Source organism: Macaca thibetana, chromosome 1 (assembly GCF_024542745.1).
Source record: "Macaca thibetana thibetana isolate TM-01 chromosome 1, ASM2454274v1, whole genome shotgun sequence".
NCBI classification, from domain to species: Eukaryota; Metazoa; Chordata; class Mammalia; order Primates; family Cercopithecidae; genus Macaca; species Macaca thibetana.
The window spans coordinates 130,947,908-131,019,996 of record NC_065578.1 but is presented as its reverse complement, the minus strand read 5'-3'; the positions used below and the strand labels follow the sequence as shown (position 1 = coordinate 131,019,996).

The 72,089-nt window shown below is 37.0% G+C and overlaps 3 protein-coding genes across 3 annotated transcripts; all 3 read left to right on the top strand.

Moving 5' to 3' along the window:
- The first annotated feature begins 17,298 nt into the window (after nucleotides 1-17,298).
- Nucleotides 17,299-18,243, top strand: LOC126948278 (olfactory receptor 10T2-like). Its single transcript, XM_050779873.1, has one exon. It carries the CDS (start codon nucleotides 17,299-17,301, stop codon nucleotides 18,241-18,243), a length of 945 nt encoding a protein of 314 aa, XP_050635830.1.
- Nucleotides 18,244-41,090: 22,847 nt separating this feature from the next.
- LOC126948284 (olfactory receptor 10K2) lies at nucleotides 41,091-42,029 on the top strand. The gene has a single exon (XM_050779886.1). The coding sequence runs from the start codon at nucleotides 41,091-41,093 to the stop codon at nucleotides 42,027-42,029; it is 939 nt and encodes a 312-aa protein (XP_050635843.1).
- A 23,833-nt stretch (nucleotides 42,030-65,862) lies between these two features.
- LOC126948274 (olfactory receptor 10T2-like) lies at nucleotides 65,863-66,809 on the top strand. Its single transcript, XM_050779859.1, is given in 2 exon segments — nucleotides 65,863-66,295; nucleotides 66,298-66,809. Coding segments are annotated over 2 exon segments (945 nt in total).
- Nucleotides 66,810-72,089: the final 5,280 nt, after the last annotated feature.

The window sequence follows — 72,089 nt, the reverse complement described above, 5'->3', positions numbered from 1 at the left end:
ATTGTGTCCATTCTCTAATAACAAGAATGTATAAGTCTGAGAACGGATGTAAGGGGAGGTGAAATGATTCCTTCTGTTATTACTCCTAATGACTTACACGCATAAGTTTGAGCTTTGTGGATTAGAAGTGTTATTTCACAAAGGAGTGTTACTTCCACCAGCAAACACAAAAATGGAGATTGAGATGGCCCCTTGGCCACTTCTGTCTACTTTGTCCTTCTGTGCCAGTAATCTACAGACAGAAATGAATCCTGTTTTTTTTTTTTTTTTTTTTTCCAATGAAAACATAGGGTGTTGCTGCTATACTACCAAGGCAGAAAAGAGTATGTCTAGAATCTAGATGCTCTAGGGCATTTTTTTATTACTTCATATACAAAGGCAAAATTTAATAGAAGACTAAAACAACCTAATTTAGGCAGTCACTAATGGTTCAAGCCCTTCAGAAATGTTGGGAGATGAGGTGAGTTCAAAAGAATACAAATAGGTGAAATTTTTAAAAATCATAAACGTCACTGATAGTCATGTTTACTTACAGAAACAAGGATAGCAGTAGCTGTTTCATTTTACTGCTTGCTTTATTATGTATATATGTGTATGTTGATCATTTTCCCACCTTGTCTTAACCTACCAGTGTATATAAGGTGTGTTGATGGTACAAAACATAATTCCATCTACAAAGAAAAGGCTATCAAATAATAATTTATTAACTTGTGGAACTCTGTTTCATTTTTAGAGATAAATGTGGGTACCTCTTTATGTGAGATGTATTTGCATTATGTTCATTATTACTATTTGGAAATTTAAGCATCAACAGAAGGATGTGTATGGATGGTGAATACCTAGAAGGGAAACCTGTGCTGACTATATTTTACTGATACTTAGTATCATACTTACACATCTAAGTTCTCTGTACCACAATGTAGGAATAAAAATTCTGGAAATCCTGAGGTCCATTTTCCATATCACCTTGCCAAAAGGGTTTTATGAAAAAGGAGCATTCATGAAATATGTAGATGCAGAAGAGGGAAGCCAGTTTTTGGGGGCAACATGATATGCCAGCACTTATCAGATGACAGATGTGGACTTTAGCCCTTCACGTTCAGATTTCCTGAGAATCATCCATCAGTACTGCAGCAGCCAAGACCATCTGTGAGGGCTTCCTGTGATCCTTGCAATTCAGAAAATCAAGAGCAGCTTTCCTGACATTTATTCTAATCTTCCACTGCATACACAAGCCTCTATTTTCTCTATCAAATCTATTATTTTAAATTCCTAGACTCTCAAAAAGTAACAGTATGTAAACCTACCTCAATCTTAGCAATAGATGCTGGAGTTTTGATTTTTCTTGTCTATATTTGGAATAACTTTATAAATGCCATTTTATTAATTTTTATAAATTTCTCAGAGTTTGGGTAAATGAAATAGTTTTTTGAAAAATTGCACATTACCCACAAAATGAAATTGCTGAATGAAAATATATTCTTATTTCAAATTTTAATATGCATTGTGTTGGCACATAATCTCCACAAAGGTTATAAAACTTACACTTTCATTAACAATATGTGAAGATGCCAATTTCTCCATTACGTATATAATGTTAGTTTTAATCTTAAATTCTGGCCAAGATGAAATATAAAAATGATATCCTCATTCCATTTACATTTCTTTGATTACTAGTAGAAGTAAAACACTTTTTAAAAAATTATCAGTGTTATCCAACTTTTGAAAATTATCTATTTAGTTTATTTTCCTATTACATTTTTTTCTTTACAGATTTGAGAGGCTACTTGGTTCAATAATTGTGTTTGACCTTTGAATTAAAAGTGTTCCACCTTGTCTTTTATTTTTATTAGAAAACTTTTAATTATTAACAATTAACTTTATAGAGGATTAACTTACATCATACAAAATGTTCCCAACTTAAATGTACAGTTTGGTACATTTAAGCAATACTAAGCAACAATACTCAATCAGATTACAAAGCATTTCTACAATGCCAGAAATCTCCCCCTCCAGCCTTGTGATCAATTCTACCCAGCCTTGGTCCCAGAAACTCCAGTCAAATTACAGAGCATTTCTACAATGCCAGAACTCTCCCCCTCACCACTTGTGGTCAATTCTACTCAGTCTTGGTCCCAGAGAAACAATAATCTGTTTTCTGTCAATCCTGTTTGGCCTTTTCCAGAATTTCAGGTAAATGGAATCAAACAGTATGTTAACTTTTGTGTCTAGTTTCTTTCACTTAACATATTTCTGAGATTCACTCATGATGTGTCATTTCTCAGTTCATTCTTTTCACTGCTTAATAGTATTCCATTTTATGAATATACTGCAATTTATTCAGTGAAGGATAAATTGAACTGTTGAAAGATATTTGGATTCTTTCTAGTTGGAGGCTAATAGGAATAAAACTGTTACAAACATGAGTTTCCAAGTCATTGTATAGACATATATGTTCATTTATGTTTGGTACATACCTAAGAGTGGAGTGACTCTGCCACATCATAGATATAAGTTTAGCTATTTATAAACCTCCAAGCTGTTTTTCAAAGAGGTTGTATCATAATTCAATCCTACCAACAATGTTGTAAAATTTCCAATGATTTCTTATCTTATCCACCTCTAGGCATTGCCAGTCTTTTAATTTATTACATGTATAGTTATCTTTCCTTTTAGTTTTATTAGGCATTCTTCTGAAGAATAATTATATTGAGCATTTGTACATACTCTGTGGCTATTTGTATATCTTGTTTTGTGAAGTGTGTGTTCAAATCTTTGACCGTCTTTTAATTATGTGTCTTCCTTTATTATAGAAGAGATATATATTTTTTCTGGATACAAGCCCTTGATTAGGTATATATTTTGTAAATATGTTAGCCTAGCATGTGAATTACCTTTCCATTTCATTAATCATTCTTTTTTATATAAATTATTGAGCTATAATTTTATATCATAACATTTATACTTTTTAACTATAAATTTATAAATTTCAGTGTTTTTTAGTATTTTCACAGTTTTACACCCATCAAATCGTCTAACTTTTTAAAAGCAGACGTTTTTAATTTTAACATAGTTCAATTTGCCATTTTTTTCTTTTTAAGATTCATGTTTTCGGTCTCCTAATAAGTCTTTGTCTACTCCAAGTTGAAGAAATTTTCCCCTGTGCTTTCTTTAAAATGTGTACAGTTTTGACATTTTTAAGTTACAATGCCTATATGAGGTGTAATTATGTATATGGTGGTGTAAGGATCGAGTTTTATTTTTATTTTTTGTATGGGTATTCAATATTTCCAGAACAGTATGTTGAAAAACTATTCTCTCCTTATCAAACTACCTTGACAACTTTATTGAAAGTCAATTAAGCATATATGCATAAGACTATTTCTATAATATACATTCTGTTCCTTTGATTTGTGTGTTTATTTTTATGATAATCTCACTTAGTCAATGTCGTTCTACGGTATGTTTTGAAATCCTGTGCTAATATATTTTAAATGTTTTCTATATTTCTAAATTGCTTGGATTATTTTATGTGCTTTGCATTTTCATATACATTTTATAATCAATGTGTCAATTTCTAGAGAAAATCACGCCAGGATTTATATTGTGATTGTGTATAATCACAGTGGCCAACAGCACATTTCTGCCCACTGCCTCCCACCCCCAGTGGAGTTGAAAAGTTCAGGTTTAGTGTTGTTGCAGTGGCACTTGTCCAGAACTGGTACCTCCCCATGGTTGGGGGACTTTAAATGTATCAGTGAAAATAACTTTTTCCCCTTCAAGGGGAAGAAAAAATATGACTCCTCAAAACCCAGCAGATCTAGCTATGAGATCTTTCCTCTTACCTCATCTCTTCGGGCTTTTTTTTTTTTTTTTTTTGGAGTGGAGCAAGACAGACTAAAACCTAACCTGAGTTACAAGAAACGAGACAGTAATGGCTATAAAGGGAGTGACCAGAAGCAACTGGGACACTCCTTTACCTCCCATATCCAATGTATGCGCTTTGCAGAAAAACAACAAAAATAACAACTTCACAAAATACAACAGTTAGAATTACAAAATCCATTTATCTAAGGGTGGTAAAAGGCAGGATGGAAAGGTGGGAGGGTAGATGGCACAGGGAGAAAAATGAAGCATTCTAATCAGTCCAGGCATAGGGACTGGCAAATGCTAGAAAATAGCTGCAGAAAAACCCGTGGTCCTTTCAGACTCACTGTGATGTTTAAAATCCACACACTGGTGTCAGGGAACATTATGAATTACGTGTACCAGAGACAAAAATTCCAGTTCCTCAGAGAGAAGGCAATACACAGAAGGCCCTTGGCGGAGTGGGTCCTGTTTTCCTTGGCAGGGGGAGGTGAACAGGAAAAAGAGCTGCCACAGCCTCCTTCCAATCCCGCTCATCCCCTTTGGATGGCAAGCAACTCAGTGGCCTGCAGCAGCTTTCCGTTTGGCAAGAGACGGATGCCATGAAGGGAACTTGAAACTATAGATTGTTTTTAGCATGATGATCATTTTAACAATATTGATTCTTTTAATCCATAACCTTGGGATATTTTTATTAGCTTCTGTCATCTATAATTACTTTTATCAGTGTTTCATACTTCTTGTAGATATTTTTACCTCCTTTTTAAAATGTATTACCAGCTATTTTATTTTTGTTGCTTTTATAAATGAGTTTGAGTTGTTGATTTGCTTATCAGCTTGCATGCAAAAATCAGAAATTCCACTGATTTTTGTACATTGATTTTGTATCCTGAAACTTTACCGAAGTCATTTATCAAATCTAGGTGTCTTTAGGGTTTTCTAGGTTACAATATTTCAACTTCACTAACTTTAATTTTTTCCCATTCAGTATGACTTCAGCAGTGGGTTTGTCATACCTAGCTCTTACTATTTTGAGACATGTTACTTCAATGCCTAGTTTGTTGAGAGTTTTTATCATAAAGGAATGTCAGATTTTATCAAATGCTTTATCTCGATTTATTAAGATGATCATGTTTTTTTCTTGTTTTTAACTCTGCTTAAGTGGTGAATTACATTTATTGATTTGCATATGTTCAACCATCCTCGCATTCCTGGAATAAAACTCAATTGATTGTGATAACTTATCATTCCTTGTGATGTTGGATTTTGTTTGCTAGTATTTTGCTAAGAATTTTTGCATCTATATTCATCAGGGATATTTGCTTATAGTTATCTTTTTTGTTTTTCTGTCCTTGACTGGTTTTGGCATCAAGGTAATATTGCTTTCACAGAATGAATTAGGAAGGAATCCCTTCTCCTTGAGTTTTTGGAAGAGTTTCAGTAATATTGGTACCAGCTCTTTTTTGTATATCCAGTACAATTTGACTGTTAATCCATCTCGTCTTGGGCTTTTTTCTGTTGGAAGATTTTTTTATTACTGATCTATTTCATTGCTCATTATTAATCTGCCCAGGATTTCTGTTTCTTCTTGGTTCGATCTTGGGAGTTTGTATGTTTTCAGGAATTCTAGTTTGTGCACAAAGAAATAGTCACAGTAGTCTCTGATGATCTTTTGTATTTCTGTAATATCAGATGTAATGTCACCATTACCATTTTTATTGTTCTTATTTTAATCTTCTCTCTTTTTTCCTGGTTAATCTAGCCATTGGTCTACCAATTTTATTTATTCTTTCAAAAAATCAACTTTTCATGTTGTTGATACTTAATATTATTTTTGTTTTGTTGTTGCTGTTGTCCTTTTTGTTTAACTCTCATTTGATTCTCCTCTGATCTTTGTTATTTCTTTTCTTCTGCTAGCTTTGGGCTTGATGTGTTCTCATTTTTCTATTTCCTTGAGGTGCAACACTGGGTTGCCAATTTGAGATATTTCTGTCTTTTGGATGTAGGTGTTTAATGCTTTAAATTTGTCTCAGCACTGTTTTTGCTGCCTTTCAGAGCTTTTGGTTTGTTAGGTCCCTATTTTTATTCCTTGAAATTTTTTTGACTTCTGCCTTAATTTAATTGTTTCCCAAAAAGTCATTCAGGAACAAATTGTTTAGTTTCCATGTACTTCTGTACTTTCAATGTTCCTTTTGGCATTGACATTTAATTTTATTCCACTGAGGTCCAAGAAAATACTTGATATGATTTTGATATTTTTGAATTTATTAAAACTTTCTTTATGGTCAAGCATATGGTCAATTTTGGAGAATGATCCATGCACACATGAGGAAAATGTATATTCTGCAGTTGTTGGTTAGAATGTTCTGTAAATATCTGTTAGGTCCATGTGGTCTAGAGTCAAGTTTAAATCCAGAGTTTCTTTATTGATATTCTGCCTCAATGATCTGTCTAATATTGTCAGTAAAATGTTGAAGGCCCTCATTATAATTGTATTGCTGTCAAACTGTATTCTTAGGTCTAGTACTACTTGTATTATTTTTATATTGCTGGACCTGTTAAATTCATTTAGTAGTCTTTATAATCTTTTTCTTTGTTTATTTAGGATTTGGTATGTAAACATTCACATTTTCTGTGAATAAATACAAATTTACATCTTGTTAATATAAATTATTCTTTCTTTTTTTGCTTATTACATTCGCTAGGAATTGTCATACAGTACTGTATTGAAGTAATGAAACCAGATGTTCTTCTTTTGTTCTGAGCATAAAAATTACTTGACCTACACATTTGATTACCCAGGAAGTGCTGTACCTTTATAAACAGCCTATCTGCACTTGATAAAAGAAAAAAAATTCTGCTATTTTTACATGTATCTTTTTGTAAATAGTAATTATGTCAAGCCTATTATTGTTTGCATCTTATAATTCTTACCAATATTTTTCTACTTGTTTTATCAATTACATAAGAAGAAATGTAGAAATATTTATAGTTTGGATTTGGCTTCTTCCTTTTCTGTCTTGTCACTTTGGGCTTCCTGTTTTTTAACTTTTTATGAAATGCATATTTATATTTGAAAATTAGAATTTGTATTAAATTTTTTTTTATACTTTAAGTTCTAGGGTACATATGCACAACGGGCAGGTTTGTTACATATATATGCATGTGCCATGTTGGTGTGCTGCACCCATTACCTCGTCATTTACATTAGGTATATCTCCTAATTCTATCCCTCCCCTCTACCCCCTCCCCACAATAGGACCCGGTGTGTGATGCTTCCCTTCTTGTGTCCAAGTGATCTCATTGTTCAATTCCCACCTATGAGTGAGAATATGTGGTATTTGGTTTTCTGTTCTTCTGATAGTTTGCTAACAATGATGGTTTCCAGCTGCATCTGTGTCCCTACAAAGGACACAAACTCATCCTTTTTTATGGCTGCATAGTGTTCCATGGTGTATATGTGCCACATTTTCTTAATCCAGTCTGTCACTGATGGACATTTGGGTTGATTCCAAGTCTTTGCTATTGTGAATAGTGCCACAATAAACATGCGTGTGCATGTGTTTTTATAGCAGTATGACTTATAATCCTTTGGGTATATACCCAGTAATGGGATGGCTGGGTCAAATGATATTTCTAGTGCTAGATCGTTGAGGAATCGCCACACTGTTTTCCACAATGGTTGAACTAGATTACAGTCCCACCCACAGTGTAAAAGTGTTCCAATTTCTCCACATCCTCTCCAGCACCTGTTGTTTCCTGATTTTTTAATGATCGCCATTCTAACTGGTGTGAGATGGTATCTCATTGTGGTTTTGATTTGCATTTCTCTGATGGCCAGTGATGATGAGCATTTTTTCATGTGTCTGTTGGCTGTATGAATGTCTTCTTTTGAGTCTGTTCATATCCTTTGCCCACTTTTTGATGGGGTTGTTTGTTTTTTTTCTTGTAAATTTGTTTGAGTTCTTTGTAGGTTCTGGATATTAGCCCTTTGTCAGATGGGTAGATTGCAAAAGTTTTCTCCCGTTCTGTAAGTTGCCTGTTCACTCTGATGGTAGTTTCTTTTGCTGTGCAGAAACTATTTAGTTCAATTAGATCCCATTTGTCAATTTTGGCTTTTGTTGCTGTTGCTTTTGGTGTCTTAGACATGAAATCCTTGCCCATGCCTGTGTCCTGAATGGTATTCCCTAGGTTTTCTTCTAGGATTTTTATGGTTTTAAGTCTAACATTTAAGTCTCTAATCCATCTTGAATTAATTTTCATATAAGGAGTAAGGAAAGGATCCAGTTTCAGCTTTCTACTTATGGCTAGCTAATTTTCCCACCACCATTTATTAAATAGGATATCCTTTCCCCATTTCTTGTTTTTGTCAGGTTTGTCAAAGATCAGATGGCTGCAGATGTGTGGTATTATTTCTGAGGACTCTGTTCTGTTCCATTGGTCTATATCTCTGCTTTAGTACGAGTACCATGCTGTTTTGGTTACTGTAGCCTTGTAGTATAGTTTGAACTCAGGTAGCATGATGCCTCCAGCTTTGTTCTTTTGACTTAGGATTGTCTTGGCAATGCGGGCTCTTTTTTGGTTCCATATGAACTTTAAAGCAGTTTTTTCCAATTCTGTGAAGAAAGTCATTGGTAGCTTAATGGAGATGGCATTGAATCTATAAAGTACCTTGGGCAGTATGGTATTTTCACAATATTGATTCTTCCTATGCATGAGCATGGAATGTTCTCCCATTTGTTTGTGTCCTCTTTTATTTCACTGAGCAGTGGTTTGTAGTTCTCCTTGAAGAGGTCCTTTACATCCCTTGTAAGTTGGATTTCTAGGTGTTTTATCCTCTTTGAAGCTATTGTGAATGTGAGTTCATTCATGATTTGGCTCTCTGTTTGTCTGTTACTGGTGTATAAGAATGCTTGTGATTTTTGCACATTGATTGTGTATCCTGAGACTTTGCTGAAGTTGCTATCAGCTTAAAGAGATTTTAGGCTGAGACAATGGTGTTTTCTAAATATACAATCATGTCATCTGCAAACAGGGACAATTTGACTTCTTCTTTTTCTAACTGAATACCCTTGATTTCTTTCTCTTGCCTGATTGCCCTAGCCAGAACTTCCAACACTATGTTGAATAAGAGTGGTGAGAGAGGGCATCCCTGTCTTGTGCCAGTTTTCAAAGGGAATGCTTCCAGTTTCTGCCCATTCAGTATGATATTGGCTGTGGGTTTGTCATAAATAGCTCTTGTTATTTTGAGTTATGTTCCATCAATACCGAATTTATTGAGAGTTTTTAGCATGAAGGGCTGTTGAATTTTATCAAAGAGCTTTTCTGCATCTATTGAGATAATCACGTGGTTTTTGTCTTTGGTTCTGTTTATATGCTGGATTAAGTTTATTGATTTGCAAATGTTGAACCAGCCTTGCATCCCAGGGATGAAGCCCACTTGATCGTGGTGGATAAGCTTTTTGATGTGCTGCTGGATTCGGTTTGCCAGTATTTTATTGAGGATTGTTGCATCGATGTTCATCAGGCATATTGGTCTAAAATTCTCTTTTTTGGTTGTATCTCTGTCAGGCTCTGGTATCAGGATGATGTTGGCCTCGTAAAATGAGTTTGGGAGGATTCCCTCTTTTTCTATTGATTGGAATAGTTTCAGAAGGAATGGTACCAACTCCTCCTTGTACCTCTGGTAGAATTTGGCTGTGAATCTGTCTGGTCCTGGACTTTTTGGGGTTGGCAGGCTATTAAATATTGCCTCAATATCAGAGCCTGCTATTGGTCTACTCAAGGATTCAACTTCTTCCTGGTTTAGTCTTGTCAGAGTGTAAGTGTTCAGGAAATTATCCATTTCTTCTAGGTTTTCTAGTTTATTTGTGTAGAGGTGTTTATAGGATTATCTGATGGTAGTTTCCATGTCTGTAGGGTTGGTGGTGATATCCCCTTCATCATTTTTTATTGTGTCTATTTGATTCTCTCTTTTCTTCTTTATTAATCTTGCTAGTGGTCTATCAATTTTGTTGATCTTTTCAAAAATCCAGCTCTTTTATTCATTGATTTTTTCGAGGGTTTTTTGTGTCTCTATCTCCTTCGGTTCCGCTCTGATCTTAGCTATTTCTTGCCTTCTGCGAACTTTTGAATGTGTTTGCTCTTGCTTCTCTAGTTCTTTTAATTGTGATGTTAGGGTGTCAATTTTAGATCGTTCCTGCTTTCTCTTGTGGGCATTTAGTGCTATAAATTTCCCTCTACACACTGCCTTAAATGTGTCCCAGAGATTCTGTTATGTTGTATCTTTGTTCTCATTGGTTTCAAAGAACATCTTTATCTCTGCCTTCGTTTCGTTATGTACCCAGTAGTCATTCAGGAGCAGGTTGTTCAGTTTCCATGTAGTTGAGCAGTTTTGATTGAGTTTCTTAGTCCTGAGTTCTAGTTTGATTGTCCTGTGGTCTGAGAGACGGTTTGTTATAATTTCTGTTCTTGTACATTTGCTGAGGAGTGCTTTACTTCCAACTATGTGGTCAATTTTGGAATAAGTGTGATGTGGTGCTGAGAAGAATGTATATTCTGTTGATTTGGAGTGGAGAGTTCTGTAGATGTCTATTAAGTTCACTTGGTGCAGAGTTGAGTTCAATTCCTGGATATCCTTGTTAACTTTCTGTCTCCTTGATCTGTCAAATGTTGACAGTGGGGTGTTAAAGTCTCCCACTATTATTGCATGGGAGTCTAAGCCCCTTTAACTCTCTAAGGACTTGCTTTTTAAATCTGGGTGCTCCTGTATTGGGTGCATATATATTTATGATAGTTAGCTCTTTCTGATGAATTGATCCCTTTACTATTATATAATGGCCTTCTTTGTCTCTTTTGATCTTTGATGGTTTAAAGTCTGTTTTATCAGAGACTAGGATTGCAACCCCTGCTTTTTTTGTTGTTTTCCATTTGCTTGTTAGATCTTCCTCCATCCCTTTATTTTGAGCCTATGTGTGTCTCTGCATGTGAGATGGGTCTCGTGAATATTGCAAAGTGATGGATCTTGACTCTTTATCCAATTTGCCAGTCTGTGTCTTTTAATTGGACCATTTTGTCCATTTACATTTAAGGTTAATATTGTTATGTGTGAACTTGATCCTCTCATCATGATATTAGGTGGTTATTTTGCTCGTTAGTTGATGCAGTTTCTTCCTAGCATCGATGGACTTTACATTTTGACATGTTTTTGCAATGGCTGGTACCTGTTGTTCCTTTCCATGTTTAGTACTTCCTTCAGGATCTCTTGTAGGGCAGGCCTGGTGGTGACAAAATCTCTAAGCATTTGCTTGTCTATAAACAATTTTATTTCTCCTTCACTTATGAAACTTAGTTGGCTGGATATGAAATTCTGGGTTGAAAATTCTTTTCTATAAGAATGTTGAATATTGGCCCCCACTCTCTTCTGGCTTGTAGAGTTTCTGCCGAGAGATCTGCTGTTAGTCTGATGGGCTTCCCTTTGTGTGTAATCTGACCTTTCTCTCTGGCTGCCTTTAACATCTTTTCCTTCATTTCAACTTTGGTGAGTCTGACAATTATGTGTCTTGGAGTTGCTCTTCTCAAGGAGTATCTTTGTGGCATTCTCTGTATTTCCTGAATTTGAATGTTGGCCTGCCTTACTAGGTTGGGGAAATTCTCCTAGATGATATCCTGCAGAGTGTTTTCCAAGTTGGTTCCATTTCCCCATCAGTTTCAGGCACCCCAATCAGACGTAGATTTGGTCTTTCCGCATAATCCCATACTTCTTGGAGGCTATGTTCATTACTTTTTACTCTTTTTTCTCCACACTTCTCTTCTCGCTTCATTTCATTCATTTGGTCTTCAATCGCTGATACTCTTTCTTCCAGTTGATCGAGTCGGTTATTGAAGCTTGTGCATTTGTCACGTAGTTCTCGTGTCATGGCTTTTATCTCTATCAGTTCTTTTAAGGTCTTCTCTGCATTAATTATTCTAGTCATCAACTCATCCATTGTTTTTTCAAGGTTTTTAATTTCTTTGCGCTGGTTACGTAGTTCCTCCTTTAGCTCTGAGAAGTTCAATTGACTGAAGCCTTCTTCTCTCAACTTGTCAAAGTCATTCTCCATCCGGCTTTGTTCCGTTGCTGGCAATGAGCTGTGTTCCTTTGGAGGGGGAGATGCACTCTGATTTTTTGAATTTCCAGCTTTTCTGGACTGCTTTTTCCCCATCTTTGTGGTTTTATCTGCCTTTGGTCTTTAATGATGGTGATGTACTGATGGGGTTTTGGTGTGGGTGTCCTTTCTGTTTGTTAGTTTTCCTTCTAACAGTCAGGACCCTCAACTGTAGGTCTGTTGGAGTTTGCTTGGGGTCTACTACAGACGTTCTTTGCCTGGGTGTCAGCAGCGGAGGCTGCAGAAGATAGAATATTGCTGAACAGCGAGTGTTGCTGTCTGATTCTGACTCTGGAAGCTTCGTCTCAGGGGTGTACCCCACCGTGTGAGGTGTGAGGTGTCAGTTGGCACCTAGTGGGGGATGTCTCCCAGTTAGGCTACTCAGGGGCCAGGGACCCACTTGAACAAGCAGTCTGTCCATTCTCAGATCTCAACCTCTGTGCTGGGAGATCCACTGCTCTCTTCAAAGCTATCAGACAGGGGAATTTACCTCTGCCAAGGTTTCTGCTGCTTTTTGTTTAGCTATGTCCTGTCCCAAGAGGAGGAGTATACAGAAGCAGGCTGGCCTCCTTGAGCTGCAGTGGACTCCACCCAATTTTAGCTTCCTGGTGGCTTTGTTTACCCACTTAAGCCTCAGCAATGGCGGGCACCCCTCCCCCAGCCTCGCTGCCACCTTGCAATTAGATCTCAGACTGCTGTGCTAACAATGAGGGAGGCTCCGTGGGTGTGGGACCCTCTGGGTCAGGCGTGGGATATAATCTCCTGGAGTGCCGTTTGCTAAGACCCTTGGTAAAGCGCAGTATTCGGGTGGGAGTTAACTGATTTTCCAGGAGTTGTCTGTCTCAGTTTCCCTTGGCTAGGAAAAGAGATTCCCTTCCCCCTTGCCCTGCTTCAGCTCTGGCTGGTCAGGCTGCACCAGCTGACCAGCACCGATTGTCCAGCACTCCCCAGTGAGATGAACCCAGTACCTCAGTTGAAAATGCAGAAATCACCCATCTTCTGTGTCACTCACGCTGGGAGTTGGCAGCTGGAGCTGTTCCTATTAGGCCATCTTGGGTGCACCCCAGGGCTAAATTTTTTATTATTAGCAAATGTCCATCTTTAGTTCTGTTAATATTTATTGTGCTGAAGTCCACTTGTCTCATGTTAGTATAGTCATTCTGCCTTTGTAATAATTTGAGTTTTGTGCTTTTTTTCTAGAACATTACTGTTATCTGAGACTTAAGATTTATAGTGGGTCTTTTGCAGAAAATATATAATTGCTTTGTTTATACAAATCAGACAATCTCTTTTTATTGAAGTGTAAATAATTTACAGTCAATATAAGTTTCATTTTGAGTGTGTTTAAGTCTACCATTGTACTATGTGATGTCTCATTGTTTCATTTATTTCTTGTTACTGTTTTCCTATTTTCTTGACTTCCATTGGATTAATCAAGTAATTATTAATATTCTGTTGTATCCCCTCTATTGGTTTATTAGCAACACATTTGTTTAATTTTTGTGTTTTGTGAGATATAAAATATACATGTATAACTCATCACAGTCAATCCTCAAATAATATTGTAGCACTTTATTTGTATTGTGATTTTTTTATAGTATATTTTCATTTCTCCCTACTGAGTTTTTGTCCTAGTTTTGTCATGTATTCTACTTATAAACTTATAAAAGAAATACTGTTGGATTGAAAAGGTAAAAGAGGAGTTTGAAACCCACTCATTTTGGTACTAAATGTGATAACTTTACTTCCTCTCAGTAATGCTGTAGTGCCCTGTGCTTGTCTCTAGCTTAACCCTCTTTGCTTGTTGTAATTATTCACTTATTTCTTCATCTCATCTTCTAAACATCAAGCTTTTATCAGAAAGAAGTCAGTAGCTCTATACTTTCTGAAAATCAAAAAAATTACATAAACTGATTGCAAGATTCCAAGCTCCACCTAAAATATTTCTTATTTAGGAGATCCCAGGGTAAAGCCCCAAAATATGCATCTTCACATGCACCTCAGGAGGCCCAGATGTATATGGGTCCATATGTCACCATTAGCACAGACTAAGCCATCATTGTGTCACCTTCCCCACCAAAACACTCACCAGAGTGCTTGGAGCATTATAGGTACTCAATGCATATTGATTAAATCAACTAATGCCCTGACAAAAGTCTATATTGATTAACATATTTGAAGAGATAAATCAAGCAAGTAGAGGAATGTAGAAAAGGTTAAACTGTGTGCCCTCTTATGATGCTAATATAACTTATTCATAAATCAAGATAGTTAGAGAAAAAATAGCATCATAATTCAACTAGCAACTTTAAGAAGGAAGAAAAAAATTGTCAAGAATGTCATTTATTTTATCCCTTAAAAGAATTCTTCTATGTTTAGCATCTGTAAAGCTAATTATTAAAGAAGTCACAGTCATCACTTTATTCAGCAAATATAACCTTGCTCCAAAATGAATGATCAGTGCAAAAAATTATAGTATTTAAAGCTATTCATCTTTTACACAGATCAAGTAAACCACATAATTTTTCTACTCTTTTTTTTTCTTTTTTAAAGGTAGAATGTTACATTTTTAATGCCTAGAGTCCAAGGAAGAACCTCCCTCCAAAGCTTCAATCCCCTGAGGCACCCCAAATGTATAAGACCCAGGGATTTTGCTGGAGTATGTGTCATCAAGGGCACAGAGCTGCTAAGATTGGCTGTACAGTTACTTTCGGCTCAGAGACCAGGCTGAGCTGTCTTTCATCTTTAAAAGCAAATGGCCCCTGGACTTTCCCCTGTAAGATCTGGAAGAAATGTGCTACGTGATATATATTTTTTAATGTTTGCCTATTTCTCCCTCCTTTTTAGACTTTGATGGAATATGAGAGAAACTGCCTGTGGATGTAAGTGTCTCCTTTGTACTAGAGTTGTAGAACCACTCTTTCTTATGAGTAATATCTGTCAATTTTCTCTAAAAATACTTTCAATACCAAAGAAAGATTCAGAAGCAGAAGAACTCACGGAAACCATGCGCTGGTGAAATGTGGGCCATAGCATCAGAATCTAGAGTGAGAGACAAGACAGAGACCATATGGAGAGGGCAAAGATGCAGCTGAACAAACCCTGACCATGTGAGCATGGGAGATATAGTAAATGAAGAGAATAGCTAAGAGTGTAAATACCAAATATTTCTAAAATAGACCTAAACTAGGAAATAGGGAGAAACTACCTAATATGTACCTTAGCATAAGGAAAAATATATGATGGATTAAGACGGAACAATAAGAGATAGGAGTGGATGGAAGAGTGGAACAGAAAGCCTTGTGGGGATCATACAGAGTAAAGAAGACATCGATCTATTTCCTAAGTCACTGATGTGTAAGCACACAGTGCAAAGGAAATATCAAAACTAGAACCCAGGTAATTCAAAAGACAAAACCCTAGATGGAAGACTTAAGGTATTTGGGATACAGTTCTTGCCTCATAACTTATGCAAGCTACATCTTAATATTTTACTTCTCTGGGCCTCTGTTTCTTCATTTGTAACATAAGGGGGCTTGACTAGAATTTAACAGCCTGCCTGTATTGGCCACTTATGCATCAGGAACTTCGTTGTGGGCATTTGGTGCTCACACAAACTTTTTGGCTTATGCTATTATTATTGCCATTCTAGAGATTAAATCATGAGACCCAAAGTGATTTCCCCAACATTGTACATTGGCAGAGCCATGGTCTCAACCTGGGCAGTCTGACTCCAGAGCCTGTGTCCATCCAGCCTCACTATGCTGCCATTCTAACCAACGATCTCAGAGCAAACTGACAGAGAAGTGAATCAGTCTTTGAGAGCTACATAGGGGAGCCTCCCAGGATGAATAATGAACTAAGGTTTTGTAGGAAAGATAAATATTAATTCTGATGGATAACAAAAATAGGAAAGAAAATGTAATGTTATGTGTAGAAGCAGAGAGACAAAGTTATGATTGATGGCTGCAGCCAACCAGCTTGTCTACAACTGAAGGGCAGATGCATGACCTAATGCTGAGGACAAACACACCTAAGATGGTGATGAGGACAGAGAAAGTTCTAGAAACATTGCCATAAGCTATATATTAAATAATTAGTTAGAAGGAAAATAAGACCCATAAAGATATATGATCATTTTATTTCAATAACTAAAGGCTAGCTGTCATTCATAGAAATAATTTAACATTATTGTGAGTATCTGCAGAGGACAAATCAAGAACAATGGGTGACTATTTCAAGGAGGCATAGTTCTACTCAGAAGTAGCCAGATAAACTATTTAGCAAGGGAACAGCCTATTTTGGAAATCAGTGACTCCTTAAAATTTGTCCTTGACTATGGAGGTTGGACAATACTTCCTACATTCCTATAAAGAGGTTCACAGAATTGTATGCAGATTGAGTTAGATTTCTGATCTTTTTTCTAAAATAAAAATAATATGATTGTCTAAGTCTGATATGAAAGTTTTAACATTTATTTGATCTCCCAATCAAACCACAGATCTTCTCACAGATAATGATGAAAGTTCTTCTTAGAACATTATGGAGGCAATGGAGATTGAGGCATAGGCCAGAAGAGTGGAGATCTCAGCCCAAGCCTCATAATGCTCTGAGTTTAATTTGAGCTTTAATTAGGTTCTTAATCTCAGATTCCCCTGAACTGATGACAAGGGAAACCCCAATATGTGAGCCATCTCAAAGTCTTCACAATTGATCATGGGTAAATAGAATCTGAATACTTTTAAGTAGATTAAAATAGCTCTCCACATGTGAACAAGCATTATTTGAGTCGTGTATATGAGAGATTGGGTACATTCCTTTTTACTTGTTTTGTTTGTTTTTCTGAATCAGATTTTTATAAGGTGTTAGCAAAGATAGGTGATTTTTAAGGACTGTCATTGTCATGTGGGTAAGCAAATGATTTAATCTTATCGAGCCTCATTTTCTTCTTCCATAAAATGAGAGTATTTAATGAAATGAAGTCTAAATCACCTTTTTATTTTACAGTATGAACTTTCTAGGCACATAGGAATACAGAGAATGAAAATAACTTACAAAAATAAATAATTTCAGATATCTTTGAATTCAGATATGTCACTATTCATGTCCTTTGATCCTTCCTTATACTCTGATCTATGTACTAAATGTTTGTTATGTATTTTTTCAGACCAGTATTATCAGCTTTTTACAGAAATAGGAACTGTGTATCTCTAGGGTCATTTCACTTTTGTCAAGTTCACTCTTTTCTCAATTCCAGGTTACCAAAGTCTAATTCCACTGACCAATGAAAAGACAGAACCAGAGCGAGCTCACCGAGTTCATCCTTACAGGTTTCTCAGAACTGGGGGATCTGCAGATCCTTCTCTTCTTTGTCTTCCTATTAGTCTACCTGACCACTCTGATGGCCAACACCACCATCATAACGGTCATTCGCCTGGACAGGGCTTTGCACACTCCTATGTACTTCTTCCTCTTTGTCCTTTCATGCTCTGAAACCTGCTACACCTTGGTCATTGTACCCAAAATGCTTACCAACCTGCTATCCACAATTCCAACTATTTCTTTCTCTGGGTGTGCAGTCCAGCTCTATTTATTTGTGGGCTTGGCTTGTACCAACTGTTTTCTCATTGCTGTGATGGGCTATGATCGCTATGTTGCCATCTGCAACCCTCTTAACTATACACTCATTGTCAGCCGAGCCACCTGCATGCAGCTGGTTCTAGCCTCCAGCTTTTGTGGCTTCCTGATCTCTATGATTGTCAGTATCCTGGTGTTCAGTGTGCCCTTCTGTGCCTCCAATCGGATCAACCACTTTTTCTGTGACATTTCCCCTGTCATAAAACTGGGCTGCACAGACACCAACCTGAAGGAGATGATCGTCTTTTTCCTCAGCATTCTGGTATTGGTGGTTCCCCTTGTGTTGATATTCATCTCCTACGTCTTCATAGTTTCCACTATCCTCAAGATCTCCTCGGTGGAAGGACAGTGCAAAGCCTTCGCCACCTGTGCTTCCCACCTCACAGTGGTCGTCATCCACTATGGCTGTGCTTCTTTTATCTACTTGAGGCCCACATCCCTGTACTCTTCAGATAAGGACCGGCTCGTGGCAGTGACTTATACTGTCATTACCCCGCTGCTCAACCCCCTTGTCTATACACTGAGAAATAAGGAAGTAAAGACAGCTCTGAGAAAGGTTCTGAGTAGATGCTCATATTCCAAAACGGTATGAGTGGGCCGATACAGCAGCAAATTACATTCATGAAAGTTTCCTAGATAGCACTTCAGACCTATAAACAGATTTGTCCTTTTCTTAAGACTCCTTGACAAAAAATAAAAGAGAAAAGAAAAGAAATGAAATAAGGACTTTAGGTAACCTTGACTGTTTATATCAAAAATTTCTTTTTCATGTTAGCCTATATCCAGTGCAAAAGTTATACCAATTGGTCTCCAGAAAATGTTGTGAACATAGAAACTTTCAATAACACAAGCTACATTGTTTTTATGCATTGCAAGTGTTTGCTTTGTCAGATCAACACTACGAATGCTGCATTATCTTTCTCAGAATTCCCGGATTGTTGATACTCCTTTTACAGTGAAAGAAACAATATTTTCTAGAAACAATTTACTGCAGTTATTTCTTTATTAAACATATATACACACACACATACCTACATATGTGTGTATATATATGAATGTGTGTATATATGTGTCTGTGTGTATATATATATATAAAGTTTAACCCATTTCTCATTTAGAAAAAAAAAAAAAGCTCAGTTCTGTGCCAGTATAGAATTCTCGGGTCAAACAGGAAATGGGTTAAAGCAAATGATTTAATCTTTTTGAGTCTCATTTTCTTCTTCCATAAAATGAGTGTTCAATAAGATGAGCTCCCATCATAGTTTCATTTACAGTACAAAGCTTCTATGCACATAGTAATATAAAGAATAGAAATAACTTGTAAAAATAAAGATAAATTACTTCAGATATATTCTTTCCTATCCCCGATCTACATACATATACACACACACACATATTATATATATATACACACACACATTATATATATACACACATACACATATATATATTATACATGTATGCTTAAAAAGAAATACATGCAGTAAATTATTTCTAAATAATAAATATAAATTTTCTTCTGGCAAAATGAGGAGGGTGGTGATTAAAGTTCTAAGAGGTCAATGATAGAATAGAAAACACAGACTTTGGAGTCACAAAGACCTGGGTTTTAATCATTATTTGGATCATTTTCCAGCTAAGTGCCTTGTGCCAGGTTTAACTTCTTTTATTGTTAGTTATGTATTATGTAACATGGGATCTTTAATACCTTCTCAGTGGTAGTATTGCAAAATCTAGTTCAATTAATAGATGTAAAACAATTCCATGCTTGCTTGACAGAAGGTATTAAAAAATTACTTCTATTTTTACTTCCCTTTCATTTTCCTTTCTTTATTCTATAATCTAGGGTTAGACTCTATGTCAGATAAAGTGTAAAGGTAAGTTGACCATTCAAGAGCCCTGCACTGGTTATGTATCTGCTACCATATGCAAGGCGTTGAAGGCATTGAAGCAAGCACTGTAGCAAGTACAATGAAAAGCACAGCACAGTCTCTTCTTTTCCTCATGTCTCGTTTAAAGAAATGGTCAAATTTTAGCCACCCAATATAGGTGCATCATATACATTTGAATGAATTTACTGTGGCTTTTGCTAAAGGTGTGCTTCAGTAAAACAATGGAATTATATGATATTAATATCAAAAGTTTTCATTTCTCAGTCTTTCACTTGAACGACATGCAGTTTAGTAACTCTTGCTTGGGAAATAGATTATGCAGATTTAGAAGGAGGTTTCTTCACATACTTGTAAGTATGAAACGATAACTTAAACTCTATACATTGAAAATGATCAAAATAGGGCTGCTGTAAGAATTAAATGGGGGGGAATTCCTTATTTAGCACACGGTTTGAAACATATGTATTTGATATATTTTAATAATTATTATTTGTATGCTATATGTAATGTTCAGAGATAAAGAAAGACCTTAGAATGCAGAATATAAGGAGAAGGAACAATAAAAAAAAACAAACTAGGATTGAAAGAAGGGTGAAAAAGAAAACAAATAAATAAAAGAGTGATAGAAGCCTTGGTTGAATTTACTAAATGCCAACCTGATTTTTTTTTACTACCTGGGGAAAAAATGCTACTTGTAGCATTTTTTACATGCTACACCCAACAGTTTAGCAATGAGTGTCTGAAGGATAAAACTGAGTTGCTAATGTATTCATATTCATAGAATACGATGATTAAAACCTCCTTAGGACATTTCTTTGATGAAGATACCTAAATGAGAACATGATGATTTATTTTAGATTTTTTTGATTCAAAGATCTGAGCTTTGTTTGTTGAAATAAAGTTGACACCACGCACTGGTGAGAGTAGTTTGAGGTTTCTGTGATTGCTTCTACTATAGGAAAGATTAAGCTGAAGAGAGTGAGAGGCAACTTTCAGCTTCATTCCCTGTGACCTCAGAATTCCCAGAACACCACTTTTCCTCAACTCCACCTACTCAACACACACCCAAATACACATCTGTAAAATGTACTTCCCTCTGATTTGCATATGATATGTATACCTCTTTTGTTTGCTACAGATATGAGAGTGTTCATTAATTTGTCTTAAACCCTGAATCCTTAGATGACTTGTCATTTTTTTCAGAGAATAACACAACTGGTACTGAATTCGCATTTGAAGGTGACCATGATAGTGATGGTGATATTAGTGAAGAGCTACACCTGGCATACAGTAGGCTTTCAAAATCATTTTTAAATTAATAAATGAAAATAATGTTGGATAATCCAAGTTTCTCTAATTTATCTGTAGGTAAAAATTATCACAAAGCTGAATGGACTTTTTTCTGCATCTTTAATGGTTCTTTTAATATTGGTTTAATTAAATAGTGATTGAAGACTTATTCTGAAGCAGGTAGGGTGTCCTGCAGGAGTAGGAAATACTCCGGAGACTCAAACAGGAAAGGTTGCTTGAGCCAGAAGTTCAAGGCCAGCCTGGGCAACACAGTACGATCCATCTCTAAAAAAGAAGGACAGAAAATACTTATTCTACGTTCTAATATAGTCTATGTTCTTCTTCATTTATTTATCTAACAATTACCTATTTGTCATGTATCACTCACTAGGCACAGTGAGAATAAATAAGACAGAGAAAGGAAAAACATTGCAGACAAATAAAGAGACAATTACAGTGCAGTGTAATAAATAATTAACTGGGATACAGAGGCTGAATATAGTATCAGGACATAACTGAATTTTGGAGAATCAAGAAAGACTTCTCAAAATAAGTGACACTTAAATTTAAGCTAGAGAAACAAGTGAAAACTAAGAAGTTAAAGAGTGTTTCAGGCACTTTGCATTGTGTACACAGATGCAAAGAAAGAGCTCATGGCCTAAATGAGTAAATCTAAGTGTCTCATGTGCCTGAAAATAGACCTCCGGAGTGACAGAAGTTTATAAAGTTAAGGCAGAAAATGTAAACCTATTGGGCAGGGCTTTTGTAGTTTAAGTTAAAGAGGTCAGATTGGGCCAGGTGCCATGGCTCACACCTGAAATCTCAGCATGTTGGGAGGCCGAGGTGGGTGGATCACTTGAGCCCAGGAGTTTGAGACCAGGCTGGGCAACATGATGAAACCCCGTCTGCAGGAAGAATGGGGTGGCACATGCATGTAATCCCAGCTACTGGGGGGCATTGAGGAGGGAGGATCACATGGTTCCAGGAGGTCGAGGCGGCAGTGAGCCAAGAAGGCACCACTGCATTCCAGCCTGGGTGATAGAGTGAGATACCGTCTCAAAAACAAAACAAAACAAAAAAGCAGGTCAGATTGAATTCATTGATGTGGAAAAAAAAGATTTTATCCAACTGTGGCTTGGCTTAACATATTTCACATGTTAAAGTTACCATATATATAACACAAAAGGAAAAATACATTGATAGACTTTTTGATGATTGCTAGATACATGAATAGATAGATGGATAATAGGCCATACCGTAGATAGGTACAGATTATAAATTCCATATATAAATATACAGAATATTATTGTATCAATAGATGCAGAAAACAATCTCTAATTTAAACATGCAAATATAATTGAGAAAACATAAAACTGAAAATGGTAGAAACCGTCTTAATTTGAGAGTATCTTTAACAATCTATAATGAATAAACTTAATGATGAAAGAGGAAATTTTTCCATTAATATCAGCAACGAGACAATAGTACCCATTATCTCTGCTTCTATTCAATATTTTATTAGAGTTATTTCTTAATATAAGGAAAACACACAAAAGAGTAGTAGTTTGTTTGTAACATAGAAATTACCTAATAATATTCTGATTGTTTTCTTTTTCTTTTTTTTTGTTTTTGTTTTTGTTTTCGTTTTTGTTTTTGTTTTGTTTGGAGACAGAGTTTCACTCTTCATGCCCAGACTGGAACGCAATGGAGCAATCTCAGTTCACAGCAACTTCCTCCTCCTAGGTTCAAGCAATTCTGCTGCCTCAGCCTCCCAGGTAGCTGGGATTACAGGTGCCTGACACCACACCAAGCTAATTTTTGTATTTTTAGTAGAGACCAGGTTTCACCATGTTGGCCTGGATGGTCTCGAACTCCTGACCTCAGGTGATCCACTCGCCTCGGCCTCCCAAAGTGCTGGGATTACAGGCGTGAGCCACCGCACCCCGCTGCTGATTGTTTTCTTTGCTGTTCAGAAACCATTTAGTTTGATGTAGTCTCAGTTTCTTATTTTTGCCTTCATTGTCTTTACTTTTGGTGTCGCATCCAAAATATCACTGCCATAGCCAATGTCATGGAAATTTTCTCTTGTGTTTTCCTCTAGAAGTTTTAAGTTTACACCTTTAATTAAGTCTGACATTTAAGCCTTTAATTAATTTTGAGTTTATTTTTTGTGTATGGTATAAAAGTCCATTTTCATTCTTTTGCGTGTGGAGATCCCATATTCCTAGCGCCATTTGTTGAAGAGACTGTCTTTTCCCCATTGTCCTTTCTCAATTGTGTATTCTTCACACTCTTGACAAAGATCAATTAATCACAGATGCCTGGATTTATTTCTGGGCTTTCTATTGTGTTTCAGTGATAAACATGTCTGCTTTTATGACACTACCACACAGTTTTGACTACTATAGCTTTATAATATAAATGGAAATCAGGAAGAGTGATTCTTCCAGCTTTGTTCTTTTTGCTCAAGATTTCTTTAGCTATTTAGAATCTTTTTCTGGTTCCGTATAAATTTTAGAATTCTTTTTCTATTTCTGTGAAAAATGACGTTGGAACTTTGATACAAGTTTCATTGAATCTGTGGATCACTTTGGGTAATATGGACATTTTGGCAATATTAATTCTTCCAGTCCATGAGCATAGTATCCTATGTATAGCATCTTTCCATTTGTTTTTTCTTCCTCAATTTTTTCCATCAATTTTTTATAGATTTCAGTTTGTAGATTTTTAATCTCTTTAAATTTATTTTTAAATATTGATTCTTCTTATGGCATTTTTAAATTTTTTTCTCAGATAGTTTGCTGTTAATATATAGAAATGCAACTGATTTTTTAAATTTCTTTTTTGCTTAATTTTAGATAAAGGTAGTACATGTGCAGGTTTGTTACATGAGTATACTGTGTGATGCTGAGCTTTGGAGTACAGATCCCATCACCCAGCTAGTGAGCACAGTAATCAATAGGAAGTTTTTAAACTCATGACCCCCCTTTTCACTTCCTCCTCTAATAGTTTACAATGAATATTGTTCCCATGTTTGGATATGTAGTTTTCAGTGAATATTGTTCCATGTTATGTCCATGTGTGTTCAATATTTTAGCTCCCACTTATAAGTGAGAACATGCAGTATTTGGTTTTCTGTTCCTAATTTGCTTAGGATTATGACCTCTAGCTGCATCTGTGTTGTTGCAAAGGACATCTATCATGCAAAGGATATTATTTCCTTCTATTTGTGGCTCCGTAACACTCTATGGTGTATATGTACCACATTTTTTTTATCCAATTCAACAACGATAGCCATCTATGTTTAGTCTATGTCTTTGCTATTGTGAATAGCATGGCAATGAACATACAAGTTCATGTGTCTTTTTGGTAGAATTATTTATATATGTCGATTTTGTACCTTGCAACTTTACTGAGTTCATTTTTTGATATTAACAGTTTTCTAGTGAAGTTTTTATTTTCTAGATATAATACTATGTAATTTTCAAACAGCAATAATTTTACTTCTTTATTTCTGATTTGGATGACTTTTATTTCTTTTCCTTCCCTAATTGCTCTGGCTAAGACTTTCAGCACTATGTTGAGTAGAACTGATGAGAGTGGACATCCTTGTCTGTTCCAGATATTAGAAGAAAAGCTTTTTTATTATGGAGTGTAACATTAGCTGTGAGCTTGCCATGTATGACCTATATCGTACTAAGGTACATTTCCTCTATCCTTAATTTGTTAAGGACACAGAAAAAGAAGTGCTCAACAAGACGAAAAGTCAACCTACAGAAGAAGAAAAAATATTTGTAATCCAAGCATCTAATAAAGGGTTAATATCCAAAATACATAAGGAACTCATATAGCCCAATAGAAATACAAGTAAATAACCTCACTTTAAAATGGTTAAAGTATCTAAGTAGACATATTTTTCCAAAGAAGACAAACATATAGCCAAAAGGTATATGAAAAGGTGTTCAACATGACGAACCAGGGAAATGCAGATGACCCCAATGATATGTTACCTCATGCCTGTTAGAATGGCTATTGTCGAAAAATCGAAAGATAACAAGTGTTGGAAAGAATGCAAAAAAAAAGGAACCCATGTACATTGTTAGTGGGAAAGTAAATTGGTATAGCCATTAAAGAAAACAGTACAGAATGTCCTCAAAAAATTAAAAATAGAACCACCACATGATCTAGCAGTCCCACTTCCGAGTATATATCCAATGAAAATAAAATCACTATCTCAAAGAGAGATCTGAATTCCCATGTTCATTGAAACGTTATTTACAATAGTTAAGACATGAAACAATGAACTGTCCTTCAACACACAAAAGGCTAAAGTAAATGTGGTATACACTTTTATGCAATGGAATACCATTCAGACTTTAAAAAGAAGGAAATGCTGGAATTTACAACATAGATGAACCCCAGAGGACATTTTGCTAAGTACAATAAATCAGACACAGAAAGACAAATACTGCATGATCTGACTTATACGTGGAATCTAAAATATTCAAACTTACAAGAACAGAGAGTAGAAGGGTGGTTGCTAGAGGCAAGGAGGTGGGAGAAATGAGAACATTTTGGTCAAAATGTAGAAACTTTCAGTTATAAGATAAATAAGTTTTAGATACTTTAATGTACAGAATGTTGACTATGGTCAATAATGTATTTTATACTTGAAAGTTGTTGAGAGTAAGTATTCTCACCACACACAAATGAAAAAAAAGGTAACTTTTTTGTGAGGTGACAAGTATATTCATTAGTTTGATTGTACCAATTATTGAACAATGTATTTGTATATTAAAACTTCACGTTGGATATGAAATACACATATATATAATTTCTGTCAATTATTCCTTAATAAATATATAAACAGTACAGAGACACGAAAACAAAATTACATGAGAATAGGCAGATAAATATAATAATTAAAAATGAAATGTTTGGCCGGGCGCGGTGGCTCAAGCCTGTAATCCCAGCACTTTGGGAGGCCGAGACGGGTGGATCACGAGGTCAGGAGATCGAGACCATCCTGGCTAACACGGTGAAACCCCGTCTCTACTAAAAATACAAAAAACTAGCCGGGCGAGGTGGCAGGCGCCTGTAGTCCCAGCTACTCGGGAGGCTGAGGCAGGAGAATGGCGTAAACCCGGGAGGCGGAGCTTGCAGTGAGCTGAGATCTGGCCACTGCACTCCAGCCTGGGCGACAGAGCGAGACTCCGCCTAAAAAAAAAAAAAAAAAAATGAAATGTTTTTACATGATTGTCTTATATGAAATTGGTAATACAAAAATAAATTCTATTTCTGTGTGCCAGCAGAAAGAATTACTATGCCTAGGAATATAAAATATGAAAATACAAGAAGTCAAAGAGTACAAAAGTAATTTTTTGTTAAAAAAGTCAAAGAAGACAAAAGTCTAAGTGAAATACCACGTTCTTACTTATAAGTGAGAGCTAAACAATAGGTAAACATGTTCATCAAAAGATATCTTCAATAGAGTGAAAATGAAATTTTCAAAGTCACATAAAATATTTGAAGTACATATAATCAATAAAGTGATATTCTTATTATATAAAATATTTTGAATCAATAATAAAAATGAATATCCCTATAGTGCACAAAATATTGAACAAGACTTTCAAGAAAGGAAATTCAAGTGGCTGGTAAACATGAAAATGTGTTCAATGTCATTAATATCATGAAAAGGTAAGTCTAATTACATATACTCATCAGAATTTCTCACATAAAAATGAATTATAATAGCAAATGTTGTTACTGCTGAAAAGCAACTGGAATTTCCATACAATGCTGGCATGAGTGTAAATTTAGAGTCACTTTGAAAAACTATTTGTCAGAGTAAAGTACACTAGACATGTATATATTTTTATTTACCTTTTGCTGTGTAACAAACCACTTCCAAGCACAGCGAGTGAAAGTCCTTGCTTGTGTTTTTGTGGCTGTTCTATTTCACTTAGGAAAAGAGAGGTTGTTCAGTAGGTGCAGAGTTTCTGATTTGCAAGATGAACAAGTTCTGGAGATCTATTTTACAGTAATACGAATATACTTGACACTACTGAACTTTACACTTAAAACGATTGAGATGGTAAATTTTACACTATTTAGTTTTTAACCACATTTTTAAAATTTTTTATTTGCTTTTGTGTCTGCAAGTCAACTTAGGAATCTAAGCTGGGCTTAGAATAGTGGTTCTCCTTCAAGTTGCATGTCTCTTGGATTTGACCCCTTTTGGTAGATTTGAGTTAGATTTGCATCAGATATATTCATCCTAGAGCTCAGGTTAAAAGAACAGAAGCTACTTGGGAAAAATGCTCTTTTCATGGTGATGGCACAAAACCTGAAATGCTTCTTTTGGCCAAGGTTTAGAACTGGCTATTACTTCTACCCACATTTCATTGATTAATATAAATCCCAATACAAAGCCCAAAGTTTAGGGGTAGGAAGTTATACCCTGCCTTTCATAAGAGAAACTGCAAAGTCATATAGCAAAATATATAGAAAGGAATAAAGAATTGTGGCTAAAAATTTAACCTACAGCAATATGCTGTGACTTAGTGGTTTCATTGTTAGTGGATACCAAATAAATTGAGTCATATGTTACTTAAAGCATACAAGTATTTTCCTAACACTGCTTTCCACTATAGCCCAAACCTGGAAATAACCTAAATATCCATCAATGGTAGGACAAATAAATGGAAGTACCCTCAAATAATTTATTTTTGTACAACAGTGAAATTTTACTATTATATTTAATAACATGGGTAAATCTCACAAACATTATCTAAGTGAAAGAAAACTAAACAAAAATCTTACATACTCTGTAATTCCACTGATAAATTTCAAAAACTGGAAAAAACAATATATCATCATAGAAGTTCAGAATAATGGTTTCTCAGGCAAGAAAGTGGGTAATGTTCTACTTCTAAATTTCATTGTGGATTGTTGTATGTCACTTTATGAATCCAGGTATAGACTTTAATTTGTGTACTTTTGCGTATGTTACACTATAATAAAAGGTTCTTAAAATTTAGGAAAAATTAACATTGAAAGGCTAAGTTGAAAATACAAGGACAAAGGAATAATGGACAATTTCTATCATATGGGCACAAATTGTTAGTTTAATATACAGAATACTACTGTTTTCTAATTGTTTCATACTCCATAAATACATTAAAAATCCATGAGGACAAGAACTGTATCTCATTTATCTTTACATCCCCGGAAGTATCAGAATAGTCTAAGTCATAGAGTAGTTATTCAGTAAATAAATTTAATATTTAATATTTAATAAATTACATATTTAATAAAAATTTTAACATTCTGTTTATAGCAAAAGTATCTAATAAATAAATGAATAAATACATTTTTACAATAATTTTGATTGTTTTTATAATTGGTTATCATGTGTCAGTTACTTCCTATTTTGAAAAATGAACTTGTACCAATATCCATTTGTATGCTGGCTTTAGGCATTCTCTCTGTTATTTTTCACAACCTGCCCTCAACCTAAAAACACCCTGGGGGCCTGGCTATGAGCCATCTTGTCCGCAGTCCCGAGACAAAATTGAACTTCAGAGATCTGACACTTAGAATGAATTACTTACTTCCTCCTCTCCTCTCCTTTTCCACTATTCCCATTTCAGGTTGAGACTTATTATCCTGACTGTGCAGGAGGACGAATATAGAGGATGTGGAAGGAGAAAACCTGAGCAAAAGAGGCTTTCATCCTTTCAGTTCTTCTGGGAGAGATGCCTGTAGAGCAAGAAAGTGAGATAGGTCTCTGAAATTCAGACCACAAGAAGGAAGAACAAGCAAAGAAGTGAAGGAACACCAGGCATAATTTTAAAAGAAGGAACTATTGAGAAGAGAAGAGAAAAATAAGGTAGGTGGTATGGAAATGTCAGGTGATTTTGAAATGCTCTTTGGAGTAAAATAAGAGAAGTTGAAATTATTCAGTTCAAGGGCTGCAGAACCACACTCTTGTTCTATGGAAGGGAGAGGAAATATGGGTAAATGGGCTGGGATGTTTAGAAACAAGTCACAATAAGTCCTCATGTCTTGTCATTTGTCATCTTGAACTCCTGAGGCCCTGAAGAGGTTGGAGAGTGGGAATTGTACTGGGGAAGGTCTGGACAATCTTCATTCAGAGTAATGACTCACATAAACCAGAGATCTGGGTGGGCTGAGGCAAGACAAATAAAACTATGCTTTTCATTTAGGCTGTAAATCTGATGTTTAAGGTGTGGTACAGCCACATTGTTTCATAGTACTTCTTCCATTATACTCAGATATCCAATAATTACTTAGGGTTTCATTAATATGGTCAACACTTCCCTATTAGAAATCACATTCCTCACATGTTTTAGATCTGTGAACAACATGACTTATACATATTTATGTTGTCTATTGAATTAGCTAGTGTGAAATTTGCTGCTTAATTTTTGGTCTAAAAAATAATAAATAAATTGGGCCTCATGGAATATGTTTCTATGTCATGATTCCTCCTAAATTTACCTTATTAGTCCACCATTCCTTTATCTTTGCCCTAATTTGTTAACGCATTTACTTAATGTATTTATCCTTGCCTTAATAGTACCTATTTTAAATCATCTCAAATCCTTTCTGAAATGAGATATGTTCTTATTATTTAGGAATCTTTGGGTTGTAAATAACAGATAATCCAATTCAAACTGGCACTAGCAAGCAATAAATCTACTCCATAAGCTAAGAAATCTAGTAGTATAATGTTTTCAGGTACAGCTTGATTCAAAGTTCAAACTGTTATCTGGATGCATTTCATAGCTCTGCTTCTTGTGACTTGGTTCTGTTTTCTGCCTAAACACAGTAGTCTTGACACTTTCAGCCCATAAAATCTAGTCAAGAGGAACAGAGAATTTGTTTCACCAGATGTTAAAACAAACATCATGAGACAGAATATTTTTGTTCCTGATTGTCCAGAGTTGGAGCATATGCCCATCCTGAACCTGATATTTTAGCAGAGAAACTCCAATGTCCTGACCACCTGAGTTAGTGCATGGCACCTATTGCTCTCTGAAACTTTAGGATGAAGCAATTAGATGAGACTGGGAACAAAACAAACCAAAATAAAGTTGGGCCACTATTACGATAAGTAATGGGAGTGAACCTTAAGAATAAATAACAAAAACCAAATGTCCAGCATTTTGGTATATTAAATGCCACTCTTCTTGCTTCTTACTTCTATGGACATCATTTCTTGCTTTCAGTAACCTTTTTGTTTTTGGTATCATTATTGGTGAGCTCTCACTATGCACCGAAGTATTGTTAGAGGTCCTCAACACCCATTGACATAGGGATGGAAAGTGATGTTGAAATTGTATTAATTAGGTGGCTGGCAAGATGGCTGAATAGGAACAGCTCCAGTCTACAGCTCCCAGTGAAATCAGCACAGAAGGTAGTTTCTGCATTTCCAAGTGAGGTACCCAGCTCATCTCATTGGGACTGGTTAGATAGTAGGTGCAGCCCACAGAGGGTGAGCTGAAGCAGGGTGGGGCATAGCTTCACCTGGGAAGGACAAGGGTTTGGGGAGCTCCCTCCCCTAGGCAAGGAAAGCCCTGAGGGACCATGCCATGAGGGATGGTGCATTCCCACCCAGATACTATGCTTTTCCCACAGTCTTCAGAACCAACAGACCAGGAGATTCCCTCAGGTGTCTACACCATCAGGGCCCTAGGTTTCAAGCACAAAACTGGGCGGCTATTTGGGCAGACACCAAACTAGCTGCAGGAGTTTTTTGTTTTTGTTTTTGTTTTTGTTTCTTTTTCATACCCCGGTGGGGCTGGGAACACCAGTGAGACAGAACTGTTCAGTCCCATGGAAAGAGAGCTGAAGCCAGTGAGCCAAGTGGTCTAGCTCAAGGGATCCCACCCCCATGGAGTCCAGCAAGCTAAGATCCACTGGCTTGAAATTCTCACTGCCAGCACAGCAGTCTGAAGTAGACCTGGGACACTCAAGCTTGGTGGGAGGAGGGGTGTCCACCATTACTGAGGTTTGAGTAGGTGGTTTTCCCCTCACAGTGTAAACAAAGTCACTGGGAAGTTCGAACTGGGTAGAACTCACCACAGCTCGGCAAAGTCTCTGTAGCCAGACTGCCTCTCTAGATTCCTCCTCTCTGGGCAGGGCATCTCTGAAAGAAAGTCAGCAGCCCCGGTCAAGGATTATAGATAAAACTCCCATCTCCCTGGGACAGAGCACCTGGGGGAAGGGGCAGCTTTGGGTGCACCATCAGCAGACTTAAACCTTCCTACCTGCCAGCTCTGAAGAGAGCAGCAGATCTCCCAGCAGAGCTCTTGAGCTCTGCTAAGGGACAGACTGCCTCCTCAAGTGGGTCTCTGACCCCTGTAGCTCCTGACTAGGAGACACCTCACAGCAGGGGTCAACAGATACTTCATACAGGACAGCTCTGGCTGGTATTTGGTGCCACTCTGGGATGAAGCTTCCAGAGGAAGGAACAGGCAGCAATCTTGGCTGTTCTGCAGACTCCGCTGGTGATATCCAGGCAAACAGAGTCTGGAGTGAACCTCCAGCAAACTCCAGCAGACCTGCAACAGAGGGGCCTGACTGTTAGAAGGAAAACTAACAAACAGAAAGGAATAGCATCAACATCAACAGAAAGGACATCCACACAGAAACCCCATCCAAAGGACACCAACATCAAAGACCAAAGGTAGATAAACCCACGAAGATGTGGAAAAACCAGTGCAAAAAGGCTGAAAATTCCAGAAACCAGAACTCCTCTTCTCCTCCAAAGGATCACAACTCCCCACCAGCAAGGGAAAAAACTAGACAGAGAATGAGTTTGACAAATTGACAGAAGTAGGCTTTAGAAGGTGGGTAACAACAAACTCCTCTAAGCTAAAGGAGCATGTTCTAACCCAATGCAAGGAAGCTAAGAATCTTGAAAGAAGGTTAGAGGAATTGCTAACTAGAATAACCAGTTTTGAGAAGGACATAAATGACCTGATGGAGCTGAAAAACACAGCAGGAGAACTTTGTGAAGCATACACAAGTATCAACAGATGAATTGATCAAGTGGAATATCAGAGATTGAAGATCAACTTAATGAAATAAAGCATGAAGACAAGATTAGAGAAAAAAGAATGAAAAGGTATGAACAAAGCCTCCAAAAAATCTGGGACGATGCAAAAAGACCAAATCTATGTTTGACTAGTGCACCTGAAGGTGACCGGGCAAAAGGAACCAAGTTGGAAAACATTCTTCAGGGTATCATCCAGGAGAACTTCCCCAACCTAGCAAGACAGGCCAACATTCAAATTCAGGAAATACAGAGAACACCATAAAGATACTCCTCGAGAAGAGCAACTCCAAGACACATAATTGTCAGATTCACTAAGGTTGAAAGGAAGGAAAAAATGTAAAGGGCAGCCAGAGAAGTCAGGTTACCCACAAAGAGAGGCCTATCAGACAAACAGCAGACCTCTCAGCAGAAACCTTACAAGCCAGAAGAGAGTGGGGGCCAATATTCAACATTCTTAAAGAAAAGAATTTTGAACCCAGAATTTCATATCCAACCAAACTAAGCTTCATAAACAAAGGAGAAGTAAAATCCTTCACAGATAAGCAAATGCTGACAGATATTGTCACCACCAGGCCTGCCTTACAAGAGCACCTGAAGGAAGCAATATGTATGCAAAGGAAAAACTGGTACCAGCCACTGCAAAAATATACCAAATTGTAAAGTCCATCAATACTATGAAGAAACTGCATCAACTAATGAGCAAAAGAAAAAACCCACCTAGCATCATAATGACAGAATCAAATTCATATAAAACAATATTAACCTTAAATGTAAATGGGCTAAGCACCCCCAATTAAAAGACACAGACTGGCAAATTGGATAAAGAGTCAGGAACCATTGGTGTGCTGTATTCAGGAGACCTATCTCATATGTGAAGACACACATAGGTGCAAAACAAAAGGATGGAGGAATATTTACCAAGCAAATGGAAAGCAAAAAAAAGCAGGGATTGCAATCATAGTCCCTGATAAAACAGACTTTAAACCAACAAAGAACAAAAAAGACAAAGAAGGGCATTACATAATGGTAAAGGGATCAATTCAACAGGAAGAGCTAACTATCCTAAATATATATGCACCCAATACAGAAGCACCCAGATTCATAAAGCAAGTTCTTAGAGACCTACAAAAAGACTTAGTCTCCCACACAATAATATTGGGAGACTTTAACATCCCTGTGTCAATATTAGACAGATCAACAAGACAGAAAATAAAGAAGGATATTCAGGAATTGAACTCAGCTCTAGACCAAGCAGAACTGGTAGACATCTTCAGAACTCTCCACCCCAAATCAACAGACTATACATTCTTCTCAGCACCATGTCGCCCTTATTCTAAAATTAGCCACATAATTGGAAATAAAATAGTCCTCAGAAAATGCAAGAGAACAGATTTCATAACAAACAGTCTCTCAGACCACAGGACAATCAAAATAGAACTCAGGATTAAGAAACTCACTCAAAACTACAAGGAAACTGAACAGCCTGTTTCTGAATGACTACTGGGTCAATAGCAAAATTAAGATAGAAGTAAATACATTCTTTGTAACCAATGAGAACAAAGACACAATGTACCAGAATCTCTGGGATACAGCTAAAGCAGTGTTTAGAGGAAAATTTATGGCACTAAATGTCTACAGGAGAAAGTGGGAAAGATCTAAAATCAACACCCTAACATCACAATTAAAAGAACTAGAGAAGAAAGAGCAAACAAATTCAAAAGCTAGCCGAAGGCAAGAAATAACTAAGATCAGAGCAGAACTGAAGGAGACAGAGACATGAAAAACTCTTCAAAAAATCAGTGAATCAAGGAGCTGGATTTTTGAAAAGATCAACAAAATAGATAGACCACTAGCCAGACTAATAAAGAATAAAAGAAAGGAGAATCAAATCGGCACAATAAAAATGATGAAGGGGGTATCACTACTAATCCCACAGAAATTCAAACTACCATCAGAAAATACTATAAACACCGCTATGCAAATAAAATAGAAAATCTGGAAAAAATGGATAAACTCCTGGAAACATACACCCTCCCAAGACTAAACCAGGAAGAAGTTGAATCCCTGAATAGACCAATAACAAGTTCTGAAATTGAGGCAGTCATTAATAGCCCACTAACCAAAAAAGCCCAGGACCAGACAGATTCACAGCAAAAATCTACAAGAGGTACAAAGAGGAGCTCGTACCATTCCTTCTGACACGATTCCAAACAATAGAAAAAAGAGGGACCCTCATTTTACGAGGCCAGCATCATTCTGATACAAAACCTGGCAGAGACACAACAAAAAAGAAAATTTCAGGCCAATAACCTTGATGAACATTGATGTCAAAATCCTCAATAAAATATTGGCAAACCAAATCCAGCAACACATCAAAAAGCTTATCCACCCCAATCAAGTTGGCTTCGTTGCTGGTATGCAAGGCTGGTTCAACATACGTGAATCAATAAACGTAATTTATCACATAAACAGAACCAATGACAAAAACCATATGATCATCTCAATAGATGCAAAAAAGGCCTTTAATAAAATTCAACACCGCTTCATGCTAAAAACTCTCAATAAACTAGGTAGTGATGGAAAGTATCTCAAAATAATAAGAGCTACTTATAACAAACTCACTGCCAATATCATACTGAATGGGCAAAACTAGAAGCATTCCCTTTGAAAACTGGCACAAGAAAAGAATGCCCTCTCTCACCACTCCTATTCAACATAGTATTGGAAGTTCTGGCCAGGGGAATCAGGCAAGAGAAAGAAATACAGGGCATTCAAATAGGAAGAGAGGGAGTCAAATTGTCTCTGTTTACAGGTGACATGATTGTATACTTAGAAAACCCAATTGTCTCAGCCCAAAACCTCTTTAAACTGATGAGAAACTTCAGCAAAGTTTCAGGTTACAAAATCAGTGTGCAAACATCACAAGCATTCCTATATACCAATAATAGACAGAGAGTCAAATCATAAGTGAATTTCCATTCACAATTGCTACAAAGAGAATAAAATACCTAGGAATACAACTTACAAGGGATGTGAAGGACCTCTTCAAGGAGAACTACAAAACTCTGCTCAAGGAAATAAGAGAGGACACAAACAAATGGAAAACCATTCCATGTTCATGAGTAGGAAGAATCAATATTGTGAATATGGCCATACTGCCCAAAGTGATTTATAGATTTAATGCTATCCCCATCAAGCTACCATTGACCTTCTTCACAGAATTAGAAAAAACTACTTGATCTTCTATATGGAACCAAAAAAGAGCCCACATAGCCAAGACAATCCTAAGCACAAAGAACAAAGCTGGAGGAATCACGCTATCTGACTTCAAACTATACTACAAGGCGACAGTAACCAAAGAGCATGGTACTGGTACCAAAACAGATACATAGACCAATGGAACAGAACAGAGGTCTCAGAAATAATGCCACAAATCTGATCTTTAACAAAACTGACAAGAGCAAGCAATGAGGAAATGATTCCCTATTTAATAAATGGCATTGGGAAAACTGGCTAGCCATACACAGAAAACTGAAACTGGGCCCCTTCCTTACACTTTATACAAAAATTAACTCAAGATGGATTAAAGACTTAAATGATAAGACCTAAAACCATTAAAACCCTAGAAGAAAACTTAGGCAATACCATTCAGGACATAAGCATATGCAAAGACTTCATGACTAAAACACCAAATGCAATGGAAACAAGAGCCAAAATTGACAAATGGGATTTAACTAAAGAGCTTCTGCACAGCCAATGAAACGATCATCAGAGTGAACAGGCAACCTACAGAATGGGAGAAAATTTTTGCAATCTATCCATCTGACAAAGGGCTAATATCCAGAATCTACAAAGAACTTAAACAGATTTACAAGAAAAAAACAAACAAACAATCCCATCAAAAAGTGGCCAAGGGTTATAAACAGACACTTCTCAAACGAAGACATTTATGCGGCCAACAAACATATGAAAAAAAGCCCATCATCACTGGTCATTAGAGAAATGCAAATCAAAACCACAATGAGATACCATCTCATGCCAGTTAGAATGGCGATCATTAAAAAGTCAAGAAACAACAAATGCTGGAGAGGATGTGGAGAAATAGGAACACTTTCACATTGCTGGGGGGAGTGTAAATTAGTTCAACCACTTTGGAAGATGGTGTGGCAATTCCTCAAGGATCTAGAACCAGAAATACCATTTGACCCAGCAATCCCATTGCTGCATATTTGTCCAAATGATTACGAATCATTCTACTATAAAGACACATGCACATGTATGTTTACTGCAGCACTATTCACAATAGCAAAGACTTGGAATCAACCCAAATGCTGATCAGTGATAGACTGGATAAAGAAAATGTGGCACATATACACCATGGAATACTATGCAGCCAAAAAAAAAGATGAGTTTATGTCCTTTGTAAGGACATGGATGAAACTGAAAGCCACCATTCTCAGCAAACTAACACAGGAACAGAAAACCAAACGCCACATGTTCTCACTCGTAAGTGGGAGTTGAACAATGAGAACACATGGACACAGGGAGGGGCACATCACACACTGGGGCCTGTCAGGGGTTGGGGGCTAGGGGAGGGATAGCATTAAAAGAAATACCTAATGTAGATGACGGGTTGATGGGTGCAGCAAATCACCATGGCACATGTATACCTATGTATCAAACCTGCACGTTCTGCACATGTATCCTGGAACTCAAAGTATAATAAAAAAAATTCTATTAATTGCCAGTTGAACCATGAAGTAAAGTGGAAACCAGAAATATTGGAGACTAGAATATGAATGATGGTATTTTTATTTAGCTGAGGTATTTATATAGTTGGGGTATTGTTGAATATGACCATTTATTCACTCAACATTCAGCACATGTTTATTTAGTGCCTCATACATATAACAGTACACTATATTCACTTATGGGTGGTGGAGTAGAGAGGTAGAAAAAAAATCAACTCAGGGGTTAAGATGGTGAAATGAATCTTCCTCCAGCTTATTCTGAGCACAGTCTTCACTCTAAAAAGCCATTGTCCAATTTACCTTCTCAGCCTAACAAAGAACTGTCTTTCAATTATGAGTACAAAAACAGATTTTCAGTTAAACCAACATGTTTTACAATGCACCTATTATTATAAAATATCTGCATAAAAATTCTCTTTTGTCTCTTCAGTAACATAACAAAATGAGAATAAGCTTAAAATTAGTCACATTTTCTAAAATTGCTGCATCTGAGGATGGCTTAAAGCCTTCTGCTCCCTAAGCCCTAATGTCTGGGCCCAATTTTGAGCAATTTGGCATTTAGTGACTTGCCTCTATTTTCCACAATCAACTCAGTAGCTAATTAAACCCAGTGCAATGTCTCCATGACAATGCTTTAGCGTCAGGAGACCCACAGAAGAACCACCTGCTGCCAACAAATATAATGAAAATTCCTACTGCGTTATGGTCACTATTAGCTGTGGTTTGTGATCTTTAGTCAATTGACATAAAATGGCAGGAGACTGGTTACATTTGACTTTGGTCTGGGTCTAAGACCCTAGACCATCATCACATCTCTACCTCTGGTAAAGATCAGTAGCCTGTGACCCATTTTGACTTTTTTCCATTCTACAGGCCAACTTGAATTCTGTCTCTTGTAGCCTCTATGTCCCTAGCTTCTTACGGAGAGGCAGAGGAAAATGGAAGCACTCTATGAATAACAGACATCTATCTTGCTTAGACTAAGCATCTACAGCATTGAGAAACTGGGTCATGGACAGGAAATGAAAGTAAACATCTATTCTCCAGCAGGACTTATGTTTTCACATCTCAGGTAAGAGAAGAAGGGTGATGAGCCCATGCAGATGCACTACCAGTACCAGAAAGAGAGACCCACAATTAACAGGACATCAAATAATGTTAATCAGGATTAAGTTTTAAAGTGCATTTCTGCAAAATTGTGCATATAAATTTTATATATGTTTAAATTAACTGATTTATTTTTCTTTCTAAATTTATATACGCATTCTCTTGGTTCTGATTTAATTCGACAGGGCACTCAACAATATTTTAATTACAAAATTTTAAATAGTGACATTTTTGTAGAAAAGGCTGTATCAGATAGGATCTAGACAAAGATATAATACCTCATATATGGCTGAGAACTTAATAAATACTCTGAAATAGTTATAATTGACAGATATAAAGACTAAGAAACCCTGCCCTCTGGGAACCCAAAAACAGAAACAGGCAGAAACACTAGCACAAGGACATAGACTCAGGAAAAGAACACCATCAGTAACTGCTGCCAAAAAAGAGAAAGTAAGTTCAGAATAATCAGTTTCAATAACTTGCCATGAGTTAAATGCTTATTACCTCACTAATGAAAATATTTCTGATACCAATACCTATAGAACAACAATAAAGTAATAAAACAGAAGTACTTACTAAGCACTGCTTATTTATGGAACAAATCTCCTTCATATATATTACTGAATTAATTCTCATGATAGCCCGGGAGGCAGGAATTATTCTTACCATACAAATGAGAAAATAGGCCTTAGAGAATTTATTAAGGTTTTACCACTAGAATTTGCCAGAGTCAGGATTAAAGCCTACATCTGTCTAAATTTAAAGCCTATTTTATTCCTACATTACTCAACTCTACATGTGCTTGTGAGAGTAAAATTTCAGATTCTATATGTAGAAATTTATAGTAGTACTAAAAACTAGAGAATATAGAATTTGAAAGTTAATAGTATATTAGTAATAAATATGCCAACCACCTAGGCAATAAAAAAAAAAAAAAAACCCTTGCGCTAGATATAGGGTGAATAACCAGAGGAATAAGATAGAGCGGGAGGAGGGTATTTGTCCCTTTCATGAGGTTGAGGGAGGGAGTGATATAAAGTAGAATATGCAAGCAGAAAACATCCTTGCACTCTTCCAGAAGCAAGGAGAAGCAAATGTACTTACTTGTCCTATTTATATATTTAGATTAAAAGTTATAGAAACTAAAGAGTGCCCGTGTTATATTTCTCCGAGTACACTTTAGTTCAGCCTTTTCATAACATATGTAAAGAAACCCAGAAATAAGTAAAAAATACATATTACTTTTCAAGGATGTATACAAGATTTGTCCCCTGAGTGCTACTATAATTTCAAATGCATGTCTATCATCTCAATCACCACATTTTTAATAATATCTTCTTTGGGATGTGTCTTACCCTTGAAACATGAACTAGAGGCTGGGGACTGGGTCTTATTTAAATGTGTATCTTTATTGCAGACCTAGTAGCTGACACACTGTTATAATCACACTGCTTAATACATGTATATCATCTGATATTCTTGATTCGGTGGTTCTTAGGTAACATAAAAATGCATTGTTATTAATTTTGTTATTAATATTAGTTAAGGTAATTTTAATAATATTTTTTAAATGGGATAATTGTAAGGTTATCTTTATGATTTTTCTCTCACTTATTTGAAATCTAATATACTCTAAAGAGCAGCAAATGCACTAGGAATTGAGAATCATCTATGTACACAGAATTCTGATGATCAGATGCTCTCTTCAGTGCCAGTTTTCTATTGTAAACAGAGATTTCTCTTTCAGGTTTAAATGGGCCAGACTTAGTTTTATGTGGTGCAGACATTGTTGGTATTCTTGACACTGAGCAATCCTTGTGCCTAGAATGAAATAACACTGAGAATTCTCTTACTCTGTGAATTCTAAGAAGTCTATGCTGCCCATGAATAACATAGATAATGTGGCAAGTTAACTCTCTTATTTATATAACAATTATGTATTGAGAAGGTGTTAAGTACTTAATATGGTTCTAGATGATGAGGAGAACTTAGGCAAAGATACATACAATTCACATCTTTTCCTCAAAGGTACAAAATCTGGTGGAGAAAATAGATATAAGAACAATTCATTACAGTATTTCAAAATTAAGTAAACACCACATAATTTTGGCAATCAATGTCTTATGTGAGTTCTGAGGAAGAAACAACTCCTTTCACCAGGAGGTAGCAAGGAAGCTTTCAGAAAGGTAGATTTTAAAGGAGGCATCAGAAGAACCATAAACTATCTGTAAATAAAAGTGAAAAGCTGATATGAGCAAGGAATAGAGGCAAGGAAGTACAGAACATATTTGAGCAATAGTGATATATCCCATAAAGGTCTGAAAATGAGCATAGAAACATAGTTTATTTCCCCAAAGGAAAGACTTTTGGAAACAATGAAGAGTTTGAACTCTATACCATAGCCATAAGTAAAATTTTTGAAGAGTGAAGCAAATATAATACAATTTATATTTTAAAAGATTAGGCTGTCATCAGGGGAAAGATGTGTTGCAGAGACGTAAGATTGGCTATGGGAAAGGAGCCATAATGTGACTTCAAAAGGAGTTAAAGGAAGTGATGAAAATGGACAGAATCCTGAAGAAAGACTGTGGTCCTCTCTGCCAGAGGAAAGACTCTGATATAGGTATTGGAGAAGGTATAGACATATTCCATCTTGAAATTAATGAATAGAAAGAAGAAGAGAATTTTTTTTTTCCTTTTTGGCACCAGGATAAAGCTACAGAAGCAAGAGCCAGCATAATAAAAGTATAACTGACAATTCCTACCAGGAGGTAAGGAAAACAGTGTTGAAGAGAATTTGCATCTAAGTTAGGGAGAGATTAAAACTAAGAGTGAGGGTTTATGTGTAAGGAGAATGACAATTAAGAACCACTGAGTTATAGATAACTATGGTATATTCAGATGGTTTACTTTGCAAATGCAGGAATTTTTTTTTTGAGAGAATATGGATACAAGAAAGCCAACAAGACAGGCATTGCAAGAAAATCTAAGAGTGAGAGACTGAGAATCTCAGTAACAGCCTCATCATGGGAATGGAAGTGAAGGGTTGTTTGAATCTGAAAAATATCAAGAACTTTTCAGCTATGGTGTTTGAATTACTATGGAGACTCGATGTTTGATGAATGCTTGCCTGATTTTAGCCACATCATGTCTTGGAAGAACAAGAGGGAGGAGAAAAGATGAGTTTAGAACTCAAAATCTGAGAAAATGCTGATGATCAATTTTCTGTGAATCTACTAATTTTCAGGGATTTCTTTTGGTGCTGACTCCTCTTCTTTCCCGAATTGTCTCCTGATGATGTATGTCCATGGAGTGGGTCAATGAGACTGTGGTGAGAGAGTTCATCTTCCTCAGCTTCTCGTCCGTCTCCAGGCTGCAGCAGCTGCTTTTTGTTATCTTCCTGCTCCTCTACCTGTTCACTCTGGGCATCAATGCAATCATCATTTCCACCATCGTGCTGGACAGAGCCCTTCATATCCCCATGTACTTCTTCCTTGCCATCCTCTCCTGCTCTGAAATTTGCTACACCTTCGTCATTGTACCCAAGATGCTGGTTGACCTGCTGGCCCAGAGGAAGACCATTTCTTTCCTGGGCTGTGCCATCCAAATGTTTTCTTTCCTCTTCCTTGGCTGCTCTCACTCCTTCCTGCTGGCTGTCATGGGTTATGATCGTTACGTGGCCATCTGTAACCCACTGCGCTACTCAGTGCTCATGGGACATGGGATGTGTATGGGACTAGTGGCTGCTGCCTGTGCCTGTGGCTTCACTGTTGCACAGATCATCACATCCTTGGTATTTCACCAGCCCTTTTATTCCTCCAATCAACTACATCACTTCTTCTGCGACATCTCTCCTGTCCTCAGGCTGGCATCTCACCATAACCACTTTAGTCAGATTGTCATCTTCATGCTGTGTACGTTGGTCCTGGCTATCCCCTTACTGTTGATCTTGGTGTCCTATGTTCACATCATCTCTGCCATACTTCAGTTTCCTTCCACATTGGGTAGGTATAAAGCTTATTCTACCTGTGTATCTCACCTCATTATTGTCACTGTCCACTATGGCTGTGCCTCCTTTATCTACTTAAGACCTCAGTCCAACTACTCCTCAAGCCAGGATGCTCTAATATCAGTATCCTACACTATTATAACTCCATTGTTCAACCCAATGATTTATAGCTTGAGAAATAAAGAGTTCAAATCAGCTCTTTGTAGAATTGTGAGAAGAACAATTTCCCTGTCATAAAATTAATCTTGATTCTGGCCAGGTGCCGTTTCTCACGCCTATAATCCCAGCATTTTAGGAGGCTGAGGCAGGCAGATCACCTGAGGTCAGGAGTTCAAGACCAGCCTGGCCAGCATAATGAAATCCTGTCTCTACTAAAAATACACAAATTAACCAGATGCTGTGGTGGGCTCTTGTAATCTCAGCTACTCAGGAGGCTGAGGTAGGAGAATCGCTTGAACCCGGGAGGCAGAAGGTTGCAGTGAGATTGTGCCACTGCACTCCAGCCTGGGCAACAGAGTGAGACTCTGTCACACAAAAAAATTTATATATATATATGTGTGTGTGTGTGTGTGTGTGTGTGTAGATATATGTATCTTGACTCTGCTCTTTCCAAACCATAAAGCACTAGTTATATAGGATACATAGGGAAAAATTCCCAGAACACAAATGATCAAGCAATTGATCATTACGTTCAGGAACAGAGATCATTTCCCTTCATCTCCAAATATAAAATTTAGAAAAACACAACTGCTTGCCACACTTACATGAATTACTGCCTATTGAAGTTTTTTTTTCAATTGAGTGAAAAATAACAGATGGCTATTATAGGAAAGCGTACGTATGTTCAGAATTTTAGGCTCTAGTAAATACTGTCACCCAATCTCAGCCAAGCTGAAAACTAACCCTGCAAAATGTGGCACAACCATAACTCTCTGTCCTAGGGACTCAGGAAGCTTCTATCTCTAGGATTTTTCTAGATATTTTCTGAACCTCATTCTTCCAAAATAGATCACAATTGTTAAATGAGATACTTGTTAAGTGCCATTATAATGTTTGATGCATAAGATATATCCAAATAATGTTCAAGTTAGAAAATTATGAAAAGTTATCCATTTCCATGCTTCTAGTGTATTAATGAAATATGATTATTTCTAATTTTGTATGCAGTGGCACACATCTAAATTTGGTCAGCATGTCCTGAAGATATTCACAGGGGAATGGATTAATGACAAGACGTAAAATCACCCAGAATGACCAGGCAAAGCAAGCTAAAGCTTAAGTCAATTTCACTAAATATTCACCAAGTAGAAAGCTTTGCACATGGAACAATCAGTCTGTTCTCCACGCAACTCAGAAGTTTGCATGTACATTTGAGACCAGAACTTGAATTTGATGTTTTCATTCTTTGTCCTTTCTGCAGGAGTGATAGCAAAAAGGAAGTTTCACCATAGTGATACTTTCTCACATTATAGTTCTTTTCAAGATCCACTTGTCAATAAAAGTCTCCTGATTGATTTATTTTGTTTCTAAATTTTTCCTCTTCTTCCACCCGTCTCTTCATCAATGACATAAACCTTTCAGGGGTTGAAGAAGGAGGGAAGGAAGTGGAACGTTTTGTTCACAGTCCCTGTTCATTGTAGGACGTCTGCCAAGAATGTACGTCAATTCCATTTCTTCCATTTCTTTGAAGCTTGAAACTTGCTGCTGATAGGGGTTGAAAATCACAGATTGATGCAAAATTAATTTCAGTGGCCACATAGTTGTCTTTTCCTTGGCCATACTGCCCACCCCAGGCCTCCAGCCTATCAAGTTGATTTGTGAAAAGTAAATGAGCTAAGTTTAATGTGTTAATTATTTATATCTGCATTGTGTGCTACAGTTTTAAAACGTTACTTCATCTAAACTTTAGAACACCAAGGGGAGGTATATATTATAATCTACATTTTGTAGGTGAGAAAAATGACACTCAGACAGATAAAATGACTTGCCTACTGATGAGTAAAATAATTAATACTGAGTCCACATGATCTATTTTCTTTATTAATGCTTTTATAATGCTCTCACATGGCCTTTTGAAAAGAATGTGACTTTTTTAAATTAATAGGGTAGAATGCTTAAGTGTTCATCTTTAACAATAGAAGATTAAGCCATGTGTCATCTGTGGGAAGATATACTCTTGATGTTAAATAAATAGTCTTTAAACCTTGTTCCTTTCCAAGAGCTGTGATACTATGATTTTGGGATCTGATGCCACAACACTGACAAGTGGACAGGATCACTTTGTGTTAAAAGGTCATGAATATAAAAAAATGACTCTCCTGGCATTTTATCCTTCCTCTTATTTTTTCCATGTTAATGAAGAATTAAGTTGACGGTGGGCCTGCACTCCCATGTGTTAAAACTGAACATCTTGCTCTCTCTGTTCCTCTTTTCACACATGTGCATACACACATATCTCTATTGTCCAGTCAGAGTGGTAAGATTTTTAGATTTGTAGTTGGCTTTAGCAAGACAGTAAAGTCCCTTAGGCCTTCTAACTAGGCCGTGTATGCCTGTTTAGCTTACAGAGAAATCTCCACCTGAGTTTTAAGCATAAACTCAGCCAATAATAATAAAGTGGTATTTTGAATTCCCATTCATCATTATCTATTAGTTATATATGTTTTTGAATACATCATAGGAAAGAGAAAGAATTATACCAAGTTAAGATTATGAAATTTCTGTTACCTTGGCCACAAAAAATTATAATGGCACTAAAACTAGATTTACAGCCTATCAGGCTGGCTTTGTAAATCAGGACCAATTTTCTAAGACATCCTTTAACATTGAACATATCAATGACAATTGAAGTCATAAGCTCTCACCAAGTGCCAGGACAAGTACACATTTACACTAACAGAAGCCAACCCATGTAATAGCTGTTTTCCATTCCCCATATAAACCAATATCCAACCTCTCAGTTAAATTTTTATTTTCAAAAAAGCACTTAGCGAAGAACCACATTCCACTCCAACTATTGCCTTTAGACATCTTTTCCCAAATCTCTCCCCTAGACTGCCAGCCTCCTACTCCTTCAATTGACCCTACTTTCTCTCTCTCAAACCAAAAGCTCTTTTTAAAACAGATTCAACAGGTAACATGTGCAGGTTTGTTATATAGATATATTGTGTGATGTTGAGGTTTGGGCTTTTAGTGTACTCATCACCCAAATAGTGAACATTGTACCCAACAAATAATCTTTCAATACTAACCTCCCTCTCACTCTCCCTCATTTGGAGTCCTCAGTGTCTGTCATTTCCATCTTTATGTCCATGTGTACGCACTGTTTAACTCCCATTTGTGAGAACATGTGTCAATCCTAAATCTCTACCAGGGTACCACTCCCGTTACTCACTCCGTCTTATTCTGAGCGTTCTGTTTCTCCCACATATCATGGAAGTCTAAAGTGCTTACCCACACTCAATATTCACTGTTATATTCTGGTATGTCCGAGGCTCTAACTGTCAAGGGTAAGCCAATAAAACAAAAGTAATTGCAATTATTTCAAACAGAACTGGTTTTAATACAGGGAATTGCTTACGTGAGTGTGAAAATTTGATAAAGCAAAGAAGGAATGCCAGGGGAACACATATATGTAATTAAGGAAAATGGCTACTCTGCTTAGACCTGCAACGGATGGAGAAAATGTGGTGTTAATAGAAACCAGGAGTTCGAGAAGAAACCCTGGAGGTCCAATGCTAGAACCTTCCAGGAGTGGGAATGGCCTGACTGTTTATTAAGTGATCTATTGGGTATACCCAGTGGATGTGGGAGCATGCAGTAGTATTATGATTACCCAGAGGATTGGCATGGATGTGGCTGGTACCTCTGAGGGAACACAGCAAGATTGGCACTAAGAGTGTTAAAGGAAACTGGAGGCTGGATCCACAGCTGTCTACTGTTGCTGGGAAATTCCAACAGGAGCTGGAAGCAGAAGGAAAGCACCTTCTCTTACATCTTTTTTTCAGTGCTTAACAAATATCAAAAGCCAGAAAGCAAGAGAGTTAAAGAAAATGCAATTTGCAAAATATAGAAGAATGGGGTATTGCTGAGGGGCAACAGGTAAATAACCGTCATAGAGGCATTTACACCAAGGAAGATGAGTAGGTTTGTGTTTAGCAATAGGGAGTCTTCCACATCAAGGGTATATCTTCCACACAAGTTAGTGAGAGATTATTTAAAACTACAGTTTGTTTTCCTATGCATTGATATATAACAGTCTTAATGGTCACAAAGACCAAGAGTTAATTAGGTTGATTGGGTAGATATACTCAAAGAAAAAAATCCAACTCATAATTATTCTAAATCAGTTTATTTCCTACTGATTTTACTGAGATATTAATAGTTTCACACATTTTTAGAAAGTCAGCCATTGTACAATAAAACATTTAGTTTTATGTAGGCTAGTCGAGTCCTGGACACTTTTCTAGGACAGTAGGGATCTTTCATTTGAAAAGGCAATTCCTCACAAAAGTGCCCATGCAGATTTAAAAATGTGTAGAGCTATCCTATTCTTATAATCCCTCATAATTAAATTGTGTCTGTCGTTGGGCATGGTGGCTCACACCTGTAATCACAGCTAGGAGAAGCTGAGGCAGGAGGATAACTTGAGGCCAGGAGTTTGAGACCAGCCTGGACAACAAAATGACTCCCCACTCATCTCTAAAGTAAATAAATACATGAATTCGTTCGGCATGGTGGCACATCTGTAGTCCCAGCTACTCGGGAGGCTGAGGTAGGAGAATTGCTTGAGTTCAGGAGTTTGAGGCTGCAGTGAGCTACGATTGTCCCACTGCACTCCAGCCTGAAAAAATAAAAATAAAATAAAATGTGTCTATAGCACAAGCGTACCTATTTTTAATAGAATGTTGAGTCCAACGACCAGAAAATATAGTATGACTATATGTAATGGGAAGAGAGTAATTAAATCATGGCAGAATAAGGTTTTAGAAACACTTATTCTCTAGCAAATTACCCACAGTTCTCCTGACGCTAATTGACTCCACATCCGTGCATTGATTCATCCTTTCTCAGTGTTCAGTTAGGTGACTTCCTATGTCCTTTCCCCAAAACCTCTGTGATTCCTGAGATTCTTTTCCCAACCATTCCACTCTACTTTAAACTTTCCATCATGGAAACCTTTTGGAATTTGATTCCACTTTTTTGCTTCTTCACTTTCATGTCTTTGTCAAAAAAGTTGTTCATTTCCCTTGATGAATCTTTATTAGCAAGGTAGAAAGAACTGGTGTTAAAACATAGTGCAGTAATCATTCCCAAAGGATATGATAGCACTGCTACAGAGCAGATGTTGTTATCTGTGGTTGGCAAGAGACCAAAGGGGACATCACTGGTCATCAGTGAGGAAACAGCTCAGAAGGACCATGTGGAAGAGACAAACTCCACAGAGCAGTGATTCAACAAACTAGGGGAATGTGCTAAAGACCACCGGATTCTGATAGTTTAAGAGTAAATCCCTGAACAGCCTACAAATGAGGAAAGCAAGAGGACAGCCTATAAATGAGGAAAGCAAGAGGACAGTGTAAGGTGTGAGATGTATGAGATCCTTTAGGGAACTCAACACACCTGTGTGAGGTTGATGGAAAGTGGTTGAAAATGGGAAATTTAAATTAGTCAGCTCCCAAAACTTCCAGAAATACATTTAACAATTTCTAGTCAAGGCCTATTAAAGTGAAGCCATTAAAAACTTTTCATAGGAATACAGAATGAAAAATGAATGAATACAGGCACACATTATACAAGGATAGGATTTCTCAATTTTAGAGATGCCAATTAATCCTTATTTCACTTCAAAGTTTAAATAAATTCCAATCAAATACCTATTTTTTATAATATGATGAATATCCCTGAATTTCCAGTGAAAGATTGGTCATGAATTAATATTCAAAGAGCTTCTAAATAATAGTGATAAGATTTGCTCTGTCAGAAAGTAAAATGTACTATAAAATAAGTACTCGACCAATGTGCTATTAGAGCAAACTAGACACACAAATCAAAGCACAGAATGGAATACTCAAAAGTAATATTCAATTGGTGAGGAAAGGTTATTTTTTAAAGAAATAGAAGTATGCACATTGTTTAATACTAAAGGATGCCAATTAGATTATGTTTGTAATATAATCTAAAATAAAATAGATCAAATATTACCATATTTTCAAAATTATAGTGAGTTTAAAAGCAAATTTAGGTAAATGCATCTAATGTTGGAGAGTTCTCTAAACATAGACAAACTCTACAAACATGAAAATAGAAGTTGTAAGCATGAAGGAAAAGATTTGAATGTGTAAATTATTTTTATAACAATATGAAGTCGCTGTTAAATAAAACTTAAAAAGGAGTAAAAAATATTTTAAACAGTTATGAAAGATAAATAGTTACTTCTTTAATGTAGAAAGAAATGTAAATATCATAAAAGTAAAGCCAAATAATTTTTAAATGAAAAATGTAAGTAAGCATTTCTAAAAGAAGAAATCATAGTCAATTTTTAGAAGAATTTTGAAAAGTGTCCAATTGTGTAAACAATTGAAGTAATGCAATTTAAAACAAAGAATTATCACTCTACTGCATCAATCAAACTTTTAAAAAATAATGATTTTATTGTTCTGGAAATGGGAAATGAGATTTTTGATTACGCATTATCTTTATGTGGACACTGGCACATGCTTTCTCAAGGCCAGTTTCCAATATGTATCAAAAATTATAAAAATGTATGTAGACCCAGAATTACTATTTTTTAAATTTCCTCAGAAGTAATAATGAATGAGAATTAAGTGCTGCTATATCGCAAGGTGCTTTTTTAAGTCACAGTGTGGTAAAATGTGCAAAACTTAAAAGTCCAATGCTAACTATAATGCTGTGCAATAATTTATGATATTATTATGGGTCTATATTTATTGATGTAGAAACATATTTACTATGTATTCTATATAAAAAGGTAGAAAATGCTGCAGATAATATGATCTCTTCTTTTAAAAATATTACATGTGTTTGTTTTGTGGGGGAGGTCCCAAGACCAACCCCACATTCAAAGCTTTACTATCAGGACTCAAGACTCACAATAGGGTTGTCTTCACAGCTAATATTGATTACAGGAGTTTAATGAGAATTCACCACACAGTCAAATCATAAGATACAGGCAGTGTCTGCAGGAATCTACCTGCAGACTTCTCGTGCTACCTCTCCCCATAGGAGTCATAGTGCATCCTTCCCCAGCAACAAAAATGCAGCAACATCTAGGTTATGTTTCTACCCAGGAAAACCCATTAGAAATGCAGTGTCTGAGGACTTCATTCAGAATTGGTCACATTGGCAACCTCCACCTAGCATGTACCAAAATTCTGCACTCTTTGTACAAACCGAGAGGGACAGTGAGCCACCTTATCAATGAGGGAAAGTTTTGTATAAGGAACTGTTTGCCAGCCAAGTTTTCAGATGCTAGCCAATGGCCAATCTTGCAAGCAGGCTTTCCTAAGAATAGCAGTTCAGGCCTGCCATAAAACTCTTTTCTCCACAGCATGCACATAGAAAAGTCAGAAACATATGTGAACATGTTAATAGAAATGATTGATATCTGGGTGGTAAGAGTACAGAGAGTTTATTGTCTTCTTAATATATTTATTTATTTTAAATGTTTTATTTTTGTAGTCATTAATGTGAACTGCGTTATGCACCCTAAGTGTAAAGTGAATGGATTTTGGAGTCTGTCACCAGCTGGGAAACCTGGTGCTTTTCTTGATTACACAGTTTAAACTGCCTGGTGCTGTTTATGGCCATGTTGTTCCCAGGCACACTTCACTTGGCACTGACTGGGCACTGACTCCTCCTCCTACGTGGGTGCTTGATCTTCTGTCTCCTATTTTATAGTTTCTGAAGCTAAATCTGCAGTGAATGAATGTCAATGCACGTTTCCTACAGCAAAGGACTTTTTCTGGTCTCATTTCTTTGGTTCTTATATTAAGTATAACGCAAATGTTAAAGTTATATTCTTACCCATTTCACTTCATTCTGCATAACAAAATGGTGCATTTGCCTCTGGCTTGGCTGTTTCTTTGTTTTGATACCTGTGTTAGGATTTACTGCATTTTTTATTTATTTGTTTGGACCTCGGTCCAGATTGTTAAACCTTTCTCTATCTCTGTTTCATGCTGACCTTGGGTTAATTCTTTCTCCCTATTGGCTCAGGGTGTTTTGCTTACAGAACATCTCTAACCTGCAGTAACGTATCCTAACCCCTTACTAGAACCAATGCTAATACTTCCTAATCGCTATGGTGCATTGAACTTGAAGGAACTAAAAGAGAAAAATCAAAAATGTTACTTTCTCAGCAATTTTCACTATCTTGGATATTCCCAAAACTTAAAATAAAAAAAAAATTGAAGAGCCAATAATATTAGTGCTGATCAAATATAGGACACTAGTTCTGCACAACCAGTTAGACACTCTATTTCTATTTTTCCTGTGTTCTCCTGTGCAGAAATTGGCTGATTCTGATGAACAAACCTCTAAAGGCTAGCAAAAGTAGTATCAGATGGTTATAAGGCTTTTTGCAGCCCTGAGGGTCTCAGGGTCTGTCATATGGAAATTGGTTGTATGCTAGCGCACAGATCCAGGCAAAGTATGCAGGAGGCAGGATACTTTTGTATCATCTCTCAACTCCCTGTCTAGGTAAATCCACTTGGTCTCTCCCTGTAGCCATTCCTTGGATTCAACCCTTTCTTCTATTTCTCCCCAAGCATACACTATCTAGTCAGATATCTTATCCAGGAATGTCTTAGAATCTCAAAGATATCAAAGGTCTTTATGTAATCTCTATTTCACAGAGAAGAAAACCAAGGCTAGAGTGCTAATATAGCTTGTCCAATGTACCACATAGCTGCTTGGTGACAGGCAAGCTTAGTACTTAGGCCACTTGGTTCTATGCCCAGACAAAACTCATAAACGTCCCTGATATCTCACTCAATCCATGATCTGGGCAAGTATTGCAAACCCTGCCCAGGGGGAAGTCTTGTAGGTCCTGATGTGAGAGCTATCCAGATCAAGAAATCCATTGCTCCAATGAACACTGTGATGGGGGACCCAGGACTCCTATCCTGACTTTCACACATGCCATTTATTACTTCACAATTGACATAATATTTTTCTTTTATTTTCTGATCATGAAGATTTGTGTAAAGTTTTAAGTAATTTCCTTATACATATTAGGTCAACAAGTGATGGCCAATGTTATTCACAATGCCTCCCCAACCCTAGAGTGTCCAAGAGGGGCTTGCTACTTAAAAACAAAAGATAACTGAAGTGGAAGAGGGAGGAAAAAAGACAGAACAAGGTAATGGTGAAATTAACAAACCCTCCAAAATCACCTTTGTATAGTAAGTCCTCATTTACTGTAATAATAATATTACAATAAATATTGTAATAAATCTGAGCTATCCATACATTTGCAAAAGATTGATAAAACCACGATAATTATTTACTCAATTTTAGGAGAATCAATAAGTAATGGTGATCATAGTAGTGGAGGTTAAATTAAGGAATAAATGCTTGCAAAGAGAACATTGTAAGGAGCACCTCCTATCGCCAGGCAGTTCAAAACAATCACAAATATGGCAGGCTTGCTGAACACTTTCAGATCACATCGTTTATCGTCATGCATTTGTATCATTATTGTATAATTTAAAAATTTTTATCTTGAAATAATTTGTATTTATTCATTCACTTTCCAACTCGTTTATTTCAGCTCGGGGTTCTGGAAGGCCAAAGCACAAAGCAGGAGCCAAGCCTGAGCAGAACACCATTCCATCACAGGGTGCACACACACACCCACACTTACTCAGACTGAGACAATTTAGATATGCCATATTTGTGTGTGTGTGTGTGTGTATGTTGTGTGTACTTATGAGTGAATATTGGTAGGAAATTTTTATGTCTCTTAACAATTCTCATTAAGGTTTTAAATCAAGGTTTTTCTGGCCTCATAAAATGACTTGGGATTTTTCTTTTATATTCTCTGAAGAATTTGTGAATCACTGAAATTTTATTATCTTTGTTGAAGCCATTGGGGACTGGATATTTCTTTATTGAAAAGTTTACAAATAATTCAGTTGTTCAATGTTTGTGTAAGTCCCCACTTTCTTCCAGAATAAATCATGCTATGGTTTATTCTATTAACAATTCATTTGTTTTCATCTAAATTATACATAGCTATGTATAATGTCCTTTACAGTATGTCTTTATTACCTTCTTATTTTCTGCAGCATTGGTAGTTATAGCTCTTTTATCATTTCTGATAATGTATATTGGGCTTTTCTTTCACTAATCACTCTCACTAGAGATTTGTCAATTTTATCAGTTTTTTTAAAAAGAACAAATTTTTGATTTTGTTGGTATCTGTATGGTAAGTTTGTTTTCTATTTTAACTATTCAAGTCCTGTATAACTTTAAGGCTCTACATGCAGTTTTTGGTCTTTCTTCCTTTCTATGTTGAAAACGAAGTACTTAGAAATATGTAGCCATAAATACATTTGTGGGAATATTTATTAATTTTGTTCACTGATGCATGTCTAGAGCTGGAAGGGTGCATGGTACATAATAAGCAATAAATATTTATTGCATACAAAATGAGTAGAATATATTAGAAAATCTTGATATGTTTGTATAAACCATGGAATCCTCTGCAGCCATAAGAAAGGATGAGTTCATGTCCTTTGCAGGGACATGGATGAAGCTGGAAACCATAATTCTCAGCAAACTAACACAAGAACAGAAAACCAAACACCACAGGTTCTCACTCATAAGTGGGAGTTGAACAATGCGAACACATGGACACAGGGAGGGGAACATCACACACTGGGGCCCGTCGAGGGGTGGGGGTCTAGGGGAGGGATAGCATTAAAAGAAATACCTAATGTAGGTAACAGGTTGGTGGGTGCAGCAAACCACCATGGCACATGCCTACCTATGTAACAAAACTGCACATTCTGCACATGTACCCCCGAACTTAAAGTATAATAAAAAAAGAAAATCTCCGTATGTTTGAAACTTAGAAAGCACACTTGTAAATAATAGTTTAAAAAGAAATCATATATTCACAAGAGAATATCTTTAAATACTGTACATGAAAATTTGTGATATTTAACTAAAGTAGTACTCAGAAGGAAATATACAGTCATAAATATATTATTTATTTATAGACAATGGTATTATTTTAAAATATTTGTTAAACCTCCCAAATGATTGTAGATCTTTGCATTTTTTTCTGTAGTTCCAAGTATGTGTATATATATACTGGTGGCTTCCTAATGAATTAAAATTCATGCATTATAAACCGAACCCCTCTATCATTGGTAATTTTGTTATAAAACCTAGTATACCACATTTTAATACATCTACACTACATTCCTTTGGGTTTTGTAAGCCTTTAGTTATTTAATTTTTACATCTTTATTAGTCAGCCTTTGTTAGGTTATTCTCCAATAGCAAATAATGCTAAACTCTAAATGGCTTAGAACCACAAAGCTCTGTTTCCTAAACAAGTTGTGTGTGGGTATCCGCCCTCAAACAGTTCTTCTTTTTTTATTCTGTGATTAAGACTGAAGGAACAGTCCTTAAGAGAATAGCATGCTGTTCTCACTAAGGGAGAAAAACGGGATGGCAGAGCCGTGCCATAGTTCTTAAAACCTCTGCTTGATTTTCACAGCACCCATGGTCAAGAGATTGGCTTGAAATTTTCTTTTATTGTACTATTTTTGTCAGAATTTTTAGTCAATATTATGCTGATGTTCAGTATGTACATATTCAGTCCAGATCTACTCTTTACCATCCTTCACCCAGCTTCCTTCCTCAGAAGTCTGACCTACATGGATCACAGTAACAGGGTGTAAACATAGAAGATATAAAAACTGGGATGCTGCTAATCCCAGATTATTCCATTGTCTATGGTATTTTCCTGTCTCTTCATTTCCCTTATTCTGATGTGTTATTTATTTTCTAGTGGACCTTGGCTGAAGCAGTGATTAGGAGCAAGAGTGACTTACAAAAAAATTCCTGAAAACGGGATTCTTGGATTGGGTTGCTTGTATATCTAATGAATACACGGATAACTTCCTTGTTGGGGTAAATGTTCATCCCAGCATTTAATATCTTTTTTTTTTTTTTTTTTTTTGAGACGGAGTCTTGCTCTGTCATCCAGGCTGGAGTGCCGTGGCACGATCTCCCTTCACTGTAACTTGCATCTCCCAGGTTCAAGCGATTCTCCTGCCTCAGCCTCCCGAGTAGCTGGGACTAAAAGCACACACCACCACGCCCAGCTAATTTTTTTGTATTTTAAGTAGAGACGGGATTTCATCATTTTGGCCAGGCTGGTCTCAAACTCCTGATCTAACATCATTTTAATTACCAAATAAGCATCAGTAATAGTATAGGATGAATTACAGAGGGAGGGCAAGACATTGGGTGATCATGTGGTTGTTGACAATAACAGAGATTTCAGAGATTTCTTAAACTCTTGGCTTTTTTTTTTTTTTTTTTTTTACTATCATAAAGAGTAAGAATAGACAAAAGGGAAATTATAAGTAATAAGCATTTTAAAAGATGTATGAAAAAATCAAAATGTTTTTATGACAGATTTGAAGGATCATCCGGGGTTTTAGGGCAGCCATGGTTACAGATGAAGCACACAAACTGATTCATTTAGCTTTCAAATATCAGCCTGACCAGCGCTCTTCTTCTCAATAAGAAGTAACACTCTGAGACATTAAATGGACATTTTTCAGCAGATCCATGTGAGGCTGAGATCTTGATGACCCATTTCTTTTAAATTACCCTTACCACCCCCCCACCACACACACACACACACAGGCACACACACCACATCTAAGGTAATCAACCGTCCTCTACATAAAAGACTCGGGGTTGCACCTGAAATAATTGCCCGGTCACTTAACTTTGTTTCTAGGCCTACAACAAGAACTAGATCACAGTGTAATCGGATAGAGAGGTACAAGGTTGACTCTGAGAACAGACAAACTGAAAAAATGATAATAAATAATAATAATAATATGCCTTCCAATTTGTATCTGTGGGACTTAAGAGAGTATATTTAGGAAAGAATTGTAAAGATTTTAGCCAAGGGAGAAGAAACATAAATTGGAATTCAATCAAATTCATTGCTATGGGAGTATTCCCTTGGGCTTCAGAATTTAATATATTGGTTCATGCATCCAAAAGTGGCATTAATATTTTGCTAGTTAATAGACTAAAGAAAACCTAAATTAAACTTGATTTATGGTTAATAAGTTGGAAATGCCACATCTTTTAACTCACTGTAAAGGAATTAATTCAAAGGTTCAGAGAAATGTATGTGTTGGAGTGAATTATTTGGACAGCCTCCTTGGCTAATCCCTAACCACCATTACATAGGAGACCTAGAAAATAATCACCCACCAATGTATTAATAAATGCATCAATAAATGCATTGGTGATGAGAATATAAACATCTTTGAAGAGTTCTGTAGAAACTGTCATTAGTAAACTAGAGATGATGGTGATGATGTTACAGAGAAATTGAGCTCACTGCTATCAATAAGAGTAATAGTATTCCAGAGGATGGAAGGCAAGAGGTTCCATGAAACTGTCAGGGAGAAGATACGGGAAATAACCAATATAAACCTGAAGTTCAGAGTAATGAGAGGAGTTTTGTCCTGCAGAGATCTGTAGAAATGGCTAATGCATAAGGGATTTCTAGCAATGAAGCAGATGAGCAGACAACTAAAGTTGTTTGACATTTATTTCATGTCTTACAAACAGGTAAAAGTAAGTTACTAGTGTTTTAATTCATGTCCTCCCACCCAATTGCCAACATCAATTCCCAAACCCAAAACCCCTTGATTGTGAGAGTAGATGGGGAATTTTGAGGAAAGACAAAACAGCATGGCCACAATTATATCCTGAGAATCTTGTTACAACATTTCCCTAGAGAAATTTGCCATCTACTAAGGTATCTGTGTACTGGATTAAAAAAAAAATACCCAGGCCTTCTAGGAATCATAAGATATACTGTCTATTAACCTGTTCAGATCCCAAGAGACCTAAAATGCCACTATGATCTACTTTTCAGAGGAGGGACTTATGGAGATAGAATATTAAATGAGGTCTTGGCTCAAGTTTACCAGGGTTTAAGGCTGTTTGAAACTGAGTTTGGCTCCTGTGAAAGTTGATTTTTTTCTTGTTTAATCTTGTTCCTATATATCCCCTTTAAAATGTCAATTCAAAGCTTGGGAAGTTCAGCAGCCTCATCACTCTTCAGTGGTTCATGATCTATATATTTGCCCTTTACCTCCATGTGTCTCAACCTCTTGACATTTTGGTAATATCTTCCAGAATTGTCAGATTCTCCTTGGGAGGTAATTACTCCCAAAGACCAGGACAACATCCCAGGTTACTTGACTTTCCTGAATCCTAATTCTGTGTTAAAGTCTGATGCCTTCAGTCTGATTTTTTTTCCAATATTTTGTGTAGTTGTTCTAGTTATTACTAGTCTGTGGGTTGACTGAAAATTTCTAGCTCACTATTCCCCAAAGATGAACTCTAATATATTTTAACTAAAGTAAATATCCTTAAACGTAATATATACACTAAATGGCACATAAATCATAAGGGTTTAGCTTAATGAAAGTGTTACAAATTGAACATACCTAATAAATAGCTTCAATATTATGAGAACCCTGTAGGGCTTCATTGTACTGCCTCTTAGGTATTACATTTCTAAATATAACTTCTATCCTGACTTCTACCACCATCATTTTGACCTTTCCTTGATCATTATATAAATGGAATCATACTGTGCTTGGCCTGTATCTCTACATATCATGTCTATGATAATCTTATTTTCTTTTTGTTTTTCTTCAGTAGACTTTATTTGTAGAGCATATTTAGGTTCACAGAAAAAAATGTACAGAAAATATCAAATTCCCTTGTGGCCTCCCTATCCTGCACAGTTTTTCCTATTATTAACATTCTGAGTTATTGCAGTGCATTCTTTATTTGTTAAACCAATGTTGACACATTATTATTAGCCTAAGTCCATATATTTTACATTTGGGTTCATACTACATATTTTCAGAACAGCATAATATCATATGTCACAATTACAGTATTATACAGAATAGTTTCACTGTCCTAAAAACGCCTTGAGCCCCACTTATTTTTCCCTCACCTCCTTCTCTGAATCCCTGGAAACCACCAGTGGTCATTTTATTATTTCAATGGTGTTGCTTTTTCCAGAATGTCATGTAGTTGGGATCACATAGTATACAGGCTTTTCAGACAGCTTTTTTTCTCTTAGCAATACACATTTAAGGTTCCTCAATGACTTTTCATGGCTTGATAGCCCATTTATTTTTCTTTTTTTTTAATTTTCATTCTTTACTTCTTTTTTTATGTACTTTAAGTTTTAGGGTACCTGTGCACAACGTGCAGGTTTGTTACATATGTATACATGTATCATGTTGGTGTGCTGCACCCATTAACTCATCATTTACATTACATATATCTCCTAATGCTATCCCTCTCCCCTACCTCCTCCCCCCACCCCACAACAGGCCCCAATGTGTGATGTTCCCCTTCCTGTGTCCAAGTGTTCTCATTGCTCAATTCCCACCTATGAGTGAGAACATGCGGTCTTTGGTTTTTTGTCCTTGCCATAGTTTGCTGAGAATGATGGTTTCTAGCTTCATCCATGTCCCTACAAAGGACATGAACTCATCCTTTTTTATAGCAGCATGGTATTCCATGGTGTATATGTGCCACATTTTCTTAATCCAGTCTATCATTGATGGACATTTGGGTTGGTTCCAATTCTTTGCTTTTGTGAATAGTGCTGCAGCGAACATACATATGCATGTGTCTTTATAGCAGCATGATTTAGTAATGGGATGGCTGGGTCAAATAGTATTTCTAGTTCGAGATCCTTGAGGAATCACCACACTGTCTTCTACAATAGTTGAAGTAGTTTACAGTCCCACCAACAGTGTAAAAGTGTTCCTATTTCTCCACATCCGCTCCAGCACTTGTTGTTTCCTGACTTTTTAATGATTGCCATTCTAACTGGTATGAGATGGTACCTCATTATGGTTTTGGTTTGCATTTCTCTAATGGTCAGCGATGATGAGCATTTTTTCATGTGTCTGCTGGCTGCATAAATGTCTTCTTTTGAGAAGTGTCTGTTCATATCCTTCACCTACTTTTTGATGGGGTTGTTTGGTTTTTTTCTTGTAAATTTGTTTGAGTTCTTTGTAGATTCTGGATATTAGCCCTTTGTCAGATGAGTAGATTGCAAAAATTTCCTCCCATTCTGTAGGTTGCTTGTTCACTCTGGTGGTAGTTTCTTTTGCTGTGCAGAAGCTCTTTAGTTTAATTGGATCCCATTTGTCAATTTTGGCTTTTGTTGCCATTGCTTTTGGTGTTTTAGTCATGAAGTCCTTGCCCATGCCTATGTCCTGAATGGTATTGATTTGGTTTTCTTCTAGGGTTTTTATGGTTTTAGGTCTAACATTTAAGTCTTAAATCCATCTTGAATTAACTTTTGTATAAGGTGTAAGGAAGGGATCCAGTTTCAGCTTTCTACATATGACTAGCCAGTTTTCCCAGCACCATTTATTAAATAGAGAATCCTTTCCCCATTTCTTGTTTTTGTCAGGTTTGTCAAAGATCAGATGGTTATGGATGTGTGGTATTATTTCTGAGGACTCTGTTCTGTTCCATTAGTCTATCTCTCTGTTTTGGTACCAGTGCCATGCTGTTTTGGTTACTGTAGCCTTGTAGTATAGTTTGAAGTCAGGTAGCGTATGCCTCCCGCTTTGTTCTTTTGGCTGAGGATTGTCTTGGCAATGTGGGCTCTTTTTTGGTTCCATATGAACTTTAAAGCAGTTTTTTCCAATTTTGTGAAGAAAGTCATTGGTAGCTTGATGGGAATGGCACTGAATCTAGAAATTACCTTGGGCAGTATGGCCATTTTCACAATATTCATTCTTCCTATCCATGAGCATGGAATGTTCTTCCATTTGTTTGTGTCCTCTTTTATTTCACTGAAATAAAAGTGAAATATTGTGGTTTGTAGTTTTCCTTGAAGAGGTCCTTGACATCCCTTGTAAGTTGGATTCCTAAGTATTTTATTCTCTTTGAAGCAATTGTGAATGGGAGTTCACTCATGATTTCACTCTCTGTTTGTCTGTTATTGATGTGTAAGAATGCTTGTGATTTTTGCACATTAATTTTGTATCCTGAGACTTTGCTGAAGTTGCTTATCAGCGAAAGGAGATTTTGGGCTGAGATGATGGGGTTTTCTAAATATACAATCATGTCATCTGCAAAAACGGACAATTTGACTTCTTCTTTTCCTAACTGAATACCCTTGATTTCTCTCTCCTGCCTGCTTGCCCTGGTCAGAACTTCCAACACTATGTTGAATAGGAGTGGTGAGAGAGGGCATCCCTGTCTTGTGCCAGTTTTCAAAAGGAATGCTTCCAGTTTTTGCCCATTCAGTATGATATTGGCTGTGGGTCTGTCATAAATAGCTCTTCTTACTTTGAGATATGTCCCATCAATACCTAATTAATTGAGAGTTTTTAGCATGAAGGGTTGTTGAATTTTATTAAAGGCCTTTTCTGCATCTTTTAGGATAATCGTATGGTTTTGTCTTTGGTTCTGTTTATATGCTGGATTACATTTATTGATTTGTGTATGTTGAACCAGCCTTGCATCCCAGGGATGAAGGCCACTTGATCATGGTGGATAAGCTTTTTGATGTGCTGCTGGATTCGGTTTGCCAGTATTTTATTGAGGATTTTTGCATCGATGTTCATGAGGGATATTGGTCTAAAATTCTCTTGTTTTGTTGTATCTCTGCCAGACTTTGGTATCAGGATGATGCTGGCCTCATAAAATGAGCTAGGGAGGATTCCCTCTTTTCCTACTGTTTGGAATAGTTTCAGAAGGAATGGTACCAGCTCCTCCTTGTACCTCTGGTAGAATTCGGCTGTGAATCCATCTGGTCCTGGACTGCTTTTGATTGGTAGGCTATTAATTGTTGCCTCAATTTCAGAGCTTGTTATTGGTCTATTCAGGGATTCAACTTCTTCCTGGTTTAGTCTTGGGGGGGTATATTTGTCTAGGAATTTATCCATTTCTTCTAGATTTTCAAGTTTATTTGCATAGAAGTGTTTATAGTATTCTCTGATGGTAATTTGTATTTCTGTGGGATCGGTGGTGATATCCCCTTTATCATTTTATATTGTGTCTATGTGATTCTTCTCTCCTTTCTTCTTTATTAGTCTTGTTAGCGGTCTATCAGTTCTGTTCATCTTTCCAAAAAACCAGCTCCTGGATTCATTGATTTTTTTGAAGGATTTTTGTGTCTCTATCTCCTTCAGTTCTTTTCTGATCTTAGTTATATCATGTCTTCTGCTAGCTTTGAATGTGTTTGCTCTTGCTTCTCTAGTTCTTTTAATTGTGATGTTAGAGTGTCAATTTTAGATCTTTCCTGTTTTCTCTTGTGGGCATTTAGTGCTACAAATTTCCCTCTACACACTGCTTTAAACGTGTCCCGGAGATTCTGGTATGTTGTGTCTTTTTTCTCATTGGTTTCAAAGAACATCTTTATTTCTGCCTTCATTTCGTTATATACCCCGTAGTCAATCAGAAGCAGGTTGTTCAGTTTCCATTCAGTTGTGCGGTTTTGAGTGAGTTTCTTCATCCATTTATTTTTCTATTTATCTGTTCTTTCACCAATACCACACTGTCTTGATTACTGTAGCTTTACAGTAAGTCTTCAGTTCAGATAGTGTCAGTTCTTCAACTTTGTTCCTCTCCTTCAATATGTTTTAAAATGTTGATTTTATTTTTATTCACACAAGGTAAGACCAGAAGATCAATAGATGACTGCCATTGAAAGACAGTTGATGACTTAGAGTTCCTGAGTGCCTGAGTGAGAAGGTGGCATGTCACCCCATGTACCATGGGGAGAACACAGAGCACAAAGTTCAGTTGTAGGCAGAAAGCAAACAGAAGTTTTGGAGAGCCTTTACAGTGATTTTGAAGCAAAGCAGGGTAAGTGATTTTGAGCAGGTTTAGAATTGGCTAGTTTAAACAATTTCACTGGGTTCCAGGACTATTCTTAGTTCCCTGATGCCTGGCCCTGGGGTGATTAGGATAAAGGAAACAGTGTCCCTCAGTCCAAGAGCATGCAAAAATAGGCAGTTGTGGGTATGACTTCTGGGTGTGTTCGATTGCACATGAAATGAAACTCGTTTGTTATCTCTATGAATTGCTAACCCTAGAAGGGTCAGTTTTTCCTGGTCAGGAAGGCCCCAGATAGAAAAGCATTGAATATGGAAACTAGAAAACAAGTTTAATATCTAATTTTTGACTCCCCCATTTGTTAGATTCTGGTCTTTAATTTCTCTCCATCTCATTCTGTGATTCTCTCAAATCAACAGCTTGGGTTTGTAATTTCATCCAGATAAATAAATGTCCTCAGAACAGAAGCAATTTCCAATGTTCCTCTATGGATTTTGCTTTCTTCAGATTTTGGCTAAAAATTCTTACTATACCTTCAGCTTGTCAATAGGCTTCTACAAATTTTAAAAATATTTTCCCAGCAATTTTGTTTCCAGAAAGAAAGTTTTCTCATGTGACTAGCCAAGCCACTACCAGAGTAGGAGTTCTCAGTCTTCCTCCTCATTCCTTTTTCCTTTGAGTGTCCTAGGCACAAAACATTTACTATTGACTTTTTACTCCTAATTCTTATATTTCTACTTGGCTTGTTATTCCAGAATGTTTTTGTTCATAAAAACATTTGCTGAATCTCAGCCCTGGTTGTGGTAAGGCGATCCCTGCTGGGGGTGCTCATCCTTGTAGCTCCCCTGCTGTTAATGTCACAATAACACTGAGCATCGTTATACCTCTTATTACACATAGATCTGCTTACATCTGTCTTCTCTACTGGAGCAGATCAATTCACATATTTTGTCTTTGTATCACTATGATGCTTTATATACTGCTCTCTAAATCATGGCACTCAATGAATGGTTGCTGGATGAAAGTCATTTCCTTGCAATAATTCCTAGGAGAAAATTAAGATATTCAGTTCTTTGAATTTTTTGCAAGGCTTTGTTTTAGGAGAACAAAGACTACTTATGTAATTCCCAAAAGTGCCAAGCATACCTGCACTCACCAACCCCTGCCTTCATCTCTTATGCCTTATCAAAACAGTTTTATTGTATATCTCCTGGTTGGAGAATTTGGTTTCTCCTTCCATTTCAACATTTTGTAGCCTTGATGTCAGAAAATCACTGCAATACTTATCTACATTTGTAGTGCTGTGCAGAGATCAAATGTTTTATTGCCGTTTGAATTCTTTTCTTCTAGTATTAAATAATATGTCCTTGTTCAAGGTTAGTCATTTATTTTCTCTCTTGGTTTAGCTCTTATCGAGTCTCAGAAGACCTTACTCCTTAGAATCCCAGAAGGCTATAAATATTCTCAAATACAATTATATAGAATCTGAATTGACATATGAATATGGACCAGACTATTTTCAGCTCTTATTTAAGACTTAAAAAGGTTTGGACAATTACGTCTGTGTATAAGCTCTTTATGTAATGCTTCAATGCATTTCTTCCAATTATTTAATCTTCCAGGACAGATGTCATTGATTTTACAACTGACTTTCTGCTGCCTCTTTCAATATTTAAAAGACCTACCAGACTATAAGTCAGCAAACTCACATGACAGCTTCAGTGATCTTTTGAACAAAAGTAGGTAAGTCTATTTTCTTTGTCAGTTACTATCAAAAGAAAGAAATAGTTTCTACCAAAAATTCAGATGTGAATTCAGTTGCATAGTTTTTATTGTTATATAAAGGATCCGAGCCAAAGTAAAACTTTATTTGTTCTTTTCTTGAAATAAAAAAGCTTCCACTCTGATAGAGTGCACACACACACACAAATACAGACACATACACACCCATAGACTCCCACCCCATCTTAATGTATCAAATTTAAATGCTGAGGGGCCAAACAACAGAAGTAACTAGAAAGACATGAAAACTCATCAGTGTAGATTTGTCTTTCTTAAATAAAAGATGATTTTGAGAAAAATAAACATTTAAGAATGACATGAATTACAGTAGAACAGAGAATACATTCTAGAAAAAATAGCATATGAAAAAACTCATAAAGAAACTATGCCATAATTTATTAAGTATTTAATTAGTGTCTGTTATGTGCCCAGTTTTGTTTGCAGCTGCTGCAGATTGTTTAGAATACATTGCTATGCCCCCTGCCTCAAAGAAAGAATGTAAATAGGGTTATAAGGCATCTACATAGGCAAATTGATTATAAAGTAATACAAGATAGTACCTAACCTGTTCCCATACATGCATGATTTTAAAATCCCTAAGAGCTACAAAGAGAATGAGCTATCTGTATGGACTCTAGTAGGCAGGGAAGCTTTATTGGAGAACATGGGACATGACAGGGATTTGAATATGAAAAACAATGGACAACACAAGTACATGAAGGAACCTGAAAAACAGATATAAAAACAATACTAGTGTTGTGGCCAAGATTAGAGGATGTTTTGTATATGACCAAATTCTCATGTAAGTCACAAAAAAAAAGAAGCTGATGATTTAGGGAGACATTGAAAGTTGTTTGATTCATAAAACTGTGATTGAAATTAAGCAACATCCCCTGGACCTTCCTTGCCTTTGAGTGTTTTCATCAATCATATCCTTGATTTGCCTACTTTCCTACCCCTTTTTCCTTTTTTCTTATCTAATCTCAGGATTAAAGAGAATAAAACTCATGTTGTAAAATTTGATAATTCAAATATTGGATAATTAAAATGAAATTATTCCAGAAAAGTCAGAAATGCTAAAATAAGTTTTACTTGAGCAAGCAGTGCAAAACTATGCTTTAGTCCTTTGGGAAAAGTATATGGGTAAATCATCTTCTCATAAGGTAAAGAATGGGTGCCATAAAATGTGGTAAGTAGAAAGTGGATTTGAAGTTAGAAGACTTGAATTCTGGTACTAGATCTACCACTTGAGTATATTATTTAATTTTTTGACATTCTAGTCAAGTCAAAATCTTTTAGCATGTGATAAATCACAAACTATGTTATATTCTAGGGACTCACTTTTTAATTAAATAAACGTTATTCCTGCACTTAAGAAGCTTATAATCTATAAAGAGTGCCAAATATATAAGGAGGTATGTTCAACGCGACATGTTAAATGTAAGGATAAGGATGTTCACAGGTTACTCTGCCCAGGAGAGGGCACTTAGTACACTTGCCTTACCTGTGAAATAGAGACAGACACTTTGGCTATCTACCAGGATGTTAGAGTCAAAATGAGGTAGCTTAGGTGAAAACATCTTATTTTCTGCAAGGTCTGATACAAAGGAAAAAGCTGTTGTAACAGGTGTGTGGAACTACCTAAGCAAATAAACCACAACAGAGATGATGAACAATGAACAAACCCAAGTGTGTCATGTCAAACAACTCCTAACATTTTATAGACATTAAAGTAGCCAACAAGTTGGGAGATGTTGAGTTGTGCAAATATTACATCTGGTTTCTCCTGAATCTCTGAAACTGATTCTGAAAGTAAAAATGATTAGGGCTCTGGAAGGAGGAATAACCTAGACTATAAGATAATGAGAAGTTCCTGAGATAGTTTCTTCTCTTTTTATTTAGCACTTTCTGGCTATTTGATTTGCAAGAGATTCAAGGTGTGTTCATGGTATTTCCCCTCCTTTCTTCAACAGAAAGAAGACTTAACCTAAGTCTTCCTGCTCCACGCCATCCCTAGGGATCATCAATCTATTTTGTTTCATAGACAGATATGCCATAACCTTGTGACTCAGGTTTTACACTTGTGTCCCTTCACAATTCCAGAAACATACAGAACAAGTGTCGTAGGATCATAAAAAAGAATTCAAAGGCTATAGACTCCTTAGATAAAAAAAGGGTAGATTTATTAAAGAACCCTGATTTGATCATTCCACAATGTATACATGTATCTAAACATCACATAATACCCCATAAATAGGTATAATTATTAGTTGCTAATACAAAATAAAATTTTAAAAGAAAATAATTTTTAATGTAAACATGAGAGTTCTTTCTTTAACTGTGCATATTTAAATTTTTGCTCAATTTTGAAAAAAGAATCTCAAGGATAAGAACACATGAGTCAAATGCAGGGAAACTCTGTCCTGATTTAAGGGTCCAGGCTCTTCTGGTGTTCGAGTATCAAACCAGGATATTTGCCTCTCAACTCCTTAGTTGTAAAAGCAGCTGACACATAGATTGGAGTTATGATGTGTTAAGTACTGTTTCAAGTACTTTACTGATATCATCTAAGTTAATTCTTATAATAATCTTATATAATATCTTCTACTATTATTTATGTCTTACAAACGACAAAAACTGTCACACTGAAGTTCACAGCTCTAAGTGCAAAGGCAAGTTTCAAACTCTAGCATTCTGGTTCCTGAGTTCATGCTTTGAGGCACAGTGTTTTAGTGCCTTTACAATAATGCTAATTAAAGGGATTGTTATATTAGGAAAAGAAACCAAATTACTAAGTTAGAATATACACCCAAAGACCAAATACATGCAGTACAAGAAAAACAATTTAAATTTTCTATTCCATATTAAAGGTAATGTTCTTCTTAAACTGAGAGAATTTTTTCACTTTGTTAAATAGTTGGATTCTTTTAACTTTGGGGTATGTATATACTGTAGATAATCATTTCTCTGTTACTTCAGATTAATAACTTATTGGAAAAATCATTAAAGAGGCTGTCTATGTCTAGATAGCCTAAGAGAAAGAGATGTTAATATTATGAATCTGACAATATACTTAAAGTAAAGCGTTGGGAAAATGTTCTTATTACAATGATAGTTATCATTTTGTCTCTTTCAAACACATTTACAGAAAGTTATTCAGATGCAAGGTTTCAACAAAACCACTGTGGTTACACAATTCATCCTGGTGGGTTTCTCCAGCCTGGGGGAGCTCCAGCTGCTGCTTTTTGTCATATTTCTTCTCCTAAACTTGACAGTCTTGGTGGCCAATGTGACCATCATGGCCGTTATTCACTTCAGCTGGACTCTCCACACTCCCATGTATGATTTTCTACTCATCCTTTCATTTTCTGAGTCCTGCTACACTTTTGTCATCATCCCTCAGCTGCTGGTCCACCTGCTCTTAGACACCAAGACCATCACCTTCATGGCCTGTGCCAACCAGCTCTTCTTCTTTCTTGCCTTTGCTTGGACCAACTGCTTCCTCATTGCTGTGATGGGATATGATCGCTATGTAGCCATTTGTCACTCTCTGAGGTACACGCTCATCATGAACAGAAGGCTGGGGTTGGGGTTGATTCTCTCTCAGGAGCCACAGGTTTCTTTTTTGCTTTGGTGGCCACCAACCACATTTGTGACATGACTTTTTGTGGCCCCAACAGGGTTAACCACTATTTCTGTGACATGGCACCTGTTATCAAGTTAGCCTGCAATGACACCCATGTGAAAGAGCTGGCTTTATTTAGCCTCAGCATCCAGATAATTATGGTGCCTTTTCTGTTAATTCTCATATCCTATGGCTTCACAGTTAACACCATCCTGAAGATCCCTTCAGCTGAGGGCAAGAAGAAGGCCTTTGCCACCTGTCCCTCACACCTCACTATGGTCTTTGTCCACTATGGCTGTGCCTCTATCATCTCTCTGTGGCCCAAGTCCAAGTCTGCCTCAGACAAGGATCAGTTAGTGGCAGTGACCTACACAGTGGTTACTCCCTTACTTAGTCCTCTTGTCTATAGTCTGAGGAACAAGGAGGTAAAAACTGCATTGAAAAGAGTTCTTGGAATGCCTGTGGCAACCAAGATGAGCTAACAAAAAATAAAAATAAAATTAGGATAGTCGAGGGGCGGAGCAAGATGGCCGAATAGGAACAGCTCCAGTCTCCAACTCGCAGCACGAGCGACACAGAAGACCGGTGATTTCTGCATTTTCAACTGAGGTACTGGGTTCATCTCACTAGGGAGTGCCAGACAATTGGTGCTGGTCAGCTGCTGCAGCTCGACCAGCGAGAGCTAAAGCAGGGCGAGGCATTGCCTCACCTGGGAAGCGCAAGGGGAAAGGGAATCCCTTTTCCTAGCCAGGGGAACTGAGACACAACACCTGGAAAATCAGGTAACTCCCACCCCAATACTGCGCTTTAAGCAAACAGGCACACCAGGAGATTATATCCCACACCTGGCCGGGAGGGTCCCACACCCACGGAGCCTCCCTCATTGGTAGCACAGCAGTCTGCGATCTGGCGGCAAGGCAGCAGCGACGCTAGGGGAGGGGCACCCACCATTGCTGAGGCTTAAGTAGGTAAACAAAGCCGCTGGGAAGCTCGAACTGGGTGGAGCTCACAGCAGCTCTAGGAAACCTGCCTGTCTCTGTAGACACCACCTCTGGGGACAGGGCGCAGTAAACAACAAAAGCAGCAGAAACCTCTGCAGATGCAAACGACTCTGTCTGACAGTTTTGAAGAGTGCAGTGGATCTCCCAACACGGAGGTTGAGATCTGAGAAGGGACACACTGCCTGCTCAAGTGGGTCCCTGGCCCCGGAGTAGCCTAACTGGGAGACATCCCCCACTAGGGGCAGTCTGACACCCCACACCTCACAGGGTGGAGTACACCCCTGAGAGGAAGCCTCCAAAGCAAGAATTACACAGGTACATTCACTGTTCAGCAATATTCTATCTTCTGCAGCCTCTGCTGCTGACACCCAGGCAAACAGAGTCTGGAGTGGACCTCAAGCAATCTCCAACACACCTACAGCTGAGGGTCCTGACTGTTAGAAGGAAAACTATCAAACAGGAAGGACACCTACACCAAAACCCCATCAGTACGTCAACATCATCATCAAAGACCAGAGGCAGATAAAACCACAAAGATGGGGAAAAAGCTGGGCAGAAAAGCTGGAAATTCAAAAAATAAGAGTGCATCTCCCCCGGCAAAGGAGCGCAGCTCATCGCCAGCAATGGATCAAAGCTTGATGGAGAATGACTTTAACGAGATGAGAGAAGAAGGCTTCAGTCCATCAAACATCTCAGAGCTAAAGGAGGAATTACGTACCCAGCACAAAGAAACTAAAAATCTTGAAAAAAAAACTGGAAGAATTGATGGCTAGAGTAATTAATGCAGAGAAGGTCCTAAACGAAATGAAAGAGATGAAAACCATGACACGAGAAATACGTGACAAATGCACAAGCTTCAGTAACCGACTCGATCAACTGGAAGAAAGAGTATCAGCAATTGAGGATCAAATGAATGAAATGAAGCGAGAAGAGAAACCAAAAGAAAAAAGAAGAAAAAGAAATGAACAAAGCCTGCAAGAAGTATGGGATTATGTAAAAAGACCAAATCTACGTCTGATTGGGGTGCCTGAAAGTGAGGGGGAAAATGGAACCAAGTTGGAAAACACTCTTCAGGATATCATCCAGGAGAACTTCCCCAACCTAGTAGGGCAGGCCAACATTCAAATCCAGGAAATACAGAGAACGCCACAAAGATACTCCTCGAGAAGAGCAACTCCAAGACACATAATTGCCAGATTCACCAAAGTTGAAATGAAGGAAAAAATCTTAAGGGCAGCCAGAGACAAAGGTCGGGTTACCCACAAAGGGAAGCCCATCAGACTAACAGCAGATCTCTCGGCAGAAACTCTCCAAGCCAGAAGAGAGTGGGGGCCAATATTCAACATTCTTAAAGAAAAGAATTTTCAACCCAGAATTTCATATCCAGCCAAACTAAGTTTCATAAGTGAAGGAGAAATAAAATCCTTTACAGATAAGCAAATGCTTAGAGATTTTGTCAACACCAGGCCTGCCCTACAAGAGATCCTGAAGGAAGCACTAAACACCTCTACACAAATAAACTAGAAAATCCAAAAGAAATGGATAATTTCCTAGACAAATATACCCATCAAGACTAAACCAGGAAGAAGTTGAATCCCTGAATAGACCAACAGCAGGCTCTGAAATTGAGGCAATAGTTAATGGCCTACCAACCAAAAAAAGTGCAGGACCAGATGGATTCAGAGCTGAATTCTACCAGAGGTACAAAGAGGACCTGATAACATTCCTTCTGAAACTATTCCAATCAATAGAAAAAGAGGGAATCCCCCCTAACTCATTTCATGAGGCCAACATCATCTTGATACCAAAGCCTGGCAGAGACACAACAAAAAAAGAGAATTTTAGACCAATCTCCCTCATGAACATCGATGCAAATATAAAATACTGGCAAACCGGATTCAGCAGCACATCAAAAAGTTTATCCACCATGATCAAGTGGGTTTCATTCCTGGGATGCAAGGCTGGTTCAACATTCGCAAATCAATAAACATAATCCAGCATATAAACAGAACCAAAGACAAGAACCACATGATTATCTCAATAGATGCAGAAAAGGCTTTTGACAAAATTCAACAGCCCTTCATGCTAAAAACGCTCAATAAGTTCGGTATTGATGGAACGTATTTCAAAATAATTAGAGCTATTTATGACAAACCCACAGCCAATATCATACTGATTGGGCAAAAACTGGAAAAATTCCCTTTGAAAACTGGCACAAGACAGGGATGCCCTCTCTCACCACTCCTATTCAACATAGTGTTGGAAGTTCTGGCTAAGGCAATCAGGCAAGAGAAAGAAAGAAAGGGTATTCAGTTAGGAAAAGAAGAAGTCAAATTGTCCTTCTTTGCAGATGACATGATTGTATATTTAGAAAACCCCATTGTCTCAGCCCAAAATCTCCTTAAGCTGATAAGCAACTTCAGCAAAGTCTCAGGATACAAAATTAATGTGCAAAAATCACAAGCATTCTTATACACCAGTAACAGACAAACAGAGAGCCAAATCATGAATGAACTTCCATTCACAATTGCTTCAAAGAGAATAAAATACCTAGGAATCCAACTTACAAGGGATGTAAAGGACCTCTTCAAGGAGAACTACAAACCACTGCTCAGTGAAATAAAAGAGGACACAAACAAATGGAAGAACATACCATGCTCACGGACAGGAAGAATCAATATCGTGAAAATGGCCATACTGCCCAAGGTTATTTATAGATTCAATACCATCCCCATCAAGCTACCAATGAGTTTCTTCACAGAATTGGAAAAAACTGCTTTAAAGTTCATATGGAACCAAAAAAGAGCCCGCATCTCCAAGACAATCCTAAGTCAAAAGAACAAAGCTGGAAGCATCACGCTACCTGACTTCAAACTATACTACAAGGCTACAGTAACCAAAACAGCATGGTACTGGTACCAAAACAGAGATATAGACCAATGGAACAGAACAGAGTCCTCAGAAATAATACCACACATCTACAGCCATCTGATCTTTGACAAACCTGAGAGAAAGAAGAAATGGGGAAAGGATTCCCTATTTAATAAATGGTGCTGGGAAAATTGGCTAGCCATAAGTAGAAAGCTGAAACTGGATCCTTTCCTTACTCCTTATACAAAAATTAATTCAAGATGGATTAGAGACTTAAATGTTAGACATAATACCATAAAAACCCTAGAGGAAAACCTAGGTAGTACCATTCAGGACATAGGCATGGGCAAAGACTTCATGTCTAAAACACCAAAAGCAACGGCAGCAAAAGCCAAAATTGACAAATGGGATCTCATTAAACTAAAGAGCTTCTGCACAGCAAAAGAAACTACCATCAGAGTGAACAGGCAACCTACAGAATGGGAGAAAATTTTTGCAATCTACTCATCTGACAAAGGGCTAATATCTAGAACCTACAAAGAACTCAAACAAATTTACAAGAAAAAAACAAACAGCCCCATCAAAAAGTGGGCAAAGGATATGAATAGACATTTCTCAAAAGAAGACATTCATACAGCCTACAGACACATGAAAAAATGCTCATCATCACTGGCCATCAGAGAAATGCAAATCAAAACCACAATGAGATACCATCTCACACCAGTTAGAATGGCAATCATTAAAAAGTCAGGAAACAACAGGTGCTGGAGAGGATGTGGAGAAATAAGAACACTTTTACACTGTTGGTGGGATTGTAAAGTAGTTCAACCATTATGGAAAACAGTATGGCGATTCCTCAAGGATCTAGAACTAGATGTACCATATGACCCAGCCGTGCCATTACTGGGTATATACCCAAAGGATTATAAATCATGCTGCTATAAAGACACATGCACACGTATGTTCATTGCGGCACTATTCACAATAGCAAAGACTTGGAATCAACCCAAATGTCCATCAGTGACAGACTGGATTAAGAAAATGTGGCACATGTACACCATGGAATACTATGCAGCTATAAAAAAGGATGAGTTTCTGTCCTTTGTAGGGACATGGATGCAGCTGGAAACCATCATTCTTAGCAAACTATCACAAGAACAGAAAACCAAACACCACATGTTCTCACTCATAGGTGGGAACTGAACAATGAGATCACTTGGACTCGGGAAAGGGGACATCACACACCGGGGCCTTTCATGGGGAGGGGGGAGGGGGGAGGGTTTGCATTGGGAGTTATACCTAATGTAAATGACGAGTTGTTGGGTGCTGACGAGTTGATGGGTGCAGCACAACAACATGGCACAAGTATACATATGTAACAAACCTGCATGTTATGCACATGTACCCTAGAACTTAAAGTATAATAATAAAAAAAAATAAAAATAAATAAATAAAATTTAAAAAAAAAGACACAGACTGGCAAACTGGATAAAGAGTCAAGATCCCTCAGTCTGCTGTATTCAGGAGACCCATCTCACACGCAGAGACATACATAGGCTCAAAATAAAGGGATGGAGGAAGATTTACCAAGCAAATGGAGAACAAAAAAAAGCAAGGGTTGCAATCCTAGTCTCTGATAAAACAGACTTTAAACCATCAAAGATCAAAAGAGACAAAGAAGGCCATTACATAATGGTAAAAGGATCAATTCAACAGGAAGAGCTAACTATCCTAAATATATATGCACCCAGTACAGGAGCACCCAGATTCATAAAGCAAGCCCTTAGAGACTTACAAAGAGACTTAGACTCCCATACAATAATAATGGGAGACTTCAACACTCCACTGTCAACATTAGACAGATCAACGAGACAGAAAGTTAACAAGGAT

Excerpts from the sequence above, each read along its gene's own strand:
- LOC126948284 (XM_050779886.1), top strand. The coding sequence starts at position 41,091 with ATGGAGTGGGTCAATGAGACTGTGGTGAGAGAGTTCATCTTCCTCAGC.
- LOC126948278 (XM_050779873.1), top strand. The coding sequence starts at position 17,299 with ATGAAAAGACAGAACCAGAGCGAGCTCACCGAGTTCATCCTTACAGGT.